This window comes from Ammodytes marinus (assembly GCF_949987685.1).
Source record: "Ammodytes marinus genome assembly, chromosome: 10".
Taxonomy (NCBI): domain Eukaryota; kingdom Metazoa; phylum Chordata; class Actinopteri; order Uranoscopiformes; family Ammodytidae; genus Ammodytes; species Ammodytes marinus.
In genome coordinates, this window is record NC_137214.1 from 1,318,276 (window position 1) to 1,379,223 (window position 60,948).

Genomic DNA, 60,948 nt, shown 5'->3' on the forward strand with positions numbered 1-60,948 from the left:
ATCCAGTGAGCGGCATTTGTGTGGACGTAAAATGCCTTGTTGAAGTCAGAGGTCAGTGGAGGATGGGCATACTGGTTTGAGATGATAGAAAGGCAACTGTAACTCAAATAACCACTCGTTACAACCAGGGTATGCAGAATACCATCTCTGAACGCAAAACACCAACCTTGAAGCAGATGGGCTACAGCAACAGAAGACCCCACCGGGTGCCACTCCTGTCAGCTAAAAACAGGAAAATGAGGCTACAATTTTCACAGGATCACCAATATTAGACAATAGAAGATTGAAAAATCATGCTTAGTCTGATGAGTCTCAATTTCAGTTGCGACATTCAGATGGCAGGTTCAGAATTTGGCGTATACAACATGAAAGTATGGATCCATCCTGCCGTGCACCATCAACCATGCCATGTTCAAAGTCACCTAAACCCCCTTTCTTCCCCATTCTGATGCTCGGTCTGACTTCAGTACATTGTCTTGACCACGTCTAAATGCCTAAATGCATTAAACTGCTGCCCTGTGATTGGCTTATTAGCTTTTTGTTTTTATAAGCCATTGCACAGGTGTACCTAATAAAGTGGCCGGTGAGTGTATATAGAAACTGTTATTGTTTGCTGAATAAATTGTTTTACAGACTTCTAGTTTAGCATCAACAAACTAAAGGGATATTCAGGATTTCTTAAGTGTGGTTGTGAAATCCTGTAGTGCCCGTAAGGTCCCCCTGCTCAAGAAGGTACATGTACAGAACCGTCTGAAGTTTGCCAATGAACACCTGAACGACTCAGAGAATGCTTGGGAGAAGGTGATGTGGTCAGATTAGAACAAAATCAAGTTCTTTAGTATCATAGTGACTCGCCATGCTTGGAGGAAGAGGAATTCTGACTATGACCCCAAGAACACCATCCCCACAGTCAATCATGGAGGTTGAAGCATTATGCTTTGGGGGTGTTTCTCTTCTAAGGGGACAGGTGGACTTCACTGCATCGAGGGAACTATGCACAGGCACATTAAGGCCATGGAGTGGCCTAGCCAGTCTACGGACCTTAATCCAATAGATCTGTGGAGGTAACTGAAGCTCAAGCGACAGCCTCGAAACCTTAAAGATTACGAGAGGCACGTGACATCTGTACTTTCCAACAAGGGTTACATTCTCTAAGCAATGTTTTGATAGGGGATCAAATACTTATTTCACTCAATGAAATGCAAAATAATTTCTATATTTTTTTACGTGATTTTCTGGATTTTCCTTTTGATAGTCTGTCTATCATAAAATAAATTAAACCTAGCATTAAAATTATAGACCGTTCATTTCATTGTAAGTGGGCAAACTTACTAAATCAGTGAGGGATCAAATACTTATTTCCTCCACTGTAGGTAGAGATTTAACGATTGTGACAACCAACCCGTGTGACATTTAACCCCGTTCTCCCCAATTTATACATAGTTAGTGTGTAGCCTTATGGAGATGGCGATCATAGAAGTCACTCTAAGGAGTTTTGGTGAGACGTTGCTGTAGCAGAAGTTAGTCACACAGTGCAAGCTGATGTGCTGCACTGCACCGGCCCGAGTTGGCGTAGTAATACGTGGCCGAACTATCCTTGAAAAAAGTATGAAAATAACCGACTGTCTGCCAATGCAGGGCAGCGTATCTTTCCGCAATTAAGCAGTGAAAAAATCCTTAGCCTACATTGAACAGATATTTATTTTTGAGGGAAGCATTTCTCTATACGGCGAATACCGTTTTTTCTGCTGGCCCCGTCTGCGACCGTACAAGGCTGACTTCTGCTAGGAGATGTCTCCTTCAAATGACTGTGCTGATGGCCATCGCCGTAAGGAAACACACTAACTATGCACAAGTTTTTCATACAACCCCACATAAAGAAATACTAAACTAAACCTTTAAGGAAACATAACTACACATTGTGTATTAACACTAACGCTAGAATCATTAAAAACAATGTTTAATGTAAACATCCCAACAAAGGTTAGGTACATACATTGGGATGTGACACAGCTTTTTGTATTGTTGCCTCAGCACTTCAATGTACAATAGTTGACTTGCATATGTCTGTCTTATGAAATCTGGAGCATCTCAAATGTTCTCCACACATTACCACCATGTGTCAGCTGTGTATTCCATTGTGTCTCAGGTGAGTGAGAGCTGGAGAGCATACCTCGTCTTCTCTGTCTGCCTTCAGTTGGCCAGTTGGATGCTGGTCATCTACTGGTCGCGCTGTCACTGGAGCAAGCATCCAATCAGCAGGGCTCTACAGGCCCATGTCCAGCCCCCTCACTCCAGCTGGGGCTCTGTGGCCACCAGTATAAATACTGAGTTTAGACGCATAGATAAGTTTGCTACAGGGGCGCCTGGAGCCAGAGTTATCGTTACTGACAGCTGGGTGCTAAAGGTGCGTAAAAAAACTTTCATCTTTAGTCACATTGTTTTGGTATAAATAAGGGTTGTCCAAAGTTTGGACTCTCTTGCTGCCCGACACTTTTAATCAATAGGGCCCATGAGTTTTTCTAACATTTGAATTATATTCATCCAGCTGGCTGAATATGCAACATTTCTGTTTGGTGTGATTTCGCGCCACCTAAAAGTCTTTGTGTGCAACTGGATTTTGCTCTTACAGCCCATTTGACTAACTAATGTATGTGTAACATTAATAAGCTGTTGCCATTAAGAGAATAGGTTGTGGCTAAATGGCTATTGTTTTATTAGAGAGGGTCATTTATTACATGTTAACAATAGTTGAAATTGGTATGTAAGATTCCAAACTTATAAAGCTAATACGTTGAAGATGGACCAGAAAGAGCCTTTTTTTGGCCATTAAGTGTCTCTATAAGTATATTTTCTGAATGTGAATGTGTCTTTATAAGGTGATCTTATGTCAGATTTAGTAGGTCTGCAACTTGTTAACTGCCTCCAACAGCCCAAACAATTAGTTAAAGTGGCTACGAGGAACTTTGCCGGCTGGCGGCCTCTTTGGACAAAAGCGGTAGTATTTTTACAACGCCAGTTGTCGGAAAGCTGTTTTCTAGCGCGCGCCGGCCGGTGCGAGTGTCAAATGATTAGGACACAATAAAGTGCATGTCCGTGTTGAAAGTGTGAGGGCACGGAATCTTTTCGGCTCCGTGAGAGTGGTTGGTGACACTGCATCAACTAATGCCAGTCAGTGCCACACACACCTGATTGCAATGAGTTGATGCAGTGTCACTAACCACTCTCACGGAGCTGAAAAATTCCGTGCCCTCACAGAAAACGAATGAACGAGAGACGGCAGTATGGATCACAATGAGGTAATGTGTTTATGTTGTTGTAAATAATTACTATTTCAGATCAATAATGGTCATCTGATGATGATGATGATGAAGCAAAGTAAACTTTGTTTTAGTACCGTTCATACACTTGGGAGTAAACACTGCAGGACTAGTTCACTCCCGTTAAATTGTTTACACGTTGCTTGGCAATGCCCTCCTCCCGCCCGTCTATCACTCTCCCTTATAGTTCAGTTCAGTTTTATTTTGTCATTGTTACAGGTAACAAGGAAACGTTGTCAGAGCAAACACAAACAGGCATAAAGTTTTAGTTGTCCACCAATTTACATTTACATAATTGAATCTGATCTCCATGAATCAATCGATCACCCAGTGTTTTACGCATGGTATATGTCATAAATAACCCATAGACTCACCATAACCCATAAGGTGCTTGGTGCAATACATAATTAAATATATACATCTGATGGTGCTAGGGTTGTTGAGTGTTATGCAGCGACGCAAAGTCCAGTTTATAGTTATGGAGGTGTATGGGGGTGTATGGGATGCAATTATGTCACAGAGGGGTGTCCAATGGGGAGTGGGGGGGGGCAGACTGTCCATTTAGCAGCCTGACTGCCTGGGGGTATAGACTGTTGGCCAGCCTGCTAGTTTTGGCCCTGATGGACCTATATCTTCTGCCAGAGGGCATTGGTTGAAACAGGTGGTGTGCTGGGTGTATGTCCTGAAGGATGTTTCTAACTCGCCGCATGCAGCGGGAGGTGAACACAGCTTTTAGTTGTTCTTCATTGAATTTTATTTTTTCCTTTGATGGTTCTGCCCCTTTATCAGCCATTATGACGACAAATAACTGTCTCAAACAAGGATCCCCTTCCCTCACCTGGAGGGATAGGCTACTCAAATCGCGTTGCTGCGCTACACTGAAATCTGCGACCAATACGAATATGTGACCATAAAGCCTGCATGCGCAAGCCGAAAATTGGACTGGGTGTGCGACCAGACCAAAGGCATTAATAAAAACTATATAAAAACTGCTTTCTTGCACTGATGGTCTTGTTTGCTGTTAAAGGTAATTTATGATTATCAGAGGAAAAATGAGGCTGTTTAAAATATATTTAAAAGTTCTTCGTAGCTTGGGGCGCCCTTAGCTCAGTTTGTCGGGCGTCCCGCCCAGCAGCAGACCCGGGTTCGATTTCCGCCCGCGGTCGTTCTCTGCATGTCACTCCCCTCTCTGCCCCATTTCACCTCTGTCTCTCTGCACTATCAATAAAGCATAAAAATGCCCAAAAAATATCTCGTAGCCACTTCAATGCATGTTGCATTGTAAATTATTCCACGCAACAGAGCAGTATGAGTGTCAGTGCAAAGTCATCAGGATTGTTCGGTCCATTGGGCGACATGCCTGACCCTCTGTGATTCCCTCCAGGTGACCACCTATCATGTGCACATGGCCTTACAGAGGGACTGTCATGTGACAGTCACACAGTCCAGACAGCAGCAGCTCAGTCCTGACTCAGCTTCCCCTGCACAGATCCTCACCCTGAGAGTGGACAGCATCAACCCTGCTGTCACACCCTTTGATATCAGGTAACTGTGTGCTTGCTTGCTTGGCTTGCTTGTGTGTAGACACCTTTAGAAAGCTAAGTGACTTTTTGAATTTTTCCAGGCTTAACTCTACAGAATATGCAGAGCTAAGGGAGAAGCTCCATGCTCCTATCAGAAACTCTGCCAATGTAGTGATCCACCAAACCATCAGTGAACTATTCCTGGACACATTTAGAGCTCAGGTGGACCTCAATCAACGCTACACACTACCCACAGGACAGGTATACTACTACTATTTGTGTGTTTATGAATCTGATGTGTTGAAATGAGCAGAAATCCCTGTCTAAGTGAGCAAAATTAAATGCTAAATCAATCAGAAGAATGTTATTTTTCCTTACACAGGAGTTGGAGCCCTGTATCGGCTGTATGCAGGTTCAGGCAAGCACCAAGCTGATGAGACTATGCCACGCAGAAGGTGTGTGTGGGTAACTGTGGGTGACTGTGGGTAACTGTGGGTGACTGTGCCTCTCACTCTATGCCTGCTTTGTGTTGTAGGAGCGGACAATGAGTCAGAGTGCCAGCAGTGTTGGTGCAGACCCATGTGGTGTCTGTCCTGTCTGGGTCGCTGGTTCGCCAGCCGCCAAGACCAGCAGAGACCTGAGACCTGGCTGTCCAGCAGAGCCCCCTGTCCCACATGTAGAGCCACCTTCTGTATACTAGACGTCTGTGTGTTACACTGAGCAGCACCTTCTGTATAGAGAGATCTAAACACCGTTTCCTCTGGAAATCATTTGGAGCGAACATTCAGCGACTCACCTCTGGAAAGGACAGGATAGGATTCTGGACTTAACTTAATTATGTACCTGGCTTTTCTTTGCTTTTAGTAAGTTAGAATGATTTAAATTATTTATCTTAACACCGACTCGATATCACAGTTCAATTCAAAGCTAATTCATACTAGTAGAAGTATGTATGCTCTGAGCAGGGATAGCCCATCACACTGACATCCACCCTGTTGTGCATTCTTTCAAAGATCCTTACATTAGAAGAGGTAGAGTTAACACACAGTAAAATAGCAGATTTAAGGATGCATGGAAAGACATGCAAACATAATTGATGCCAGCTTTACTGTTGTCAATAATACTTCTGTGTTAAGTGGAAAACGATGGTGCAAAAGCAAAATAATTTGGAGCAATATGTTATGATGATCCGTGTTGTATTGTACTATCATGTAGATCAGGGTCGGGAAATTCATTTTCCCAAAGGGCCACATCAGAATCAGATCAGGATTGAATCAGATCAAAACAAGCATAGTCACAGGGGGAGTATGGTCCACTACCATAGTAAAAATAGAAGGTTAAAAAAAGGGAATAAATAACAATATAACAATATTATGATGTGCAAATGAGCAATGTGCAGAAATCAAATCAAATCAGCAGTCATGATTAAAAAGCCTAGCTGCTGCAGGAACAAAAGACCTCCTGAATCTCTCTGTAGAGCATCTCGGTAACAGGAGACGTTCGCTCCTGCCACTTCTAACAGAAGTGCAGTGCAGGGGGTGGTTGTCATGTGACAGGACAGTCCTAAGCTTCCTCCTGGTTCTCTGCTCTGTGATGACCTCCAGAGAATCATGGCTCATACCCATAATGGATCCTGCCTTTTTTATCAGTTTGTTGACCCTGTTCCTGTCCTCTACTGTCAAGCTGCCACCCCAACAAACAACAGCATAAAAAAGGACACTGCAACAATACCGTGACAAAAAACATTAAGAAGTGATCTGCTGATTTCAAATGACCTGAGTTTCCTTAAAAAAACAGTCTGGACTGGGCCTTTTTAAAAATGACACTGGTGTTCACTTTCCAGTCAAGCGTACTCTCCAGATCCTCACCGAGATATTTGTACGAGGGGACCACCTCGACTGATAAGGATGGGGTTTGCCTGTGCTTTTTTCTTTCTAAAATCAATAATGAGCTCCTTCGTCTTATCAATATTAAGAATCAGGTGGGCTTCCTCACACCAACTTACAAAGCTATCGACTTCGTTTGGTAAGCCACATTGTCATCTTTGGTTATATTGCAAACTGGTGCGGAGTCATCCAAAAAATGTTGTAAGTGACAAAGTTCACTGCTGTGCCTGTGGTCAGAGGTGTACATTGAAAATAAAAACTGATATAAAACCGTACCTTGTGGGGCCCCAGTGTTTGTGGTTATAATGCCAGAGCTATGTGTTCACATCATACACACACACTATCGGGGTTAACTTTGGCACAACACCAGAACCTCGACCACTTAAGTGCCAAATGTAATTTTCAAAATCAACATTTAGGCCATTATTCTCATAAGTGATACTGTGGTCATGAATTATGTTTAAATAGAGAAAGGTGTGTTTTTAGTTTAATATACAGTTGTGTTCAAAATAATAGCAGTGTGTTTAAAAAAGTGAGGCAAGTTCAAAATCCCTATCATAGCTTTTATTTCCAAACACGCAAATGCATTGGGGACATTGCACATTCTATTCCAAATCCAAATATGAAGAAACATTTGTCAAATGTTTCTTCATCTTTACAGAAAGTAAAGAAAAAGGAATATTAGACTGTTCAAAAAAATAGCAGTGTCTGCATTTTTCTTTACAACTCAAACATTTACTGTATCAACTGAAAAATGCATGAAGATTAATATTATATAGATTAAGACTAATATTTAGTTGTACCTCCGTTTCTGAGAACTGCTTCACATCTGTGTTGCATGGAGTCGACCAATTTATGGCACCTGTGAACAGGTGTTTCAGCCCAGGACGATTGGACTATATTCCACAATTCCTCTGCATTTCTTGGTTTTGCCTCAAAAACAGCATTTTTGATGTCGCCACATAGGTTTTCTATTGGATTAAGGTCCAGGGATTGGGCTGGCCACTCCATAACGTTAATCTTGTTGGTCTGGAACCAAGATCTTGTTCGCTTACCGGGGCCTATTGCATAAAACTAGGGTTGCGTTCCGAATCGCATACTCTTTCTTTTTTCTATTCTACATACTACATCCGACGATAAAAAGAATCTAGTTAGGATGCAGTAGACATACTATTGGGACATACTTTTCTCTCTTATTTCATCATAACATTGCGCCTTGATCTTGCCTCTTGCTTTTATATCCGTCGCATCCCCGTTTGTTTTCATAACATGGACCTATAGGCTTCGTCGATGTTACGTCACTTCACGTGCGCACTGGATTGTGGGTCAGAATCGCCCAAATAGGATGCACTTTTCAACACTAACAATCTTGGCCGCATTAAGTAGACCATCCGGGTATTCTAACCATCCTAAATCTGGCCACAAGAATCGGGACATCCTAAATCTTTTTTCTACATACTATATAGTAGAAAGTATGCGATTCGGAACGCAACCTAGGATAAGGGATTAACCTAGGATTCTTCGGTTATCCTGGCTTGCGTTAGCCATGATCCAGTTGCATATAAGCGGAGGGACATAAGTAACCATGGAGATTTATCCTTTACGTTTAGCCTGGACGGGACCAGGCTAAACGTAAAGGATAAACTTATTCTGTTGCCTGATTGGCTCAGTCAGCTGTCACTCCGATCTGAAATCAAGGTGTTTAATAGTTATTCCATGATCTTCTGTGTTCTGCTTTATTTTCATTAGCCTGTTTTAAGGTACCACATAAAAGACTGCATTGTCATTTAGTTAAATAGTTCTTATTTTTTATTTTATTTAACCTGAACCATTTATAATTAACTTAATTATAATTACATTAAGATGCAATGATTATAATAATGTATGTGATACTCTGTTCATATTGCAAGCTATATTTATACAATTGATCATCGATGGCAGATGACGTTGCATATGTGGGTCAAATAAATTCATCTAAAACAAAATTCAATATCAATGAAAAATAAGAAATTTCTGTAATTGAATTCAAAAAGTGAAACTTAAATATATTCTAGAAATTCATTACACATGAAGTGAAATTAATCTAGAATAAGCATACTTTTCAGGAGGTCGACATTTCTGTATTATAAATCCTTTTTCTGATTGGTTGTATGTAATATTCTAATATTTTGAGATTCTGGATTTTTTATTCCATGATCAATCAATCATCCAAAAAAAAGGCCTGACATATTTCACTATGTGTAATGAATCTATGAAAGTTTCACTTTTTGAATGGACTTTCCATGATATTACATTTTTTATATGCACCTGCAGACTGCTCACTGTCAACTATTTTATCATAAAACAATGCAGGGATATCAAGATGAGTTAGCAGAGAATACATGTTCTGTATGAAATGAACTGCCCCCTGACTTACGGTTTAAACTAGCAAGGCATTGTGGGAAAATGGGCCGTCCTTTCCATTTTTCCATCAGTAAATCTGTGTTCGATCTCTGGGTCTACTTCTGAAAGCTGTGGGCTGGCACTTAACATGACTTACACCTTGTTTGACAAAGCGGGCCCTTTTGATCCTGGATTGGCGTTTATGCAACTGACTGATCCAAAGTGCCCAGGCTAGACTTTGTCAAGGCTGGCTTTATCAATCATCCTGGATATCTTTATTCCACTTTTATGCAATAGGCCCCTGGTTGTGTTTGGGGTCGTTGACTTAACACCCATTTCAAGGGCATTTCCTCTTCAGCATAAGGCAACATGACCTCTTCAAGTATTCTAATGTATCCAAACTGATCCATGGTATGCGATAAATAGACCCGAAACCATAGTATGAGAAACATCCCCATAACATGATGTCTGCGCCACCATGCTTCACTGTCTTCAAAGTGTACTGTGGCTTGAATTGGTGCCGCAAACAGTTTGTCAGACGACCCCCAAACACACCCAATAGGAAAGCTAAATCTTCATGCATTTTTCAGTTGATACAGTAAATGTTTGAGTTGTAAAGAAAAATGCAGACACTGCTATTTTTTTGAACAGTCAAATATTCCTTTTTCTTCACTTTCTGTAAAGATGAAGAAACATTTGACAAATGTTTCTTCATATTTGGATTTGGAATAGAATGTGCAATGTCCCCAATGCATTTGCGTGTTTGGAAATAAAAGCTATGATAAGGATTTTGAACTTGCCTCACTTTTTTAAACACACTGCTATTATTTTGAACACAACTGTATAATGTAGAAGAAAGGTTAATTATTAAAAAAATAACAGTTGGCTTTTAAAATTCATAGCTGTCACCAGACAAATGTGCAACATCATTCACAACTCTCTTCCTGAGATCCTCTGAGATTTCATTTCCTCTTGCCATGTCTGACCTGTATGGGTTCACTTTGGTGAGCCTAAACTGAGCTGGTTTGAGCTCCGTTTTATCTAAGGCCACCCAATTTCTTCCCTAAAGATCTCTCATTACATTTCGATCTGTCCCACCTGATTGTGTTTACCTGCTCCATTTAAGCAATCGAGCTCAGGGTTCACTAACTTTTGCACATAGGGGAGAACGGGGTAATTTGTCACATGGGTTGGATGTCACATTCGTTATATCTCGCCACCAGAGCGCGCTAGCTCTGAAATGTTGATATAAAAAAGGTCCAGAATTGGGATCAGAGGTCACATACATAGACTTCCTTGGAGGAAGACAGCTGCATTTCAGGTGAGAGGATGTTTTGTGTTTTTCATGTCAAATTCAAAATATTTTGCTTCTCAGTATTTTTCTTCTAGGCTTTTACACAATGGGTTTATAACAAAACACTTGTTACCCTCAGAAAGTGTGAAGGGTAAACTATAGTTTAGATTGTGGTTAGCAAGCTAATTAGTTGTCAGATGGTTGTTGGCCTTGATGCTAACAAGAAATTCAAGTTGGGGTTGGTCGTCAAATTTTTTGGGGGGTTGGTTGTCACATGTTATCTCAAGGCTGCAGCCAGAAAAGGAACCCAATAACGAAATAAATTGTCAAGCTGTATCCTCACTGACACCCCAGAGAAGGAAAGAATAGAGCAGGAAAAGGCAGCTAGCAAGCAAAAGAAAAAAGGGAAACAAAATCAAAACAACCCAGTGCATCCCAAACTAGACCAGCTGCCAAGGCTACAGAACGTTATGTAGGCCTATTTGTCAACTTGACAATGCAATTAAACATTCAAATTTGGTTCTGCCTCCTTGCCTTCTTTTTAAGATTTTTCCCATTAAGATAACATTGTGACAAACAACCCCATAGTGTGTGACAACCGACCCCTTGATGGGGTTGGTTGTCACAATGTGTCAGAGTGTCTTTGATGGTAAATTACTTCTTCATTACAATAAGTTGGAAAAAAAGAGAGACACACATTTCTAGCCAACACCTTAAGCTTCAATTTAATGTAGGAATGGCTATTGACAGATGTTTTGGTGATGAGCAATTCTCACTAGAGTAAAAAGTGTGCCTACTTACCCCGTTCTCCCCTACTAACGTTGGCAAAACAATTTGTTTTATTTGACTTTTTTGGCTACACAATTGCTTTCCGGAATTTTTTTTTTTAATTGACAAACACACACTGTTATTTAATATAACAAATACTGGTATTGATAAAAATGAATTAATAATGGTTTAACTAAATACAATTCCAAAAGGCTCAAGGGGTTCACATACTTTTAAGCAGCAATGTATGTGATTTCTTCATTTTTTTAAATTTAATACATTCGCAAAAATCTATTTTTTTTTAAAGTTGTCATTATGGGGTATTATGTGTAGAATTTTGTATTTTATTTAATCCAGCGTTATTCAAGGCTGTAACATAACGAAATGTGGAAAAAGTGAAGCGCTGTGAATACTTTCTGTGTGCACTGTATATTCTGTGGTGTCTGTATATTTTCGGGAGTGCGATCAGACAGTGATAATGGACAATAACTACTACTGTCCTGCTGTCAGCCCCTATAATTATCAGGCAATTGTGAGGTAAGAATGAAGAAATTCAGCATTCTTTTTCATGATTTATTGCAACATGTACAGTATTGACAAAAATAAAAGCAGCATGACAAATGCTTGAAGCAAAAGTGTGGGCCTGAACTGACACACTAGAATGAGTCGGTGCAACAATTATACTTCTCAAATAATAGTCCACAGTAACATGGTGCTTTAAAACAAATAAACATTGCTTTACTTCTTAACATCCATCACTTAGTTACTTAAAGGAATACATATATGGAAATCTGCTTTCATGAGGTGACTACAGCTGTGGTGGGAAGGCAGGTGATACTTCAGAGATTTTAGTGAATTGTTCCTTTACATGTTGCCAAATGAAAACGAGTGGCAGCCTATGGAGCCTGGGTGGTCCCTAACCCCACAGCATTTGCATATGCAGAAAGCAAACTGATGACCTGCCTAGTTTCCAGTGTGAGTCTGGCTTCAGTCAGCCAGTCCTCCACAACTCTCCTAGCTTCTCCTTTCAGCTGGTTGACCAGTTTAGCTGCCAGCTCCAGATCCCCATGCTCTAAGCAGTAGCTGGCGTATGACAGCAGCCTGAATGGGTCTAAATCCTCATTACAGAGCTGGCTGGGTGGGGCTTCCTGTTTGTCCTCAAACAGCAGTGCAGCTTGAAGGTAGGACAGGAAATACTGGTACAAGGAGTTGTGAGATTCATCAATGAGAGCGACCCGTCGAGCCAGAGAGCGGAGGGAGTTGAAGCGTGCGCGGAGAGACGCCTCGCTGTAGACACCACGCTGCAGGGACTCCTCTGGCAGAGCACAGGACAGAGCCAGGGCAAACTGGTTGTCATGGCAGCTGTCCCTCACCACCTGAGCAGCGCCCTCTAGAGGTACGGTGGGCACATCGGTGTCTGCAGTCTTTAGAGTGTAGTTCAGGGCCTCAACAGACAGCCACAGCTGGTGAGCTTTACGGGCCTCCTCCTCTGCTACCACATGGCCTGCATTACAACAACAGGAAGAAGTTTACGTGACAGGGATCAGTAGGGCACAACAACAAAAACCTTAGTTGTCAACTAGTAACATCAATTTATTGTACTTTTCAAAGGCTTCTGCCCTATATCCATTCCTTTACATACTTGAAACAGAAAGTATGTAAAGTTTATTCAGGGCTTTCATTAAACCCTGAATAAATATATTAAACCATATGGTCTAAAGCGATAGGCTGGCCCTCCAGATTATTAGGGTTGATTCATGTTAGGGATGCACCGAAATTTCGGCCACCGAAAAGTGAAAAATATACCGACAATTGACGAACTAAATGACAACAAGGAAATATTTTTTTAAAAGAGCTGCGCGCTTGTAAACAAGTCTGTTCGTGAGCGCGCAGCACGAGCAGTTCTGTAAGGTGCGTGCATGAAAATGTCCGGAGTGGGAGCATTTATTTAAAACTGGATGAAAAACAGCGCAGTGCCGCATAAAACGCTCGAACAAGACTGATGTTAAATCACCTTAGAAACACAAAAGCGATGGTCTTGGTGTGGTGGGTAACGGTGAAATTCAGAGACACCTCGCTGGTGTGAGCCACCGCGTAAAAAAAACTTTGGTTTGAAGGCTAAAGTGATAACCGAGGATATCCTGCCCGTAAGGGATGTTGAGGGGAAAGGCTTCTGCAATCTGATTACATTTCTCGAGCCTGAATACAGAGTGCCATGTCGGCAAACTGACCGCGCAACTAGAGAAAATCTCTAGTGATTTGGTTAAAAAGGCCAGAATTAGCCAAAAGGATACTTTTCATCCGTAGTCAAAAAGTAACCATCACAAACGCATGCATGCAAATAGCCGATGTAATTTGGGTGAGGAATGTTGGGTGGGAGGCTGCAGTAGGTAAAAGATGAGCTGCCTCCTCAACTGCCTCCATGCCAGAGGACTCAGAGGAGCCCTGCTTCTTAAAAGCAGCAGCTGACAGCGAGGTGCTTCGGTGTTCGTATCATTGGGATAGCCCAACACTTATTTCTCTCTTACAACATGTATACCAGTGTTATAGTCTCTGTATTTGAGCATTTATGAATAATAAAAGTCGAGAGAAATAATACAGTTCCGTCTAAAAAATAGTTCCCTAGAACATTGGCTTCAATCGCTGGTTCCATATGTTCGTGTTTAACGTAGAATATGTCTTTTTTTAAAAGTCAGACACTTTAACGTTGAACTCATAAAGGGAGCCTTGTTGTTTAGGTCCGGATACTCAGTTTGCAACACAGGGAAAGCTGAGCGGTTGGGAAAAATCTGGTTGGCATTTTCATGTGGGCGGCAACCGCTTCTTGGTCCAACTACGGCGGTTGTTACTGCCTCCCCTCTGCCACCCTTCCCTCATTTAAATGAATGGAGGCGGCATTATTTGGCCAAACGTTTAGCAATTTGGTCTAGTTTTTCCACAAACGTGTGTGTGTGTGCGTCACATACTGTCTATGGCCTCCTCCATGCCCTTCAGTCTTGCGTAGGCAGTGTTCATATCCAGAGTGAAGTGATCCAGCTGTTCCTGGCTCAGCTGGCGAAAGTGTGTCTCCTGCTCCAGCATCTTACTGCTCATGACCTGAAGCAGCACACAGCAGGAACACATTCACCATGACAGCTACAGTGGAGGCTTCAGCCACCAAGATAACTCAATCTACTCACCGGCCCTGGCCAGTATACAGGTGATACTCATATTAGGGCCCGACCGATATTGATTTTGGAGTGCCGATGCTTTTCAGAGAAAAATTACGATTAAATCGGCCGATTAAAAAAATAAAATAAATCCCCAAGATATATATTGAAAAAACTTACTTTTTTGAACCCTTAAATATATATATACCTTTTACTGTTGAAAATATGTACAGGAACTTTTTCTTTATTGCAATACGCATTGTCTAAAAAAAAATAAAGTGTAACAAATATGTCTAAATTCAGACATTATGTATTTTATCTTACTGCACCAAACCCTCTGGAACTCCCTCCCCCCAAACATCAGCATCTCAGACTCAATAAACTCATTCAAAAGTCACAAACTCACCTCTTTAAGGAAGCATAATGACACCTGACTCCAATTCAAACCTTATTTAAATTTTTTATGTATTTTGTTTTCTTTTTCTACATGTATGATTCTCTATGATGTAAAGTGTCTTTGAATGACCTCCAAAAAAGCTTAAGGTACTGGCCTTTACTTCATTACTTGCTCGTAGGGTTATCTTACTCAAGTGGAAAGATCCTGCTTCTCCTTCCCACTCACATTGGATTAGAGACATTATGGCATGTATGAATTTAGAGAAAATACCACTACCCAGGGATCCGAGAATAAATTTGACAGAATTTGGCGCCCCTTCCTAAATTATTTTAAAAAACCAACAATAACTATAGAAGAGTAGCTACCCCCTCCCCTCTTTTATTTGATTTTATTTGATTTCTTTATGTGTTTTCTTTTTTGTTTGTTTGTTTGTTTTTTCATATTGATTGTTTGTTTTTGTTGCTTGTGGTGTGTGTTTCGTGTTGTTGGGTGTGAGGGTGGGATGTGGGTGGGGTATGTTCGGGAAAAAAAGGGGAAAAAATTTGTACTAGTTGTGCTACAATTCCGTTGTTACTAACATTTAATAAAAAAAACTTTGAAAGAATGACATCCAAAAAAGCACCATATAAATTCTATCAATTATTATTAACTGTCAAGTGATGACCAATGCCTCTGCTATTGGTTGCAGGGGGAACTGTCAAGTGTAAATTGATCCAATGTATTACAACACACCTGCTGCTGCTGTAAATGGGCTATAGCATTAATGCTATTCATTTAGGCTACCTACATGGCAAAAAAACGGCAGATGCCGATAATTCCGAAATATGCGATAATGGCCGATATAGTCGGCCAGCTGATGAATCGGTCGGGCCCTAACTCCCATTATTAGAATATCATGGAAAATTAATTGGAATTGAGGCAAGAATTCATGCAAAAGGGGCCCAAACCAAGCACTGAGTACATATACGGTGATGTTGAACAGATAGAGTGCTGTTTAAAACTAGGAAAGTTATAGTCGCTATGTCACGTGGCGACCGGTGGCAACATGCCCAGTCTATCAACATGAGACAGCAAAGAGAAAAGTCAGACGAATGCATGAGAGTGAAGGGCCAAGCAAGTTTTAGTTAGTTCACAGACACTGCTACTGTCTTTGCACTTGCTACTGAGGAATGCATTTATTAAAAAAAAAAATGTTTAACTATAATTTTTATTATTTTGAAAACAGTAGGACTATAGGCTACTAGCTTAGTACAAGCTTTATATTTTATATTTTCAATTATTCTTAATATGGTTATGTTTTGAATTGAGATATACGGGTATTAAAAATATAAAAAATATTGAATTTCCCTTGAAATCCAAGCAAGTAGAATCATAATACCATTTATTTATTATATCACATCGCAAATTGCAATATTGGCCACTATAATCACAATCGCACAATTTCTCCAAATCGCGCTGAACTATTTGGGTGCTGGTGCACCTAGATGAAAAGTCAGTGTTGAGCCTTGCTTGTGTACAGACCTGCTCAGCATCAGCTCTCAGCTCCTGCTCCTGCACTTTGAGGACATCTTGGACATGGTCTGTATGAGCAGCAGCCTGACGCCGCAGCTGAGTCCTCATCTCTGCCTCCATCACTTCTCTCAACTCAGACAGCTTCACCCACACACAAATACAAACATGGATTGATATTACTGTTACACTGATAATACCGTCACAGTAGCCAGTGCACAATCCCTTCCTATGAGACAGCAGTGTGTGTGTATGCATGTTGTACCTTCCTCTCCTGCTCCAGCCGGGCCTCCTCTCTGATGTGCAGCAGGGCTGTGCTGACAGCACTCTCCAGAGCCTTCTGGTCTTCTAGCTGCTGCTGCTGCAGCGCTGCATCGATGTGGATCTGCTCTCTGACCCTCTGCTCTGCCAGCTCTCTGTTCAGCTGGTCAATGCGCCGGTGTGCGTGGGCGATCAGGGCGTTCAGGTCATCGGCTGACAGTTTACCAGCTAACACAAGAACACACAATTATTTGACAAATATTTCTCTTATTCATCCTCATCATAGACAGCATAAATGTGTACAGAATATTTAATAGTATAGAGGACACATTGTACAGATATGTATATTATTGTATTTATTTATATTAGTAAACTTCCACTAAGGCGATCCATCTTACATTATAACGCAAACATATCATTTCTTTAACTGTGCTACATACATTGACTTCTGTCATTTTACGTAGAACGTTACAGTTTTTTTCGATCGCTAAACCACAGTAGGCACAACTGTAGCTCAATGTGCAAAACTCTAACTACAGTCTGCACTACCAACAGTCACTGGAGCTGAACAGTTCACTTCACCTGCAAAATAGACTCATTTCAGCAAACACTATGAATTGTCCTCACTGAAATAACACACACTGTCACTCAGAATATGCTCAGAGTACAAACACTAGCATCAAACCCCAATACACAAATTACACACTTTTAATCTTTACAGTTTGAATAATTTGAGTTATTTCACACAAATTACGTAATATTTTCTTTGATGAAAGGGTGAAATTATTTCACATGAAATTGTTTATTTTATAACATACCAGTTTTTTTTAGGAAAACAAAAAGAAATGAAAATCAGAAGTTTGCTTCAATAGATACAAATTTTGTATATTTTATTGAAAACATTTCCAAATGTAGAATTTATCTGTGTAAGTATTCTATAATTGTAATACAGAAATCTATCCTGTAATGTTGTAATTTACTGTAAGGATGCAACTCTAAGCTGTTTGTTTGCTGGAAAATTCGTATTACAGATGCAACTTTAGATTTTTGCAGGTTGGGTTGCACTCTCAACCCTGCCTCTCTCAATGAGAGACCATGATTCACAACAGGGTCTATCAGTGTAGCCCTTACTGTATTTCATCAGACATTACAGCTCTGTCTTCCTCCACACATCCACACTCTCACTCTTCTACCTCGAACAACCTGTCTTGATTGGTCCATTTACAAAAAAATATATATTTTTGAGTTTTCCCTTTATACTGTATATGTTCACTAACAAGTCTAAAACAAGACACCTTCTTAGTGTTTCAGTTGAAATTGCAATCTGCAGTGTTTGAAAGGCATTCATTCTGTTTTGAATGTGTGGTTTACAGTTGTGGCAGTAGTGTGTTAGCGTTTGAAAAAAAGTGCTGGAAATCCACAGTGTTGTGCAGGCTGTGGTTAAGCCATGAGATAGGTGTGTAGAGTTTTGAAAATTGTGTTTTATCAATGAAAAACGAGCTAGAGTTTGGTCCGAATTAACCGCTGCTCTGCATACTGTTGTTAGAGTTTTGCACTTGTCGCTCCAGTTGTGTCCACTGTGGTTTAGCAATCGAAAAAAACTGTAATTGGTTATGCCAGTGAAGGGCCATTTTCCTAATCTGCTTTTTGTATCCATTCATAGTTGCCTGTCTTTACGAACACGCCTTATGGAAGCGATTCTCCACCCCCTATGCTGGTTCATGGACTCGTTTCCATAATAATAATAATAATAAAAATAATAAAATGTACGTGTTTATTTTTCAAACCTATTCCATCCAAACGTAAATAAATCAATCAAAATGTGTTTCTTTGAGTGGAAGCCTTGTGATTGCTTGGCAGCTTATTGGTTCTGGACATTGGCTATGTATCTGATGGACAGCATAGTGGGCCTCATTTATCAACCGTGCGTACACCAGAAAAGTAGGTGTAAGCACATTTCCACGCAAACCTCGGCATTTATCAATTTGGACGTGAGCGTAGGGTACGCTCAAATCTCACGCTCTGGCGTAAACTACGAAGCAAACTCAACAGAGCCTGGCTCTCTTTTCTTGATCTGGTTCAACATAACACATACCCTCGCTCAGAGCTGACCGGTATCACGAAGGCAGTTATCAACCTCTTATGTTGAACGAGGGTTTCAGCTTCAGGCTCTGTGCGCGTCCCCATGAAAGGGGGCGTTTGACCCGTCATTTGACTCTGCTTCCGCACAGACTGGACTGATCTTGTGCCGCTAACTTTACACAAACGGACTGATTGCGAGCAGCTGAGTAAAAAAAAAAAAAAAAAAGTGTGTCGCTGACTTCACTCGAGGAAGAGTTTGTCAGTCTGAATGATCACAAACAGAGAGAGCCGAAAAAAAACTCTTACTGCAAATAAGGAGAGAGTGGAATGCTGTCAGAAAATTGGGCTAGCCTACTGAATTGATTCATTTATTTTACAGATCGTTCTCGCAGTGACATTATAAAGCAATTAAAGGTTGAACTCGGATTTAAACAGTACACCATTTAGTCTAATTGATAGTCCTACACTTAAGAATGTGATTTAAGTCTGACACTGTCCACAAATGAATAGCATATGTGGAACATCACTTTAGTTTAGGGCCACATCAAAATGAATAACATTTTGATTTAGATTTAGGCTAATAGCCCTTTATTTGCATCTTATAAATACCAATAAAATAAATAGCCTAGATACAAAACCTGTAGTCTGTATTTTCCGGACAAATATGAATCTACTGTGAGAAGCTTAACCTGCGAGTCGGCAGCGATGTCCGAACTGTGACAGCTGTCACCTGTCACGTCCCAACTGTAATCGCTACTGATGAAAAGAAAGAAGCCTACAGTGAAATAATGTTGCAACCTGTAATTTTATAGAACGCTTTATTAAGAGCCAGTGTGTGTAGATCGCCAGGTAAAATCATTTGAGGTGAGAGCATGGCGGATTTCAAAATGTGTAGTTTCCTTAAAGGGCAGCGCTCTAAGAGCCGAATTTAAGCTCAAACTCTGGAACAAAAACTGGTCTGGGCAGGTTGGCCGTGCAGCCTCTGTTACCACGGTGATCTAGCCAGGTAGAAAGAGAGCCACCTTTCGTGATACTGAAAACTCTGGCTTTAGACCGCTTTAGACTCAACAGACCTCGCTCAGCCCTTAATCTCGCTTTGTAGTATACCCCTCAGCTCTCACATCGTGTACGCAAGTTTGAAAACAGCATTTACTTGCAGTGCCGGCTGTGCCGGATAGCCGATGACTTTGGAGGGCAATTGTTAGTACTAATGCAGTGTTTGCTCAGACCGAGATAAACATATTAAAGCGGCTACGAGTAACATTTAAATATCTTTTAAACAGCCTCATGTTTCCTCTGATAATCATAAATTACCTTTAACAGCAAACGGGACCATCAGTGCAAAGAAAGACGTTTTTATATAGTTTTTATTACTGCTTTTGGTCTGGTCGCACACCCAGTCCGATTTTCGGTTCGCTCGTGCAGGCTCTATGGTCACATATCCGTATTGGTTGCAGATTTCAGTGTGGCGCTGCAGCGTGATTTGAGAAGCCTATCCCTCTAGGTGAGGGAAGGGGAGCGGGAGCCTTGTTTGAGACAGTTATTTGTCGTCACAATGACTGGTAACGAGGCTGAACCATCAAAGAAAAAAAGAGAATGCAATGAAGAAAAGCGAAAAGAGAGAGTGACTACGGGCGGGACGAGGACGTTGCCAAGCAACGTGTATACAATTTCACGAGAGCGAAACTAGACTGTGTTTACTCCTAAATGAATGAGCGGTTGGTACTAACACAACGTTTGCTTTGCTTCACCATCATCAGATAACCATTATCTGAAATAGTCATTATTTACATCAACAACACAAACACATTACCTCATCGTGATCCATACAAACTGCCGTCTCTCTTTCATTCGCTTTCTGTGAGGACACAGCTCCGTGAGAGAGGGTAGTTAGGTGACGCTGCTGCATCAACTCATTGCAATCAGGTGTGTACTGACTGGCATTAGTTGATGCAGTGTCAAAACCACTCTCACGGAGCCGAAAAGAGTCCTCACACTTTCAACACACGTACATGCACTATATTGCGCCCTTCTCAGTTCACACTCGCGCGCCTGGCACGAGCATTTGCGACAGCGGGCGTCGTAAAAATACTACCGCTTTTGTCCAAAGGGGACGCCAACGTGCCATCTTACTCGTAGTGCCTTTAAGCACTTAAAAATGTACAGCATGGTGTGCAACTGAGTAGGAGCGCTGATTCAATAGTGCGCACACGCGCCACTTTGGAGCGCTGCATTGGACTGCGTAAGGGTAGTTGTCTCTGACTTGGAGCAGCTGGGGGGACTCTGGGGGGAATCTATGAAGCACGGGGGCTGCATAGATTCATCGCTTCTATAATGTTAGGCTAAGTATTAAATATGTAGGCTATGCAAGTAGTATGCTGCTCTTGATGATAAAAATACACGGAACAACATTCAGCCTTACATTTGACTTATTTGACGCACTTTTGAGATTTTAGTGAGAGATTTATTTCCACCATTAACCGGCAAGTTTCGGCTTGTTTTTCCGATCCCGGACCTAGGCAGTAATGGTCTAGTATCGGTGGTGGAGCAGGACGGTGGGCGCTCTCACAGCTGGTGGTTACCTGGCCCTGTGGAGGTTAATACAGGTCGCTGACGGCTGACCACTCGTGCCAAGCGCATTTGTCATAGGCTACAGTAAAACGCAAAATGTGTTATTTTTAGTTTTTAAAACGCTTTAGAGCAGTGCTATCTGAAAGGACCAATACATTCTAATCATTCAAACCTCTGCAGACGCGTACTTATTTCAATGGGGGAAAAACAAGACAGCGTTAAGGGTTTAATATTTATACATTATCGGACAGTTAGTGTGTCTGTTTCTCCTCCACCACTGATGCCCGCACCTCCAGCTGGTGTTGCATTTCAGAGCAGCAACATGCTTTTTTAGTTGCGATTTTTAATTCAGACCATTTTTTCTGAGCTATTTTATATCATTTGATCGATAACACTGATGTAAACCTAAAATACACCAATCAGCTGGAGATCGTTTGTCAACACAACGCTGTTGACCGCAGCAGTTATTTCCTTCCTAACTGCTGCCTTCTGACGTTCTTTGATGCCGCTTGTAATGCTCCGAAATTAAACCTTTTTTTTTTTTCTACTTTCGCTGTTATGCTGTCAATTTCTACTTCAGAGAAGTTCCTCTTCTTTGCATATCCATGTCGTAAAACCTCTGGGCGAGGCCTCTAAATTGAGATAATATAGGGGCGTGATATTCAAATTATGATTGTTTTTGTATCAATGCTGATCTGGCGTACGCTGAGATTGGCGAGGTACGACAGTTTGATAAATCTCACGTGATACCTGGCGTATGGTGATATTTGCGCCAGGATCTGCACCAGTTTCCACACAAGTTCGATAAATGAGGCCCATTGTGAGGATGCTGTGTGAAGTAGCAGGTAATACGTCCATAGTACAGAGATCAAAGCACTCAGCCAACTCCCACAGCCCGTTTCATTGTGGACTGTTCAGGTAAAAGAAACGGCGATGCCCAACCCGACTTTACTGGCAGCACGATGCAACAGTCAGCTCAGTAGTCTCCCCCCACGAGACATGCACGGTGCTGTCAGAGCGCACCGAAAGCACTCAAGTACATTTTTCCTCCCAGTGAGGAAAAAAGAATATTCTCAATTTAAATAATCCGTTTGAAATTCACATTAACTTTTGTGAGCGCTTCATGATCTGATCATCAGTTCACTTTGGCTTGGGAACACATTCCCTATTTTCTATGCATCTAATGGAAGGCTAGTACAGTGTCAAATGTATTTGCCTTTGTTGCACCTACTACATAATATAGCCTACAACAACAACACACACACTTTGTAAACTAACCACGGTGTAATGGCACTTTTGTTTTGCTTTTGCTCTAACCACTACACCACAAGAGCGACTGTTTATCTATTGACTGGATAATTTAGTCAAATATCATGTCCTTCCTGTACTATTTAATAAACGGTCAAAGTGTTACCATATTGAATCACTTTATTAACACTGTGTGTGTGGATCTTACTGAGGCCCTTCCAGTTGGCCTGGATCTCTGGAGTAAGGCTGCTTACTTCCCTCTGAAACTGTTGTTTGGCTTCATTGACCAGTTCGCTGTACTGGGAGACAATCTTGGCTTCTGACTCTGCAGACTGCACCTATACACACAAACAGACAGACACACAGTTGATCAGGAGTATGTACAGGCTTTAACGGCTTGGCACACTGTTTAGTCTCTCTATTCTCCTCTCATTCATGAGTGTTTACGTTTCAGTTTAGGTAGCATCTGTCTGTGTGTGTGTGTTTTTAGGGCGCACTCACACTAGGCCCTCTCTTCCGTGCCAGAGCTCATTTGCATACTAAAGTCTAGAACGTTTGGCTAGTGTGACCACGCCATCCGTATTCCAATAATCTTCCTGCAGCACGGAACAGGCAAACGTGCAGATAATTGGTTCTATCTGTCATTTGAATGTTCATTAAAACATTATGAATTATATGTTGCATTTGATCAGAGTTACTTTCAAGTGGTTAGAAACAACATGTGCTTAATTAGTTTTGGAATATGTTGTTTTCAAGCTAGCTGTCAGGATTCTAACTGTTACAACATGTGTTGTTATGGTAGTTTCAGAGTGGAAAAAGTAAGTGGATCAGTTTACCCCATTGAATTCTCTGGTCTGGCTCAGTGTACCCCTAAGCTCGGGTAAAGTGAAACACATGACAACTTTTTTTTTAAACAATCATATTTTCACTGCCCTTCGTCATGAATACATTCTGACAATTTCCATTTCTAGGAAACATCCTGAATTAATGGGAAATGTGTTAATTTTACTGATAAATCATTTCAGCTTGCTTAGAGGGGAGCAAATGTAAAAAGGTCTCATTAATGCTCGTTCAAAGGTAATGAACGAACATCACCTTGTTCATTACCTTTGAGCGAGGTAATGTGAGACATCATTTATTTTATCTCAGGATGGCCTATTTTGGTGTGTGTCTCTTTAAAAAGAACGAGTTGCTTCTCCCCCCCGCCCCTGTCAGGAACCAACCCTGCCCTCTGGTCGTGGTCCCTGTAGTCAATGCAATGCAATGCTTGTGTTACCATGGTTGTTTACTTTATGAGAAGAAATGACATGTCTAGTAACGCAGGAGCTCAGCCATACTTTGAACAGTTTGACATAAAAAAACCCTTGTCTTCATGAAAGACAATCTTCATACCGATGCACTGACAGCCACAAGTTAATCGAAAGGACATGTTCACAATCAAAATGCAGCAAAAGCTGGATGCTATTGCGAAGCTACTTGTGAGCTAAAGGCTACAAATGACAGTCAGCCGATTTAAAACCATTGAAAACATTAGCTTTACAGTTTGATTTCTACTCTAAGAGCTTCCTATCTTCGTCTTGTAAAAAAACGATGCTTTATTAGAGTGCAATGGGTAAGCAGAGTTAGTGGATTATGAGCAAAAGGCTTCTGTGTTGGTTAATGCAACACTCAGCGTGCCTTGCTTAACTATGGCTTCTTGCCGCTTAGAGGGAAAAACAATATGGCGGTTGCTGGGGGCCGTGGACCAATAAGAAATAGGGGTGGGCTTATCGTAGACTATTGCACGCTGGAAGTTCCTGTTTATTAATGTGGGGGGAGGTGGCTTCCCCATTTCCGACGTCAGAACCGGGGAAATTCTGAACAGAGTATATTGGGGAGGTTTTCAGAAAGGGGGAGGGTGAGAAAAGGAGAGTTTTTTTTGTTGTTGATACTTTGGCGGTCTCTAGCCACACCGTGGACCCATATTTATGTTATAAAAACATTGAAAAAGTGCACTTTGCATAATATGGGAACTTTAATGATGATCATTGTAATGTGTGTGAATTGTATGTAATTGTGTAAATTTTTTTAATTATTGATTTGTGATTTGCTGCAACCTGCCCTCTTCTCCTGCCCCACAGGGACCAAAATGGAAATAAGCCTTCGGGCTTTATTGTGTCATTCCTGACGATGTATTTCAGAGTGCTGTTCATATTTTATATCAAAATGGTCAAATAAAATCAATCAATCAATCCTTACCTTGGTGAAGACTTTGTCCAAGTCCACCACCATATTATGGAGATTCTCCTCTGCGGCTAACACCAGTGGGCGAACAGCAGACACCTTCAACCCTTTAGACTTGTCTATCACTGACCTCAGACTGTCCAAGGCTTCCCTACAGGGAAAGAAACAAAGGAGAGTTGGGTTGGAAAACAGGTGACAGGCTCACTTACTCTTTCCTGGATGCGTGCAATGTGACGTGGCCTATGACTGATCAGTCAATTATAGATATACTTGATATACTTCACTTTAGAACATCGGTAGTAATTAGTAGTACACTTTCTAAAACATGTATGAAAGAAACAGCATATCCGTTTAAATCAGAAGAAATTATTAAATACATTATAAAAAAGGTGAGATGTGTCTTACTTGGCTTTTAGCAAAGCAGTTCCAGCATCATTCACAGCACCAGTTCTATCAGCAAGGGCAGCTTCTAGATCCTTCCACTGGGCGGACTTCTCCTGAGGTGGAACCTGGATTTATAACAACTGGAATTACTCTACTGCCAAGCAATAATGCTGTCTATTAAGCTTCACACCAAAAGTAAGTAAGTAAGTAATCAAGCTTTATTTATAGAGCGCCCTTCACAGACCAGGGTCACAAGGCGCTTCACAATGCGCTTTACATATCTTAACACACATTTTATACACACACTCAAACACCGATGGCAGTAGCTGCCATGCAAGGCGCTTTCTGAACCACCGGGAGCAATTTGGGGTTCAGTGTCTTGCCCAGGGACACTTCGACATGTGGCGGATAGGCGGGGAATCGAACCTCCGACCCTGCACTCCAGAGGCGATCTCCCTACCCACTTCGCCACTGCCGCCAAAGAATGTGCTTGTAAAATGTTTAGTAGTTAGGTCTAGGGAAATGTAACTACCACTGACTCTTAAAGCTGTACCAGCTTCTAACAGTTCAACATGTATATAGAAAACCTTTGCTTGCCAACAACAAGAGGCCATACTTGAGTCCCAGTGTCACTTCACTGGTTTGGTGGCCAACCCAATATGAGCCTCTTCCCCAAACTGTGCACTTCCTTTAGTCTTGATATGGACACTTAACTCCTGTGTATGTACCTCTACTCTGCCTGAGTTTCTGCATTCTGACAGGCTTATATTAGATAAGATCTGTCCTCTGCAAGTTTTACAACAAATTAGAACTGTGATTGTGTTTGTGACTAAAGGCAAGAGCCATACAGCTCTCTGAAAGTTTTGCTCTTTATATTGTAGCTACAGCACATACTGTGTGTTCCTACACTGCGTTCCAAATTATAATGCAAATGATATTTTTCTCAGATTTTCCTAAATAGTCGATGCAAATGACAGTCAGTATAATTTTCAAGTCATCAACCGTTAGAGTATTCAAATGTTATTGAACAAACCTCCCAATAATAACAGTATTTTTTTCAAAAATAAAAAACTCAAAATGCACCGTTCCAAATTATTATGCACAACGGAGTTTCAAAACATTTTATAGGTTGTAAATAACTAAAAATGGTCATTTGTTGAATTTGCAGCATTAGGAGGTCATTTTTAGTGAGATCAAAATCTATTTAAATCAAAAACATCTTAACAGGCCAAGTTACATGTCAACATAGGACCCCCTCTTTGATATTACCTTCACAATTCTTGCATCCATTGAACTTGTGAGTTTTTGGAGAGTTTCTGCTTGAATATCTTTGCAGGATGCCAGAATAGCCTCCGAGTTTTACTGGCCCCTTGTATATTTTCACTGGCCTTGCAGACACTTTTTTTTTTTTCATAATTTAGTGTCAATAATTTAAAAAAAAAAAGATTATCTAAAGGGAATATCTATACTGTAACAGTATAGATTTGGTTATTTTTATTTTAGTTAATGATATGAAATATTGATATTGCTCATACACATAATATAAAACCAGGCAAACATATTGAATTTGAAGCCTACAACTGAAAGTATGTGGAAGGCGTGGGCCAGTATTTTAAAGTCCAGAAGTTTGATGATTGTTTTTATTCTTGAATTTGGGCAGTTTAATGAATAGTTCACTTGCATAAATCATTTTCAAACGTAAAAAAAATAAGAGATGAAGGTCTGATCAGTCTTTGTGGTGTAGTAGTGTTTACTACTTTCTCTATGCATTAGGGATGTGAATGTGTCAAAACAATGACCGGTTTTCCACTCGTGCTCAAGTTGACTTTAAAAATAGAAATCCAAAAATCAGAAGGTCATACCGTTTTTTTTTAAATGGGATATGTCACCGTGTATGCGAGTTCACGTCTGGTCGTGATCGTGAGCGCGCTGCAGGAGCGTCACTTCTACATGAAGTGTCAGCTTCACATAAAGGCCGAATTCCACCGGCTGCATCTCCGGTCCTTCTCCGCTCCAGCACGGCAGAAACAAAAATAGAATTAAGAGCAGTCAGTGGGTGAGTTTCCACCACGGCCGCTGCGCCGTCTCTCTGCTCCGCTGCTGCTCCAGCTCTCCGGTGAAATACGCAGTGCTTCTATTTCTGCCGGATGCCTGAGCTCACCGCATCAATTTAGCACAGAACACATCGAGATAGACAGGAACACAAGCGCCGACAAAACAATAAAACCTCCGGTTAATTTTCAAAATAAGACACTCGGTGTTCACTGCAGGTGACATTCTCAAAACAGTGACACATACAAGCATGTCCACTGTTCTTTTACTCGTTCGGATGGGAATAATAACCTTCCGTGCGTTCGTTGTTGTGTAAATACCATATAGGAGAATCATATTATCAAGAGCGATCGCCCGTCACTTTTATTACCGCGGGAACTCCTCGTTCTCGCGACTCCAGCTGTTCAGCGGAGCTGGCCGTGCCTGCTTTGAAAACGGAGCCGGTGGGTATTGCCGGACGTGAGCGCACGGAGCAAAACCGTTGGACACCGCACCCGCAGCCAGTGGAATTCCGGGGTAAGAGTCCGGTGTGGGACCATTTGTTCACTATTGATGAAAAACAATGCAGTGCAAAATATGCAGCATAAGTTAAACGCTCGTCTAAGACTATGATGTTAAATCACCTTAGAAACACAGAATGTCTTCGTCCGAGCGAAGCAGCGTTTCACCGTGAGATATCGCCAGTGAGTGAGTGAGCCGCCGCGCAGAAGAACTCCGGGGTTTGTGGCTAAAATTATAACCTGGGATATTCTCCCCGTTAGCGATTTCAATGGGAAAGACTTCCGCAATCTGATTGTGATTGTATAGATGTACAATCAAATCGCGGAAGTTTTAGACATACAATCAGAGCCTGAAAACACAGAGCCATGTCGGCAGACAAACTGCGCACTGTCCAGTGAGCTGAGTCCCGCAGTTTGTTTCTGTCTACATCCGACACAATTACAATCACCAGCGATGCATATTTAAATAAAGCCTCTCATTTGTATTACCATTGGGGCTTTGATGCAAATACTGTAACATTACGGCGGCAGCTAAAGGAAAAGCGCAGAGATCACTTCATTTTCTGCACCTCAACCTCTGCTGTGGGAAGAAAAAAAGGGGTCAAAGTAAGTCGACTGATTTGTCGACTCGCAGCCGGACGGTATGCAGCTCTGCCAACGGAGCGAGAGTGCGTTTGCTTGTTGCTCCGTCTGTCAAAACGCCCACGCATCGTTTGAACACTGGCCTTTCATTAAGAAATATATTTTATATTATGTTTATTATATTGATAAACACTGCTTTCATTACGGCTCTCAACGCGCATTTCAATGAACCATGATGTAGTCTACAAAAAGATACTGAACTGTGATTGGCCGTTACTGGCCCGGGCGGGACAGTGACTGGCCAATCAACTTGCCCTGCATATGATTTTACTGGCCCAGGGCCAGCGGGCCATTGGTTATGTCGAACCCTGCAACCTCATAGATGTCTTGCTCGAGGATGCTCCAAAGGTTCTCAATAGGGTTGAGGTCAGGGGAAGATGGGGCCACACCATTAGGTTCTCTCCTTTTATGCCGATAGCATCCAATGACACAGAGGTATTCTTTGCTGCATGAGATGGTGCATTGTAATTCATGAAGATGATTTTACTACAGAAGGCACGGTTCTTTTTTTTGTACCACGGAAGAAAGTGGTCAGTCAGAAACTCAACATACTTTGCCGAGGTAATTTTCACACCGTCAGGGACCCTAAAAGGGCCTACCAGCTCTCTCTCCATGATTCCGGCCCAAAACATGACTTCGCCACCTCCTTGCTGACGTCGCAGCCTTGTTGGGACATGGTGACCATTCACCGACCATCCACTACTCCATCCATCTGGACCATCCAGGGCTGCACAGCACTCATCAGTAAACAAGACTGTTTGAAAATTAGTCTTCATGTATTTCGGAGCCCAGTGCAACCGTTTCTGCTTGTGAGCATCGTTTAGGGGTGGCCGAATTATAGGTTTATGCACAACTGCAAACCTCTGGAGGATCCTACACCTTGAGGTTTGCAGGACTCCAGAGGCACCAGAAGCTTTAAATACCTGTCTGCTGCTCTGTAACGGCATTTTAGCAGCTGCTCTCCTAATCCAATGAATTTGCCTGGCAGAAATCTTCCTCATTATGCCTTTACCTGCACAAACCCGTCTGTGCTCTGAATCAGCCACAAAACTCTTCACAGTACGATGATCACGCTTCAGTTTCTTTGAAATATCTATTGTTTTCATACCTTGTCCATGGTATTGCACTATTTGACGCTTTTCGGCAGCAGAGAGATCCTTTTTCTTTCCCATATTGCTTGAAACATGTGGCCTGCTTAATAATGTGCAACATCCTTCTTAAGTAGATTTCCTTTGATTGGGCTCACATGGCAAACTAATTATCACAGGTGTATGAGATTGATTTCAATGATCCAAAGTGTCCTGAGACACAATATCATACATGAGTTTAATTGAAAAACAAAACATTAAATGTTTATGACACTTCAATCCAATTTGCATAATAATTTGGAACACGGTGTATATGCATTAGGGCTGGCCCGAATTATTCGAACATCCGAGTATTCGTTTTATAAATTAGTATTCGGAGCTCAATTCAATATTTGGCATATTTTTTTTTTTTTTTTTTTTGCAAAAATACCTCAAACTGCAACATATTTCGTCAGCAAATAATGATTAGATACACAAGTTATACAAAAATTGTAAAATACAAATTAGACTTTAATTTAAAATATATTATCGAATTATTTGAACTTTGACCTAGTTGGCCGCTGACCTTTCAAAGCACAACCGCTGATATCAGCCATAGGCTACGTGATGTTACCAGAGCGAGGCAAACTGAAAGCGGCACCAAGCGCAGTAGGGAGAGCGAGATGGAGGAATAATAGATTATGTGTTACTCTATAACACAACATTAGGGCGATTTTGGAAGGAAATGTAGCCTAATGCTTGGCGTAAGGCTAACGTTAGCTTACCTTAGCTGTTTGTAATGCAGTGCTGCTATCGCCCATCATCAACAGTGACTTGCTTGCATCATGGGAATACGCGGTTAATAATGGATATAATATGGACACTAAAGACTATCAACATTGGACCTTTGTATGGCAGGGCTCAACGCTAAGTTTTTTTTTCACTTGCCCGATCGGGCAAGTGGGTCTGAATTCTACTTGCCCGAAGTCAATTTTGACTGGCCCCTATAAAAATTTTTTTTCTATTAGTCGTGTTCAAATAATTGTTATATTCGCTCTTTATTGACAATGTATAAACAAATCATGGACAGTATTATAGAGGAGTTAACCCTTTAGGCGCTGGGTTTAATTTTGAAAAATACTTTATTTTGACACCTAAATTTCAGAAGGCTCTGGATTGAAAGTGGTTTGAGATAGAGACAAAAAGTTAATGAGACAAATATTGAGAATGTCCTGAAGTTTATCTAGGAATAAATTTTTTCATCTAATTTGCATATTATGACGTCATATGGCGGCGGCCATATTGGATTATGTAATTTCCATGAAATACCTGATATTTTGAAAGAGAGTTGAATTTATTTCATCAGATTCACCCCCTCCATCTATTTGTAATGATGCCCACTTTGTTGTAAGCCAACATTTGTAAACTAGAACTAGAACTAAAACACAAAACGCATGTAAACAGCAGGCGTTTTTTTTTTTTTTAACACACCACAACTTTTACAGTACTTTTCTTCTTCTATTCTCCATTATTATTATTATTCATTATTGTAATTATCATTATATCATTATAATATAATAATAATAATAATAATAATAATAATAATAATAATAATAATAATAATAATAATAATAATAATAATAATAATAATAATAATAATAATAATAATAATAATAATAATAACAACAACAGTAGGCGTCTTTTGGCGTCTTTCGCATTCGCATAATAATTTTATTGCAAGAGTGAGTGAATAAACATTTACACCCTGTTCTGTAAAACCAGGGCAGGAATGGCAACGCATGCACGATTCATTTGCAGCCTGGACGCGGAGGTGTCAGCGGAGCAGAGAGGAGAAACACACCCGCTCTGCCCTGACTGCTGCGCGGGGCTCAGGGGCTCCGGGAGCTGCTCGTTGAGCACAGTAAAAGCAGAGTGATACGTGCTTTCACATCAGAGTCTCCAAACACCACAAAAGTCTCCAATAACACCAGAAAGGGTCGCTAGGAGGAGCGGGTGTGTGTGTCCTCTCTGCTGGCTGCAGGCTGGGACCGCTGCGCTGAGCTTCTGTGAGACTGACCGCCCGCGAGTGCTTTTGGACGGGGTAGGGGCTCCGTGAGCGCCCGCTGCTCGTTGAGCACAGAAACAGCAGAGTAAACAGAGTGATACGTGCTTTCCCGTCAGTCTCCTAACACCACAAAAGTCTCAAATAACACCAGAAAAAGTTGCTAGGAGGATAATACAAAAAAATTTAAAAAATAATTTTAAGTTTTTTGGATGGGATTTTGTTCGAACATTTTGCATTGAAGTATGACATTTTTCTGAACTAAGGTCTAAGTTCGGGATGTCTGCTAACTAGTGGAGGGGAGTATGAATGACATATAACACTCTATTAAGAGAAAACAGCTGTTTGATTCAGTAAAGCGTCTTGTCGCAATTTTGCGACTTTGGCGCCTAAAGGGTTAAGGGTCATACTGAAAGTGGAGGCTATTATTCAAATTGAGTTGGAACATTTGTAATCTTTTTTGTTTCTAAACCTAACCTTTTGTTAATAACTGCAAACGAGACATGTTTTATGCAAACAAAAATCATGTAAAGAACTTTAACAGCACTTATTTTTATTTGTTTTACCTTATTCCTTTTACAACAGCAATTCTTTAAAACTTCTTTCTGCAAAACATTTTTTTAGGCCTACAACAATCTGTTTTAAATTTATTTTAATTTTTTTACTATAGGCTATCATTTTAATGTGTGTATGAGTGATTTTAATTTGATGAAAAAAAAAATTGGCTCAGGACAGCCCGTGTTTTGAACTCTTTTCCAGTAGCTTACTTTTAAGCTTCCACTGCCTGTTCCTCTGATAACTGTTGCTGATGTTTGTGTTGAACTGCACATTAACTGGTAGGCTACTTGGCTACTAGCAGCAGAGCTAACGTTAGCATCCTCGCAACTACTAGATTCACGTTGGGTGCATAATGCATTTAAAAAACGCTGATATTTTCGCTGCTTTTCAGACGGTCGGGGTCGATTTCACTCCATTTATAATTTACTCATTGGCTTTTGGACTTTCTGTCACATCAACCTACTGCGTGTAGTTCTCTTCTCTACCTCTCTAACTGGGTGTGTGTGCTCACCGGTGTTGTGCCGAGTCTGCGTGTGTATGTGTGTGTATCGGCGGTGGAGCCCCGCCCCCCCTTCACAAAACGGAGCAGAGAGGAGAGACGCAACGTAGCAGACACTACGCGCACACAAATGAGCGTTAATGTAATAATTAGCACCAGTTAAATATGAAAATAAACCATAGATAGATTACTTGTATTTGGCGATTCAAAAAAATAAAATAAGAAATATGATTTTTTTTTATTATTCAAGAATTTCAGCGGAACCTCCCGGTTGCCCGGTCGGGCATGCCAGTTGTCATAGTTACTGGCCCGACATGGCATTTTACTTTCCCCGGGACGTCGGGCAATCCTTATTGTTGAGCCCTGTATGGATTTATAAATCTCTGAAAAGATGAATTGAAAGGTTCTGTTAGGGTTACGATGGCACAGGACAGCTGATTTGGAACGGAACAACAGCTGTTCACTTCCACGGGGAAAAAGTAAGGAACTCCGACTTTATTACCGCTCGAAAGTTATTAAAGCATCAACAACCTACGCAGCATGCTGTCTCGGCTCACACACTCGGTTTCAGAGAGTACATTGGGATTATTAAGTAAAATTCGCTCGGAAAATCTAACGAATATTCGAAGCCAGTAAAATGGTATTTGGGCCAGCCCTAATGTGTATGTGTATATTTTTTAGTATTGCCTCCTATTTTGCCTTTAGTTGCACATCAACAGTGGAGAGTAGAACATATTAGAATACCAATTCCTACTGAATGCATAATTATCAGCTAAATTTAGTCACTACACTACATATTTGTTGGTGAATTAGGTTTTTTAAAGATGGAATTTTTAGTGCCCGTGTATTGCCTGGGTTAGGCTTAGGGTTAGGAGGACAGTCAGACAGTTTCGGGATAATGATGGAAGTCAACTGTCCCAGCTCTAATTTATATGTAATTTTATGTTTTAATTTGAATCCCACCACAGTTCAGTGTCCCCCTGCTGGCTCTAACACAAAAACACACCAAATCACATACATTAAATCATATTTCTTACACATGTAACAGCATTACTTTAAGTCATGAATAATGTCCTTTTAGTCATGGACAGTATTCTTTACCTCTGCTTCCATGGCCTCCTTCAGTTTGTGTGTGTGCTGTGAGATAGCCTGCAGTGCTGCCTCCTGAGCTCCAATAGCCTGCAGTGTAGCTTTAGCCGAGCTGGCCAGGGAGTCTTCAAGACTGGCCGATACGGCTGCAAAACAGACAGTAAGAAGAGAGATGCTCTGGCACGTTTTGGGCTCTTTTCCTCTGTCTGCATCTCTTTCAGTTGTTCTAGAGCTGTTTGCTGACATGCTGTAGTGACATGCTTATTAGTGTTATGGCTGTGCTGGGTGATACCTACGGACTGTTTGATAATGAGTGTTAAGAACACCTGTTAAAAGCATGAGGAGGATAGCGTGCATCAGAGGCAGCTCTCCTCCCTATCACACTGTGTGTGTGTGTGTGTGTGTGTGTGTGTGTGTGTGTGTGTGTGTGTGTGTGTGTGTGTGTGTGTGTGTGTGTGTGTGTGTGTGTGTGTGTGAGTTACATGATAGGATATCCTGTTCTTCCAGGTCTTGTTGAGCGAGCCTAGCTGTGACTTCCTCTACAGGTCGTTCCTTCAGTGGTTCTGTTCCAGGTGATTGTGTGTCAGGGTGAGTTGCTGCTGTCACTGGTGGGTCGTCGTGGCAGTCTTTGCACTCCTCTAGACAAACATGCACACACACAGTCACAATCTAACACTACTTTGACTTAAATGTGGAGTCCGTGATTCTGGAGAACATTTGTTGTCTAAATACATTTTTTGTCTAAAATCAGTGAATATCTCCTTGTGATCCGCTTGCTGTCTGTACTGTGTTAATACTCAGCCTAGGCTCTGTAAACAGGCATGTTGCTGGCTACGGTGAGCCCTCTTTGTTTACATACCAGTTTACAGAGCCTATGTGGAGTATTAACACTTCTTTGACACGTCCCCCCTTCCCAAAATAAAATCAAATCAATTAAGAACTCTTTGGATCTATGGCTAGTTTCAGAGAAAAAAAGGCGGACCTAATAATTTTTTTGCCCCAATCATTTTTTCCCAAGGGTTTAGACAACTTCATTCATGGAGGACTTACACATAAATGAATTTGTTAATAATATGGCTGCACAATTAATCTTAATAAATTGTGATCTTGATTCATATATCTTATGCAAACTCATTTTCTAAATGATGACGACGCTCTTGCTCGTATTCCCATAGTCACGCTGAATGTTAATTTCTTTGCTTGGCAACAATTCCCAGTTGTTATATCAATGACAATTAGCTCCACAATGTAAAACAAAACAAACTGTTAATGTATCATCCACGCAAACAACTCAACAGATGTTATAACCTGCTAGTATTCCTCCTTGAAGCCCCGACATGTTGATAGTGTAGATGTTCTGAACCAAGAAGCTTTAGTGGTTGGTTGTCCAAACTGACTGTGTGCTAGGTTTGATTTATTTTTAATTATTTATTTTAAAGCTCAAACTTTACCTTCTTTTCTTTTATGTTCAGAAGCATTTAAGTGTTGTACAATACGAGGAAGAGAGTTCTTTGTGTGTTAGAATAAGATACTTTTACGTTGAAGTTGAGCACTTAAATGTTATGTTTAGGGTGTGTCTAAGTGTCAGGAAATGTTTTTGGTTGAAAACAAAACAAAAAAGGTTTGTATAAGAGAATCGTGAGCGTCCACAGCAAGTGGTACAACATTCACATAAGGGGGGATATAGTTACCTCTGCCTGCTGCTGCCTCTGTGTCACACGGAGCAGGCACAGTGTGGACTTCACTGATGGCTGAGATGATATGAGAAGCCTCTGCTGAAGACTCTGGAGGGGGCACAAACACACAGAAAACTAATTCAAATAGCAGACTATAGACTGTGACTGCATTAGTTCGCAGTGAACTGATATAGGGCTGTGTGATCTGACGAGATATATATATATATATATATATATATATATATATATATATATATATATATATATATATATATATATATATATATATCGTCTGACGAAACAAAAAACGTCTATAGTTTTAATTTGTGTATGTTTATGACACAAACTATACATGTAGTTACTGTTAGTTAAAACTGAACATTTCTTACAGCTTAGTTTCACCTGCCTATGGAAATCTAGGATACATGTTCTTATCTCCTGAGGGTTTTCTGAAAAAAGACTACGAATTTCCAATGTCTAGCAAAACCGTAATATCTAAGCCTCTGTAGCACATATGTCAAATATGTCTAAATTCAGACATTATGCATTTTATCTTACTGCACCCAACCCTCTGACTGGAACTCCCTCCCTCCAAACATCAGCATCTCAGACTCAATAAACTCATTCAAAAGTCACAAACTCACCTCTTTAAGGAAGCATAATGACACCTGACTCCAATTCAAACCTTATTTAAATTTTTTATGTAATTTGTTTTCTTTTTCAACATGTATGATTCTCTATGATGTAAAGTGTCTTTGAATGACCTCCAAAAAATCACCATATAAATTCTATCAATTATTATTATTATTAACAGTCAAGCGATGACCAATGCCTCTGCTATTGGTTGCAGGGGCACTGTCAAGTGTAAATTAATCCAATGTATTACAATACACCTGTTGCTGCTGTAAATAGGCTATAGCATTAATGCTATTCATTTAGGCTACCTCCAGGGCAGCAATACATTTCACACATGATTGCTTGAAAAAAAAAAATAATAATAATAAAAAAATAAAAAATAAATACGCAAAAATCGGCAAAAAAACGTCCGATGCCGATAATTCCGAAATATGCGATAATCGGCCGATATAATCGGTCGGGCCCTAATAGAAACATGAAATAAAAGACATTTAAGGTAATGTTTACAGGTTCTATTAAAACATGCTCCCTTAGCACTTACAAACCAACACATTTTTCTAAAAATCGTCAAAATTAGCTGATCAGCTGGTCCAAACAGCTGTATAACACAGAGAAAACAATTTAAACTAAACTATCGCCAGGCTGGGCTGACTTGAGGTGGAGCAGCCACATATAGCCTAAATGAATAAATATTGTTATTAAACAGAAGTAATGTGATGTGTGATTTTTGTCAGTAGCCTAGAGTAGACCTAGATTGTCACTCGCCACTAACTGTTCTGTAAAACAGTATCGCCGATCACGTGAACACACACACAGCCGGCTTCTTTTTGGATTGACCTGATTTTCGGCAAACAACACAACATTTGGGTGGTCACATGGTTTTAAAAAAAATCAACAAAACCCACCTCATGTGTATTTTAACCAATGACGGTGCATTCTATGCTGCACGTGCCATGAAAAAAAACTACAAAACAACAACGCTGCGCCACACAGCAGCCGGCACAAGATACAATGTTGCGTCGCGCAGCATGTGGTATCAATGGGTTAAAAGCATTTAACTGGCGAAACGTGAAAAATAAAAGTCAACTTTGACTTTCACTTAAAGCACAAACTTAGCTCTATAGCCCCGCTGCGCTTCTGTCACTTGTAGCATGTCTTCCGTGTGGGACAATGCGTGAACGAACAGATAGAGAGCTTGCAATTTGCAATAGCCCTAATTGTAACCCTGCGCTCACAGCAAAAGCTTCATGAACGTTAGTGGCAGCCGCCAGTCATTCATTTTAACTTTAATTTTCGCTACAAAGGGCGACTGGAGGAGGCTGCAGCAGCGCCATAGCAACCACACACAAATAAAATAAGCCGTGGAGGAACTACTCCCAAAACATTCACAACAACCAGTTCAATAATCTGTTTTATATTATGTTATAAACACCGGTAGTTTGGTTTTCAATAAAAAGGAGCCATTTGCAATGAATTGGAATACTAACATACAAAGGTTGTGATTAGGCCTACATTTTTTAGTCCGTCGCTCGTTAACTTAAGTGAGCATTTTCTATTTTGTTGCATGCTTGAAAATTTCCGTTTGAATAAAAAGGAGAAAATAATCAAATATGTTTAAATACTTTTTATTTTTGAAAGGTCTAATTCAAAATGTGTCATTTCTATGAATATTTATTAATTGAATTTACAGAAAATATGCTATATCGTCAAATGTATCGTTATCAGGATAAGAAATAAACTATATCGGGATATGAGATTTTGGTCATATCGCCCAGCCCTAAACTGAAAGCAGAAATACATAAACACTATATTTACGTATTTGTTATTAATTATCGCATATGATAACGCCATCGCAACAATGCTATCACATATCCAAGTTTTCCTGATATGGCTCAGCCCTACGGCATAGTACTCTTCTTTTGGAACCCTTCCATACTTTTGAACATGGTTATGCAAAACATTGCAAACGCTACCGCTCAGAGGAAACAAGGCTTCAGTCACAGCAGCAAGGTGGCAGAATGGACTGTGTGACTGAACTGCAGCAGCCAATAACTAGAAACACCAGCAGTACATAATGCATTGCAAATAAAGTACATAGTGCATGGGCCTGCACCATCGCAATGACTTACCCTCTATGCTCTGTGCAGGATGTGTTGGGACAGGACCTGTGTCTCTGGCCAGACTTTCTGCTGCCTCTTCCATCTTTTTCTCATCGGACAGTTTCACCTGTTTTTCCATCAAAGAGGGAAGCTGGGCCAAATCCTTCTAAAAAGCAACAACATCCGTCATTTGAACTGAGGCCTGAATGTCTCAAATGTTTTTTTAGGGCTGCCAAAAAAATTATAAATGTTTTATCGTGATTAATTGCAGAATTTCCATAGTTGATTGTGATTAATCATTTTTTTTTAATTGCATGTTTAAAATGCAATTTACAACAATGTAAAGCAATTTTTACCAGTGTATTGTCATTGCAAATCAAATGAATGCAAAGAAAGTAACTTTATGAACTTATTTCAAATCCAAAAGGAGTGCAATGAGTTGGATAATTATTACTAATTGTAACTTTTCCATCATAAAAAGCATTACAATTATCCACTTCAATGATTAGCTTATCCTTCATTGTTCACAATGTGAAAGATCTGTTGACTCCACACTTTGTTATGTTGATGTAGTGAAAATACCATCTGGATCAACACGGAGTCTTTTATTCTGAAAATGTAACATATGTTGTAATATTGTTTCAACCATCAATAATAAACATTGGCCTTCATTTAATAAGTGTGTGAAAATGTTTTTGATGCAAAAAATATATAAAATAGAGTATGTTGGATTCATGACACGTGTGTACCTTAACTGATGGGCGCGTGTCCGCTTTCTGCAATCAGTATACTAAAATGCCCTAATTTCTCTACATAATGAAATAGTAAGTTTCTAATAAAAAAAATAGTTTTCTTTTGAGTCCTTTAATATTGTAGAACTAAGATACCAAGTCTGATCCAATGCAAGTCGATTAACTTGAATTGTTGATCTGACATTTGGGAAAGTTGTGGACGAACGCAACACCTGAATTTGACTGAGGATATCAACTGAGAGAAGAGGTTTCACTATGCTTGAGTTTTTGGAAGTAGAAAAACACTGTGTTTTACACTGAGTGGTTTATTAGCTAAAACCGGTGTATGCTCAAAACAGTCTAATAACCTATTGAAAAACAGATTCTAGCTAGCCTTAGCACATTGTTGCCAAGCTGCGAATCCATCCTGACCTTTTTCTTGAAGGGGAGGCCACCATCTTGAGGAGCAGGTCCCAATGCCTGACCCAACAGCCAGTCTGAGTATGGAACATTGTGTTCCACGGCTGCTCTGAACTTTGGGTCCCATTTGGCATAGAGTATGGTACCTCCAATGCCACCGCCTACTGTCACCAGACCAACAGTAACCACTTTAGCAGCACCACTGTGATTGAAAAAAACAGAAAGGATAGACATGGTTGAACGTAATGTGCAAGTTCTCCATTTGAATTATTTTGTTTTGGCACATTCTACTACTATATACAGTATCTCACAAAAGTGAGTACACCCCTAACATTTCTTCAAATATTTCATTATATCTTTCCATGGGACAACACTGAATAAATGACACTTTGATACAATGTTAAGTAGTCAGTGTACAGCTTGTATAACAGTGTAAATTTACTGTCCCCTCAAAATAACTCAACACACAGCCATTAATGTCTAATAGGGGTGTAACGGTACACGTATTTGTACCGTACCGTGACGGTACAGGCACGTATTTGGTGATACAGAGGTGGACCGCGGTCCGTATGTGGAGTACATAACGTTATTCTATGGCGAATGTACAGGCTTGTTTTGCGGTGTGGAACTTAAAACTTGTCGTCGGAGTTCCCCCCGGACCATTTAGCCTCCGGCTCGGCTCGCACGTGCGCAGTAGCAGCCAGCGATTGAATCATTGAGAGTCTATTAGCTCCATTGTGAGCATAAGGGTCAGGCAGTGTTAGCAACTTAGCCGCTATATTCAGCGACTTTTCAGACCCCTCTGGCGACTCTTTTTTTTAAAAAAGCGACCAGCGACCAATCTAGCTACTTTTTCTGGTGTTATTGGTGACTTTTGGAGACCCTGTGCTGTCGCTAAAGCATGTATCGCTCTTAACACTTCTAAACGAGCAGCGGGTGCTCAACGGCCACTCCCCCCGGTCCCACAGCACTGACAGGCGGCCGAGTCCTCACGCAGCAGTCCCTCCCAACTGCAGTCAGAGCAAGAGATACACACCTCTCCGCTCTAGTGTTCCGTTGGCATCACTATTAGCAGTTGTAGTAGCAGCGTTCCCCCCCTCTTTTACTATCTATGAGTAGTGCAAATCAAAATGTTATACAGTGCTTTCGAACAGAGAGCGAACTGCATTGGGAAAGACAACAGGAAACCGGAGCGCGCAGGCGCCCCCCTGTCATTCAAATCCCGTTTGAGGGATAATTTCGGATTCCAGGTGAATTATGAAAACAGTGATAGACGTGTGGAACAATGTCGGCACACAGGTTATTGTTTCACCGCGATCGCTGATGTAGGAGGCAACACGTCGAACATGCATACGCATTTGAAAAGGCACCATCAGGTGTTTGGCTACTCTCACCATTACTGAGAAGAAAAACGAGCTGGGCAAAACCCAGACATTATTTTCTTTTTTATACTGAATATAAACAAGCTGTCATTTAATTAATGCTGCAGTAGCACTTTTATTTGATACTTGTTATATTTATAAGAGCACTTTAGAGTTTAAGAGAGCTGCAGCAATATTTTATTTTTTTAAAGTCAAAAAGACCCTTAAAGATGACATACCATTTGTTTACACCAGCTTACAGAGCCTGCTGAGCATTAACACTATATTTTTTCATGGCAATTTTAGTTTATGCTGCACCTACACTAGTATTTAATAAGTATTTTATTTATTGGAGAATTGCAGCAGTATTTTTATATTTGTTATGCATTTTATTTATATCAATCAAACTTTATTTATATAGCACTTTTCATAGAATCAAATGTAACACAAAGTGCTTAATACAACTCCCCCCCACACCCTCCACCCAGAGATATGCATACATGCAAAAACATTCCCCCTCCCACCCATCCATACCCCAAAATAAGAAATTCATTAAAAACAGGAAGGAAACTGCGCTGAGGAAACGCCATCATCAGAGAGAAAACACTATAGACTGTAAAACTAAAACAATTCAAAATAAATATACAGTATGTTACTGTCAGCTAGTTACTGACAGCTAAAGCTGTTCATTCTCCGTTAACTATGAACCGTACCGTACTGTACCGTGACTTCAAAACCGAGGTACGTACCGAACCGTGACTTTAGTGTACCGTTACACCCCTAATGTCTAAACTGTACAAAGAGTACACCCCTAAGTGAAAATGTCCAAATTTGGCCCAAAGTGTCAATATTTTGTTTTGCCATCATTATTTTCGAGCACTGCCTTAACCCTCTTGGGCATGGAGTTCACCAGAGCTTCACAGGTTGCAACTGGAATCCTCTTCCACTCATTCATGACGACATCAAGGAGCTGGTGGATATATTAGAGTCCTTGCGCTCCTCCATCTCCCGTTTGAGGATACCCCAAAGATGCTCAATAGGGTTTAGGTCTGGAGACATGCTTGGCCAGTCCATAACCTCTACCCTCAGCTTCTTTAGCAAGCCAGCGGTCGTTCGGAGGTGTGTTTGGGGTCGTTATCATGTTGCAGTACTGCCCTGCAGCTCAGTTTATGAAGGGAGGGGATCATGCTCTGCTTCAGTATGTCTGTCACAGTGCATGTTAGAATTCAATGAACTGTAGATCCCCAGTGCTGGCAGCACTCATGCAGCCCCAGACCATGACACTTCAACCACCATGCTTGACTATAGGCAAGACACACTTGTCTTTGTACTCCTCACCTGGTTGCCGCCCCACACTCTTAACACCATCTGAACCAAATAAATGTATCTTGGTCTAATCAGACCACAGGACATGGTTGCAGTAATCCATGTCAGTAGTCTGCTTGTCTTCAGCAAACTTTTTGTGAGGTTTCTTGTGCATCATCTTTAGAATAGGCTTTCTTCTGGGACAACAGCCATGCAGACCAGTATGATGCAGTGTGTGGCGTATGGTCTGAGCACTGACAGGTTGACCCCCCACTAGGGGTGGGAATCTCTTGGCACCTCACGATTCGATTCAGAGGTCAACGATTCGATTCAAAATCGATTCTCATTTCGATTCTCATTTCTTTTTTTACGTACATACTCATGTGTGATTTTCAAAAATATATTTATATACACATCTGAGTTTGCTACTCAGAGTTTGCTAATCACTTCCTACTTTTGTGATGATCATTAAATACAATCAACAGATGAATTACCTTCTCTAATATTGTATTCGAGAAAAAGCTTTTCTTGTCACAAATATGACTTTCTATGAACAGTGCAATAATCAATGCGCTTGCATTTCAACACAATATGGAAGTATGTAAAAACTAAACCGATTGAGTTTAATTTTCTTTCTAATCTTGTGAATCATGTTTCTATAGGATTTCTCTTCTATTATTTTCTATATCATTTCAACACATTGTGCAAAAAGTATGATTTTATTTTATTTATTTATTTATTTATTATTCTTCCGGACAATTACACACAATACACAATTTTCTCTTTGCATATTCATACATATTACTTTGTGTTATCGTCCGAAGGGTGGCAGGAGAAGCCAAAGGCTTATCGGGTCCCGCCCCCACTGCCATCAGATTCAGATACACAGATACTGATAGTTAAAACAATTATTATTTTATCTATTTATTTTTTAAGAAGATGCATTCCAATACACTGACAATTTTAGCTCTCATACAAAAATGTAAACTGACACAGAGCCAGTGCAGGTCATATGGGTTTGCTGCTCTCTGCCCTTTTGTCGCCACTTTTTAAGCACTTGTGTGGTGTACATACGCAGTGGCGCAGGAAATACAAATATTAACCCTTATGCCCCGTTAGTGGAAATTTGTGTATCTGGGGTCGCATTTTTAGATATTTTTGGCTGTGATTGTCCCCTAGCCATAAAATTTGGTAAGGAGGTGTGTTTTTCAATGAAGTTTGGATATTCTGAGTTTCATTCATATCTTTTGACTGTGTGAGATGTTTTTGTTACACTGGGACCGTTAACTACACGATTTGTACCATTGACTTCCATTATAACGACATTTTTTGACCCCCCCCCACCCCCCCTTAAAATTAAAGTGAAAAATTATTTTGACTGTAATTTCCCATTTCTCTGTAGTAAACTTGTGTAAAAATAAGGTCAATAAAAAAAATGCCCCATTTTAGCCCCCCCCCCCCCCCCCCCCACTAACCTCTATGGTGACAAATTGGCATCCTTGTATAATTTATGGCTGCAAACCAATAAAAAAAAATAAAAAAATACAATACAATGGTTTTGATGTGTAGTTAGTGAACACATCTTTTAGTCAGAATGGTTGAAGTGAAAAAATATTTTCCAGGAGTCAGTCTGTGTGAACTCAAATCACAGACACTGAAATCCTTGTGTAAAAAGATGCCATTTCGTAAACTCATAAAAAGCCATAAAACCAGTATTTTTGATTCCTTGGCAATGGCAAGATAAAATCTGAATTTATATAATTTTTTCCATTCATTTTGAAGGTAAGGCATCACATTTTAGGTTTTAAATAATTTCTAGTTGATTTATTAATTTCATATGATCTCAAACCGAGGAACAAACATGCCAAATGACACAAACGAGAAAAAAATTTAAATTTTCATATTTTCTGTCAAACTTCAGGATTACTGGCCACTGTGACAAAAAATCTAAAGAAAAATGTCAAAGGTGTTCTGATATGGATAGTATGGACTGATGTCTGCATGTCCATGACAAAATAAGATTGTGCGTGTATGTGTGTGTGTGTGGGGAGGTGTGTGTGTTTGCATGTGTCATACGATATTAGGGCTGCAAATCTGTACCCCTTGTAATTTCTCTCCTCTCATACACACACACAAGCACACTTTCACACACACATGTGCACTTACACATGCACACACTCACACACAGACACACACACACACACAAATTTTTTTTTTTTTGTAGTTTTAGTGAGTGGTTTTCATCATAAAAATTCATATTTTGATGATAAAAGAGGTGATAAAATGGGTAAATTTTACTATTCTCTTTCATTTTACCCAACTGCATTGTGTTTTCTGCAGTAAAATGGGAAATCAGAGGCAAACACATTTTTTCACTTTAATTTAAAGGTGGGTTGCCAAAAAGTTGTTATAATGTAAGCCAATGGCAGAAATCTTACTTTTTTTATTCAATTTGACATTATTCAAAAAGTAATAATGCCCCAAATTTAATTTTCTCACCTATTGTTCAGATGGGTGAGCCGGTGATACTAATAATAATCAAAGCTAAAAAAAATATTTGAATATTGAATTTTAGTGTATTTTTCAAAAAAGCGGTTGGTGGCATATGATCAAAACTGGCATCTAAAGGGTTAATTTTTAATTGTGATTAATTAAATCATGACAGATTGAACGACAACCCCTCCATGAAAAATATGGAAAAAAAAATGTATCTTTCATAAATCTAATGCAATTTAAAGGTCAAAATACACAACATGTACTTAACGGTCCCAGTCAGGGCCGCCTTAATGCACGGGCTTACCTGGGCTGAAGCCCCAGGGCCTACAAGGATCAGGGGCCTCTAAAAAAAAAAATAATAATTTTTTAATTTTTTAATTTTTTTTACTGTCTCAATATAGGCCCCTGATCTAAGAAGGCCCCGCACATTGTCATTTAAATAAATTATTGACTGGCTCATGATAGGCCCCTGATCTTAGGGGGCGTAGAGAGATCAGGGGCCCATCATGAACCAGTAAAGGAAAAGGAAAAAAAAAACGGGGCAACGCAGATCAAGGGCCTATATTGAGATGAGCCATTAAAAACAAAACAAATAATTCAAAGAGAGAAGTATCTTTGGGATAAGGGATTTAAAAAAAAAATTGGAATGCTGACTGACTGGATTTTTTAAACCTGTATATTTTTGTTTCTGCTTTTTGGTATTTCTGTCTCCAAATGATTTCAGAAAATAGCTCACATAGGACACAGTTGATTTAGCCTTAGTTTTCTTCTCAAAGTGCACCAGATTGATGCATTTTACTTTAAAAGGTTCAAATTTTTCTTCCGGGGGGGCATGCCCCCGGACCCCCCTAGAACAGTGGTTCTCAACCGGGGGGGCGCCCCGGGGGGGCGCGGACACTCTACCGGGGGGGCGCGAGGGGGATGAAAAAAAAAAAAAAAAAAAATCTTAATTTTTTTTTTTTTTTTTTTTTTTTCATTTCAATTTTTTTCCTGATATGTAGCCTAGTTCAGAGATGATATGTATTTTTTTTCTTTCTTAACTTTTTTTGATAGGTAGTTGCCAAGTTCATCACACAAACACTCCAATCCACTGATATGAGATCAGTTTACAATTAAGTACTGAATTAATGGTAGGACTGTGGCCACTAGAACTGGTCTCTGGTCAGCAAAGGTCTTGAAAACAGCATAAGTGCGCTTGTGACATGCGTGCCACCCATGCATGTGTATGGGCACGTGTCCCAGCAGATTTCTGAAATCTGAATAAAAAAATGTAAGTTTGTAGTTATCAAGTGAAACATGTTCTTAGGGCAGAATTTCATAAATAAAGGTTTATTTTTTTAGCAAGATATTTGGTCAAAAGCTAGTGGTCATCCGTCCCTCTGTCCAGTTGTTAGGCATCTGGCTGCTAGCAAGTTATGTTGTCTTGCTAATTTTACTATTCATCTGAACTGAAATAAATATTGACTTTTTCCTTTGTTATCTTCGCCAGAATGCACCAGAATGCTTAGATTACATGTTAAAAACACAAAAAAATCTTCTGGGGGGGATGCCCCCAGACCCCCCTTCAGGGGTTTAGTTTTCTGACAAACATTACAATGGATACTAACATGATTTGGGCATTTGGGATTATAAATCATCTTTGAATTGGTTGTACAGCATATCACCAGGGTTTTTCCTGGCTCAGAATGGGCCTTTGGGGGGTCAGTACGCGACCGACTTTTTTTGTGGTCGCGACAGTAAAGGCAAACGGTTTGTGTATTTTAAGAGGGGTGTTGGGTTGGGAGAGGGGAGTTTCTGTCCAGCTCAAGAGCATTTCAGTCAGCCTGTCAATCACTGTGTTACCATGGAGCTCACTGACGCTTATGAAATCACAATAAACAACCTATATATGAAGTCAAAATACTAATAATGACTAGGCCTACCTATTTAGGCCTAATACTTTAATTGTTTCTAATTGATCTAAACCATGGAAGAAGGTAGGGCTGCTCGATTATGAAAAAATCATAATCATGATTATTTTGAGTAATCACATTGTGTTATCACGATTATTAAAGACAGTTAATCATTGATTTAAGAACATTATGCATTTATTTTACTTTTAACAAGGTTTTTTTCTAATAACACCATGACTTTGGACTTTAAACAAAGGCCTAATTGAACTGAAAACAGGGAGAATAGAAATAGGCTAAATAAGTGAAACATATTTTTAATAATTAAAAAAAAATATGTCAAAATAAAAATAACCAGTTGTAAATGGTGTTGATAGGGCACGTCTTTTGCTAGCATTGAATGTAAGGGCATGATTTATTTATGTCATGGAGCTGGCTGGATAGGCAGTTGCATTGTAGTGTTGACAGTTGTGGTGGCAGGAGTCAAGGAGCTTTAAACTTCCTGTGTTTTTATTCATTGATTGCTTGGTCATAGACCACTATGATTCGACTTAAAGTGAATAAACAAATTGGTCGGTATGTTTAGAGGTGCAGATCAGGTCGTATATCACTTTTCTTTCTCTCTCTCTGTCTCTCTCTCTCGGTCGCGTATGTCACGTTACTCGCGTGTGACAAATCTTGCACATTATTTTAGTCTGTTGTGAGTCTGAAGTGTTTTCAGACAACACAATTAGTTTTACCTTTATTCTCGTCATCTAGAAGTTTTTCAAAACACCCGGCAATGCGCAACATCTCCCTCCTACTCTGGACGAGCCGATAGCTAAACTCATGTAAGGGAGGGGCCGAGCGGAGCTCACGACTGAAAGGGTGCGCTGCATTTATAAGCCTGCATGCCCCGGCGAGCGGAACAATGATAGTTTAATAACGATTATCCCCGACCTGATTTATTTTTTTACAACTGAGATTGCAAGTAATATGACTGGAATGGCGCGGAAATGGAAACACATTTGGAGCCGTTTTAAGTAGATTTTTATTTATTTATCTATATATATAAAAAAAAAAAACACTTTGGCGCTGAGGATTTTCCTTTGGCGGGCGCTAAAATTCCTTTGGCGGGCGCCAAAATTTTTTGAATGCAGGAAAAACCCTGATCACATGCTATTCATTCAGGGGTGCGATGGCCACCCCACTCTAGCTCTGTGGCCCACCTTGGCCAGACCCTGTCAAAATTTCCTGGAATCGCCACTGAGACACACACAACTCCGCGTTCAGGCTGCACAGCACATTAATCGCAGGTAGCATTTTGAGCTAAATCTGGCCACTTTCCAAATCCAAGACTCAATAGTTGAAACATTCTCTGAACTGGGTTGTCAGACAGCAGTGTTTCCCATTGATCATAGACTTTGTTTTGTGAAGCTTTTTCATAACAGGTATACCTATTGTAGAATTTATTCTGTGTATGTTCTATTTAGGCTACTATTTTCTTCTCTTCTAAGGAGATTTAAAAAAAAACATTTCCTCAGTGTCTCATTGATACAATCTCATAATTAGCTATTAAAGTGCACCAGAATTTAACGTTAAAATATAAGAAATTTCCGGACCCCAACCCTAAACCCAATGTTCAACTCAAAGGTGCGCCACTGGCCTAGCCCTTGTGATAATAACAATAATAGATTATCTATCTATCTATCTATCTATCTAACTAACTAACTAACTAACTAACTAACTAACTAACTAACTAACTAACTAACTATCTGTGTAGGGTGGTGTGTGTGTGTGTGTGGGGGGGGGGGGGGTTGTCAGGGTCAGTGGGGGGGCCCAACTGCAATGACCCAGCTTTGGGGGGGCCCAGCTTGCAGAAGGTTGAGAACCCCTGCCCTAGAAGGTCCTGGGTGCCCACCACTGTCTCCTCAATAACTTGGAAAAACACAGTAACCAACCATGTGTGTTTGGTTATTAAAAGTCACTAGACCAGGAGGGGGTTTAAGTACATGTTACCTTAAGTGATTTTGTATTTCATCAATAGAGATATTGTGGTGTAGACTAACATGGCTTTAACGCATCTGTATTGTAAGACCGCCGCCCGGGGGGGCCTACGAAACCTCTCAGCCCCAGGGCCTAGTGGCAGGTAAAAGCAGCCCTGGTCCCAGTGTAACTTTTTTATTCAATCTGACATTAAACAAAAAGTAATAATGCACCAAATATAATTTTCTCACCTATTATTCAGATGGGTGAGCCGGTGATACTAATAATAATCAAAGTTTAATAAAAAAGTTTAATATTGAATTTATGTGTTTTTCAAAAAAGCGGTTAGTGGTATATGATCAAAAATGGCATCTAAAGGGTTCATTTTTATTTGTGATTTATTAAATCACAACATAAATTGAATAACAACCCCTTCATGAAAAAAAAACTGGAAAAAAATTTAATGCAGTTTAAAGGTCAAAATACACAAAATGTACTTAACGGTCCCAGTGTAACTTTTTTGTAATAGGGCATAAGGGTTAAATAAGAGTAAACAAAATAAAAATAAATGTTTTTTTAAATATATTATTAACTTTTATGAATCGATTCGGAATCGTTCGAGAGAGAATCGCGATGCATCGGAGAATCGATTATTTTTCCCACCCCTACCCCCCACCCCTTCAGAAATGCTGGCAGCACTCATACGTCTATTTTCCAAAGTCAACCTCTGTGTATGACGCTGACCACGTGCACTCAACCTTTGTAAACTGGGCTGCAGGGCAGTATTGCAACATGATAACGACCCCAAACACACCTCCAAGACGACCAGTGGCTTGCTAAAAAAGCCGAGGGTAAAGGTTATGGCCTGGCCAAGCATGTCTCCAGACCTAAACCCTATTGAGCATATTTGGGGTATCCTCAAACAGAAGGTGGAGGAGTGCAAGGTCTCTAATATCCACCAGCTCCTTGCTGTCGTCATGAATGAGTGGAAGAGGATTCCAGTTGCAACCTGTGAAGCTCTGGTGAACTACATGCCCAAGAGGGTTAAGGCAGTGCTGGAAAATAATGGTGGCCACACAAAATATTGACACTTTGGGCCCAATTTGGACATTTTTACTTAGGGGTGTACTCACTTTTGTTGCCAGCAGTTCATTTATTCAGTGTTGTCCCATGGAAAGATATAATGAAATATTTGAAGAAATGTGAGGGGTGTACTCACTTTTGTGAGATACTGTAAGTCAAGCCATTTGAGCATTTATTCCATATCCTTGATATCGTCAGGTTCCTTCACTAGTTAACTAGTAAAAGCCAAAAAAAAAACTTGAGTTCACCAGTTGGACTTTTTCTTGACTAGTACTTTAAAAATTGTAAATACTTGGAAAAAAATATCTTGTGAAAATGAATCATTAAAAAGGAAAATGACTGGTATGAAAAAAAACAGAACAAAATAGAAGTAATTTATCTACGTTTTCTCTTTATATAGAACAGGTGCTATTCTATAAAATAAACTCTTATTTTATCTATCTTATGTATGTGCACGTAGTGTAGTGTCTACTGCGTTGTGTGGCTCTCTACGCTGCAGACACAGTCAGATAAACAGAGCAGAGTAAACTACACAAGTTAATAAGTGCAAAAAAGTCCAATATCAAGAATATGGAATAAATCCTCAAACGGCTTGCTGCCATAACTGGAAAATGTGTATGTGTGTGTTTGAGTGTCTAGTACCTGGTTGCTCCTGCAGTGTAGTGCCGGTGCTGATGCAGATTGGTTGGGAGGGTTTTCCCAAATTGTTTCTAGAGGGAGGACGGGAGAGGTGAATATTATGTAGATGTAGCGTGTTTTTCACAGCTCAATGCTAACATTATGGTTCATCTCTTGGATTATGAGTTTCCTTGGCCTACAGTGGAACCGCATTCTGGAGTGTTGAACTGCAGGATGGATTTTTTTTAAATGCATGACAGTATGCCTATGCATTTGACACACATTTTTGGAAGTTTATACATTATAATTTCCTTTGTTTGGGCTATGAGTGTAATTAATTGGAAAATCTAAATAACAACTGCATGGAAGACTGCACAGCGTTTCTAAGTGAACACTAACAGTCAAGTAAACTTAAATACAGTCGGCCAATGTTGTGGATGATGTATTGTGTATGTGTATAAACCCATTTTAAGGAAACTCCTGCAGAGGCTCATTTTCCACACGTGTGAGGTGGAGTGACTAGCACTAACAGCATTCTCTTCTTACTTGGACAGAACTTTACATTTATGCTCATTTGCAAACTCCAGGAAGACGAAAAATGGTGTTGAACTGACAGCTGATCCAGTTGTACAGTCAACAAAGAAAATGTTTTTCCCCACATCTCTAACACAGGAAGTAGACATGTTAAGTTTATATTTTCTCAAGACAATATAGGCTATGTTATCACAATTTCCCCTGAAACTAAAATCACAATGTGTAATACGTTAAAATAATAATTATACACAAAAACGTAACGTGCTGCGTGAGATCTATATCTTTATCATATTACAGGAAGGTTACTACAAGATGTGGGACCCTTATCATATAATTTCTGTAGGCTACTAAACTAATACAGACTGTGCATTATGCGAGAAAAAAAATTACCATCAGTTTTCAAAAAAATTAGGCGGAACATACGCCCATTTTAATAAATCGTATCGTATTGTATATGGACCTAGAGGGCCTTGGCTTGGGCTATGCTTGGGCCCTCCTGGTAAACTGCAGCAGTGACCTCCAAGAAATTCGACACCGGATTTAAAAAAAAAATTAAGCCGATATTAGCCGAAACTGGATTTAAATATCATTAGATTACACGCCAGAAATTTAAATAATGACCTTACCAGGGTTAAGCTACATGAATAAGGAATACAATCATTTGTTAAAGGATTTGACCAGACCAGACCGGTGTGCAAAGGCCTTACCCTTAATTAAAATAAATACATTGTTATAAAACATAGCCGTTTTCACCATTGACCAAACATTAGTGAATTGAGATCCAGGTTGATGGTACGTTTGACGTTAACCTCCCACTAAAACAGTGACAGCTCAAATGGTTAGCTTGCATTAGCACTCTGACACTAGAAGCTCACCAGCTAGCAGTGACCTTAGGCATTGCTCCAGTCGGCTCTGATAAACAACTGCAATAAAGAAACGTGCACATTCTAAACTTAGACATTGGGTAGCATTTTAAAGTTAACAATCCACTCTTGATTACAATGAAATCCGGTATGACACCTTGAGCTACAGTGTGGGTCACTGAATGACAACAAGCTAATAGCAACATGGCAGCTGACTAGCAGAGGAGTGGTTAGTACAGAGGACACGCGCTTACCCGAGCTGTAGCATTAGCTCCTTTCAGACAAGCCCTCAGCATGGTCCGAATTCACCTGTTCTTCCTAATCAAATCCCTGTCAATTTAACCTTTCCAGTAGAAGTAACTCTTCTCCCCGTTTCTTTTACGTCGTCTTCTTCGTATTTTAGGTAATTCGCTTTAGTGCGCAACACTGCCTCCCTTAGTTAAGAGTAGAAACGGACGGTCTTCCTTCGAGCTCAATTGTGAAGTAAAGCAAATCCGTTCATGTGATAAGGTGGTCGCTTATTGAGAAAACAGATATTAAAATACATTTCCAAGTATTAACCTGTATTCATCTTTCTTTGGTCATTGTTCTGTTGCATCTGCACATTTACAGGTGGCAACCTCAACAGCGTGAACAAACTGCAGCTCGTTATCATAAAGTTAATAAGCCTTGTTTAGTAACAACTGAGCAAAGTTGATTTATCTTTGGTTCAAAAACTAAATGAGTCAGCCCCTGGAGTAAAACTCCATCAAACTGGTCATCAAAGACAATGAGACAATACACTTTTATTTCCATTTCTTATTTTATTTGAAAGAATTACCATTAATGACAGTAAAAAACATTAACATTTGTATTAAAAAAACAACCAACGTAAAAACAAATCACAGCTCAATATAACTGAAGCAATGCTCTTTAGAACTTTAAATTGTACATACTTGGAAAAAAATATCTTGTGAAAATGAATCATTAAAAGTAAAATACTTAGGGTTTAACTTAATTGAAGTTCAGACAGTTTCTATATTGCATTCCATTAAGCTAGTACAGAAAGGATGTGATTTAATGTTTGCCCTTTCTGGACATCTACACACCTGGATGACAACCAGGCCACAGGCCAGTGCTACAAGTGTTTTTGTGACTACCAAATTATAAACTTCTTAAACTGACAGGAGCTTAAAATATTGCAATAAAAGAAGATTCCCTGAGTACATTTGTATATGGAAAAGGTCCCAATGGATAAGAAGCACTAGTTTAAATGGAGAAAAAATCTTCTGTGTGACAGTGTTTTATTAATGACTAGCAGCTGAGACAGACACAGCTTTGAGAAGATCAAGCAGCTGCTACCTGAAACAGAGGCATTCTGGGTAAGACAGAGAGCTGTGAGAAGTGAAAGTGTTGGGGTAATATGTGAACATGGATTTTCTTGGAAAAGGTTCCTTTTGACCTATGCCGTCTCAGGCTCCGCTGTGCTTTCTGTCTTCTGTACTTTAACTGGAGTACCCGAACAGTCCTCACCCTGAGCAAGAGAAAACAAGAAATCAAGCACAAACATTTTGTTATCCATTTTTACTACTAATGTTGCACTACATTTAGTTGCCCACATCACAGCTTTACTACATTACAAAATGATACAGTAGATGAAAAGACTGCACACTACTATTATTATAAATACCATGTTTCACCGCGTAAATGTTCATCTAATCTAATATAAAACACTAGGCGTTCTGTATGGAATAAAAATCCAGATGTTAATTTTCAGGTCTGCAATGTCCTGATAACTTTCTAATAATGACCTAGAAGTTTTTTGTTGTTGTATCTTTGTCTGTTATTATCCTTTTCTGTTGCATATGATGCACTCGCTCGGCTGGGTTTGTTTGTGTGACATGAACATGGATGTGAGGGGACTTTTTTTGATGTGTAGTTGTTGTTCAATCAAGAAACTAAGAAAACTAAAAAAACTAGAAAAAAGAGAAGTTCTGAGACAGTAAATAGAGTTTGGTATGAGGAGATGAGGCTGAAAGCAATGGTTGATTTCTAAACCATGGGCAAACTGTAGCAGACAGACAGAGATGCAAGATGATTACTTTTTATTGTTACTGCAAGGGTTTACATGCTATTAAAAGCAGTTTATTGTTTTTCCTGTGACCTAATCAAACTCACCTCCAGTGAATGCTTGTTTGTAGTGACAGAGGAGTCATACAGGGTTGGAAAGTCCAGTTCAATGTCCATTACATCATCAATATCCAGCTCCTCGCTGAGACAACAGAGGACAAACATCAATATGATCTGACAGAATGTTCTTTATCATCTGCAGCCGTCTTGAATCAAACCTTTTCTTACATGTTATTGAGGACTTTGTCTTGGCCAGCCTCTGTTGGGGGGTCCCATGCATGCAGTTTGACCTTCCACAGTTTGATCTGCTGGTCCCAGGAACGCCGGCTGTACTTCCTGAACTTATTGGGTGTTTTGGGGTGAACTCCAGGCTCACGCATGTGTCTGGAAGCAAAGAGGAAAAGAGCAATTAATAAAAGATGAGGGAATTTTACCATGGGGATAAATAAAGTAACTATCTAATGTTATCTATGGACAAACATGATTTTTCACTATCTATTCTATTAACATACAACTCAAAAGTGATCCGTCATTGGAAGAGTTCGACAAAACCTATTTTTGATGAATAGCTCAAATTGATGACGAACATTGCCCCTTTGAATCTGTGAAAGCAAAGACTAACAACGGCCAGGGGAAGTTTTTTATTAAGTCTGATCTGCTTTTTTCTTTTTTAATTTCAATAAAAAAGATACACAAAGGAATCAGATGCTATATTTCTGCCAGGAAATGTACCCTTTTTCTGTTCCCATACTTACGTCACAGGTTAGTCTGTGTACACATGGTATCTCCTCATCTGTAGAAGTATTTTGTAAACCCACATACTTTTTTTTTTTTTTTTGTTGCATTTTATTCTTTTTTCTCCTGCTGATGTGGGTCTGTTTTGTTGTTTGCCGTTATGTCGGTTGTTATGTAGGGGGTTTGCTTCAACTTACTTTGGAACTTCTTTGACGTATCGGTCATAGGCCAGAGTATTCTTGCCATAGTTGATCTGCTTCTGTCGTCGTAACAACACAGCCTCGTCAGTCTCCAGGTTTTCCCCTTCTTTGGAGTCACAGCTGCATGGGGACACACAGCTTTATCCCTCTTTCACATATATGGACTAGGGGTGTGCACATGTACACGTGGTTAGGAAAAATCAATACACAAACTTTTTTTTTTAAATAAAGTTTTGAAAATGATTTAAATATGTTCTGGAGACACGCAGTCATTCATATCACATCAATAATAATGACACAAACTATTTGGGGATGATAAATGCTAGTCTGCAGAATCAATCTGTCCCTGTGTGTGTGTGTGTGTGTGTGTATCAGCAAGCACTGCTCCAGACGCGCAACAGACAAACATGCGCGCGTGCACACACACAGGGAGTCGCCGTCGGGCTCCAGTCACAGCCACGAAGAGTGATGTTAGATAACCTGAAGATTAAAGTTACCCAGTTGACGTGAACTACGCTCATAAGTAGCCTGAGTGCAATACAACCTTCAAAAGTAAAATGCCCAAACTATATATCACAATGTAGAAAGCCATCGGCAATATTAATCTGGAAATGAATGAAGGCAAAAATGATGGCGAAGAAATGACAGGCGAACGTGTGTGTGTACGAGGCAAGCGTAGGTCACGTCAACTGTGTATACAGGCCAACAAACGAGTGTGTTTGTGTGTGTGCGCGCACGCAGCCTATAAGGCGGGCGCTTTCGACGGGAGGGGGGAAAAGGGGTGCGAACGACGACAATGACGTCACGGTTAACCGTGTACATGAAAACATTTCCGTCGTGTAACCGTTTACACATTTTTGTAAATGTTCACACCCTGCTATTCAATAGCAGCTGCAGCTGTAATGTATTCTACAGCATACTACGTTCAGAAGCCAACCTTTTACCAACAAGTACACACAGACACACACACACCTGTTAAATGGTCATAAAGAGACAATATGAGAGAAGGTGGCATACCTCCCAGAGGAGCCAGAAGAGGTCTTTCTCTCTCTCTGGGTGGCCTCTGCACCCAGTATCCTCCTCCTGTAACTGAAAATAGAACCAGTAAAGATTTGCACTACATAAACAATGTGCTTTGAATGAAACAAAGATTAAAAAGCATGGAATAGAAGCAGAGTTTGGTTACCGTTGCATGTCTCTGTGTACATCCCTCCTCATCTCATGGTCTTCTACCTGGCTGCCCCAGTCAGCCTGTCTCTCACAGCGCGATACTGGGCCTGTGCCCTCTGGAGTGGTGAAGCTATGGGCCAAACACATACAAGCACAAATACATGAGGGGGAATACATGATTTTGCTGCCACAATGTCAGCAGATGTAGTTGAGACAAACACTGCATACTGTAGTCATCAACTTGCTAACCCAGGAAATCCCCATGCATAAGGATCAGTGTTAATTTTGACAGCAAATTCTGATTTAGTCTTAGTCTTTTGAATAACACAACATTTAGTTTCAGTCATATTTTTGTCATCTGAAATCTTTTAGTTGACTAAATATTAACAGATTTTAGTCAGCAGTCTTTCATTTACCAGGGCCATCTTAGTACTGGTGATTTTTAGTGAAGCAGAATTTAGTTCTATGAAATAAATAAATGTGAAAAACTGGCTGTGCCAAAATATGGGTACCCTTGTGAATTTGCTGATTTGAATGCATGTAACACTGATGACTTGAAACCTCGAAAAGCCTTGAATTTTATAGACAGGTCTGTCCAATCGTGAGAAAAGGTATTTAAAGTGACTAAATGCAAGTTTCTCTCTTTGACTCTCTGCTGAAATGAGACCGAATGGGATCATAAAAGCAGCTCTCAAAAGATCTAAAATCAAAGATAGTTCATTATCATCATGGAAGGCTACAAGAAGCTTTCCCAAAGGTTTCAACTGTCGACTGTAAGGAATGTTGTCAGGAAATGGAAGGTCACAGGCACAGTTGCAGTTAAACCCAAGTCTGGCAGACCAAGAAAAATACAGGAGCGGCATACGCTTAGGATTGTGAGAAGCCGGATGTCTGTTGAAGTATAAAACTATTGGATCTGCCCAGTGCCACTCTGGATCAGCCAACCAATCGCATCACGTTTGGTCAGACGTATGTCATGAGCCGGCTTCCGACGGTGCGTTTCAGTTGTACAGGGAGCTTGGAAATTTTCGACTTCACTACATATTGTAGTCTATGGATCTACCGGTACCTGGCAACGGGAACTTGCTACAGCCTAACGTTTAGTTATTTGGATGAGAAAGGTTGTATGCGTCTATACTTTCCCGGGCAGATGCACTGGAACACAGACAGGTCGGAACTACCAAGTCGGAAATGTCCGAGTTCCGATAATAATAACAGTAACGGCCCCACCCTCGCGTCTCCGAAGAATCTGCCTGCTCCACGCTGCGCTGTGTGTGTCTCAGCGCCAGTGGACAAATTCACAAGCACAAGCATGCACTTGCGGTGCATCACTCACGGGGGACAAACATTTTGTATTTCGGTTGCTACACCTGTTCAACCAGCGGCGTTTCTAGGTTTCTAAAACATCCGGGGCTTAGCCCAAGAGGGAAAAGGCTAGTGCACGCAGTAATGGGGCCACCACATAGAAAGCATTTAGTTATTCAGTGCCCAGGGTTTGACAGTCTAGTACTCTACTGTGCCCCCCAAGGTTTATTGGGACCATCCCTATATATTGTACTGTGTGTAGATAAAAAATTCAAACTTTTCACTTTTCATTTGGGTAACACATTATAATAATGTTCATCTATAAGTGATTCACAAGTATTATATAAGCCATTAGATAATGATGAACTAATGATTTACAAAACAGTAATATATATTTGTAGATGATTAATAAGTGCTATTAACATATAACAAATGTGTTGTAAGTCATCTCTAAAGCTTTAATAAGTAAATCATGAAATTCTCATTAACAAATCATTACTTAAATACTAATAAGTAATATACAAATATTTTTGCATCCCGCTAATCTCAAGTGTAAACCATTCATCGGGTACAAATGTGTAGTAGGGGTGACCTCAACTAAAAATGTACATAGTCGAATCTTATCTATAGTCAACTTATAGTCAAATCATGTTCTTTTTTTCCCTGCTTACTGATCCATATTCTCATTTGCAATATTGGAAAATGTTTTCCCCTCAGCATTATCTAATGACTTATATATTACTTCTAAATCACTTATGAATTATATATTAACATTATTATAAAGTGTTACCCTTATTTGTTATCCGCTTACCTGGCATGTCTCTTGTCAGAGGGGCTGTAGCTGTCATCACCACACTCCCTCTGCCTGTCCACTGTCTCTTTGCTGGATCGCAGGCTTCCATCGATCCCTCTCTTCCTGCAGTTGGACCAACGAGATGGGCCATAGCTCCTAAACAGGGAACACACAATGTACAATTGGATTTAACAAGCATGTGCTAAAACAAGCCAATACAGAGCACATACTGAAACAATACACACGAAAACAATGACGGCAGCAAGTTGGCCATCTTGATAACATGCATCTTAAAAAAGGGTATTCAAATGTATTGTCAAGCAGAGGACAGAATCAATTATTGAAAAGAGGGAAAGCAATCGTCAAGGATCCTGAACAGTGATATAATAATACACAAACATCGCCAATAATCTTTTAAAGAAATCCATAATTAAATCCGCAACTTGAATGTATGCTAATGCATGAGCGTTACAATCCAGGGTAGCTGCATCCTACTTCAATCTGCTTTCTTTGGTTTAATGTAAAAGAACATTGGTTTTAAAAGTTATTCGCCCCCATATGTCCTACTTCCGCTTGAGACAATCGTCTGTAAATAACATCCATCCATGATCTCTCAGAGACCGTTTAGGGCAGGCACATTAATTCTGCTGTTTTCCCAGCAACTGGTCAGCAAGAATGCCCGCCATCTCCCACTGTTCATGGTGCACTCCTGTCAACTGGATTTGTATAACTCCACACAGCCTTTCTTAACACGACGACAACAATGAAGAGGGAACGGCAAGGCGTTAACGTCATTTCTCCAATATTAGGAATACAGACCAAAAAGGAGCAATTAACGACTAGCTATGAAACAGAAGGTAAAGCTAGTCACACGAGCCCGCGTAGAAGCGAAGGTTTTGACTGTAAAAGGGCAAACATTTGTTGTACCATGAAAAGAAACAGTGTTTCGCTAAAGGCAATAAGTGCTCTTTACTTCGCCACTGAATGTACTATGTACTGTATGTTGTCTATTAACACGTTTACTGTTACAAATATATATCTGAAACAAGAATATACCAAACATAGCGTCTTCGATCAGGTGGACAAAGACATAATGGAAGCCGGTAATTACGCTGTTTTAAGAAACTACGTGAAACTATTCTAATCCAAACATACCTATTTTCATGTTCGATGTTGTGTGTATCGCGTCTTCTGCCTCTGGTCATGTCAGACATTTTCTCGATAAAGACTATGAAGAGTTTTTGAAGTATTTATGTTGTCAACCGAGAGGCTCAACAACAGGATTGCAGTCTACAGATAGACAGATACCCGCCAACACTGAAAGACGCGCGGCACCAAACAATCCAACAAGTCACATGACCGGAAATGGCGGCTTCTTCTTCTTCTTCTTCTTCTTCTTCTTCTTTGAGTTTTCTGGCGGGTTGCAACCAGGCCCCCAGGAACAGTGCCTTCTTCCTCAATCCAGCAGTCTCAGTGGCCAAACCTGGTATTAAAAAAATGTCATGGGCTGTGGGCGGGTGCTTATTTTCATGCGGCCCGGAAGCAGATATCCCTGTTTATGGGTGAATCTCAAGCCCCAACCTCAGCGATTTTTACAAGAGTACGGTTACGTTCCGAATCGCATACTTTCTACTATATAGTATGTAGAAAAAAGATTTAGGATGTCCCAATTCTTGTGGCCAGATTTAGGATGGTTAGAAGTACCCGGATGTCCTACTTCATGCGGCCAAGATTGTTAGTGTTGAAAAGTGCATCCGTTAAACCTGCAGTGTGTAGAATTTTGGGTTTTATTTCCTAGCAGATTTTGTAGAAAGTAATTATAATATCCATAAGTACATTTAATTTAGTGCATAATAGCTGAAAAAAAAGTTTTGAATTATTATTTTTTCCCTTAGAAAAGGTCTCATATGTGTCCATATTTCTGCATATTTTGGACCAAGGCCTAGTGCCGCCATCTTGAAAGTGTCATAGTTGGAATGTCATCAGGTGCATTGTTTAAAATTTAGAATTGTTCTTGTCCTTGAAGGCCACTGTAGCTTCTGTTATTATTCTAAAGGGTTGGGGTTACCCAGGGAGTGTTGCATTCTAGAACTTTGTAGAACTTTCTTGATGATGTCATGTTACACACTGCACCTTTAAGCGGAAGTGGCGGAATAGGTTGTTTTCAGATACGTCATAATGATGACGCAGAATGACGTGCGAATTTCAAGTGGAGGGCAGGAAGTAAAAATTCTACGCTCATAGCAATTGGAGATGGAGGACACGGAGTATGTTAAACACTTAGACAAACCTGCCCGCAGCAAGTCGTGACAAAATTGCAGCACATATTGGTTATGATCCATATCAATTAAAAAGGGGGAATTTTTCTTGTGATTTATCTTATTTGTCCGCCGTTGAGCCCATGGACGTCACAAACTGCCTCGTCCTTCAGCCCTCCTACTACACGGCAAATGAAAACATAGGCGAGTCTGGAGGCTTTCAACTACTTCGTTTGTGGATGGGTCCATGACCTCGGCACCAAAGAGGCATTAAATAAATGTCGACTTCTTTCTGTCCGGGTGAGTAAATGTGGTTTCTTTATTTTGTTTTTTTAAATAACATTAGGCTACTGTTAATCCGAATCCACCGTTTAGCTAGCTAGCAACATGGACTCACGTCAGTAGCTACTACTAGGCTTGCTAGCATTACCATTCATGCCCTGACTAGAGACAGAGGTCCGGAGAAACACCATTGAAAACTTGGGTTGTAGCTAGAGCAGATGGAGAGGTTGTTACAGCACACTGTAACTGTATGGCTGGGTAAGTAATAACATAAATATCACAACCCAAGGCATGTTTAACACTTTAGCTAAGACAAAATAATTATTGGTATAATATGCATGTTATATCAATTACTAGCTAATCCAATCAACGTTTATGGCCCTGTCAGGGTATTACTTAGGCAAAGAAAAGGTTTAGGTAAGGACAACACAGATGTGAAAATCTACAATTTGCGCATTATGCCTCATACACTGGATAAGGCTGGTTTTGAGGTATGTTTAAGATTGTCATTTTGTATATCGGTTACTAATTATGATTGTACAATTTTCTTTTTCTATTCCTATTTTTATTCATTACAGGTATGGACGCAAATATGAGGCAACTGCCAGAAAGCAGAATGGACTGCAAAGTCTGCACCACCAGAGCTTCTCCTGAAACCCTAACCCTGAATCCTGACTGGCCGTACATGGGAGCGTCACCAGATGGATGTCACATGCACCCGTCATGGAACTGAGATCTGTGAGATAAAAGTAAGTTCTTTGTTGTGGTTTTATATTATGTCTACAAATATCATCCACACAATAATATTTTATATTATTACTTTGTAATTTCTTCACCGCACGTGTACGTAATTATACACTGTCTGTTTTGAATATCATATTAAAAATCTTATAAATAAATCATAAATAGAGAAAAGGTTAGTTATTTGTTGTAGGTTGTTTTCAGATGACGTCA

At 40.2% G+C, this 60,948-nt stretch overlaps 3 protein-coding genes across 7 annotated transcripts in view; 1 reads left to right on the top strand and 2 right to left on the bottom strand.

The window, feature by feature from the left end:
- tmem129 (transmembrane protein 129, E3 ubiquitin protein ligase) overlaps positions 1-6,998 on the top strand; it is a 14,821-nt gene extending 7,823 nt beyond the window's left edge. The window contains exons 3-7 of one of the 3 annotated variants that reach the window (XM_080035827.1): positions 2,150-2,407; positions 4,705-4,865; positions 4,945-5,104; positions 5,226-5,298; positions 5,379-6,998. In XM_080035827.1, coding sequence (XP_079891953.1) covers positions 2,150-2,407; positions 4,705-4,865; positions 4,945-5,104; positions 5,226-5,298; positions 5,379-5,563 — 837 coding nt within the window. In that variant the 3' untranslated portion in view covers positions 5,564-6,998. The remainder of the gene's footprint in view (positions 1-2,149; positions 2,408-4,704; positions 4,866-4,944; positions 5,105-5,225; positions 5,299-5,378) is intronic. The other 2 variants (XM_080035828.1, XM_080035829.1) reach the window with 2 other exon arrangements.
- Positions 6,999-11,738: 4,740 nt separating this feature from the next.
- immt (inner membrane protein, mitochondrial (mitofilin)) lies at positions 11,739-51,537 on the bottom strand. Of its 2 annotated transcripts, none has more exons than XM_080035372.1 (14): positions 51,397-51,537; positions 49,770-49,837; positions 39,041-39,230; positions 37,908-38,040; positions 35,158-35,250; positions 33,949-34,104; positions 33,479-33,612; positions 25,019-25,122; positions 24,629-24,764; positions 22,599-22,728; positions 16,494-16,717; positions 16,241-16,372; positions 14,140-14,269; positions 11,739-12,677 (listed from the first exon to the last, which is right to left on the bottom strand). In XM_080035372.1, exons 1-14 carry the CDS (start codon positions 51,436-51,438, stop codon positions 12,070-12,072), a joined length of 2,280 nt encoding a protein of 759 aa, XP_079891498.1. In that variant the 5' UTR covers positions 51,439-51,537; the 3' UTR covers positions 11,739-12,069. The 2 variants fall into 2 exon arrangements, with proteins under 2 accessions (XP_079891498.1, XP_079891497.1); XM_080035371.1 differs by having other exon boundaries at positions 37,908-38,043.
- Positions 51,538-51,937: 400 nt separating this feature from the next.
- On the bottom strand, positions 51,938-58,782 carry LOC307256552 (histone RNA hairpin-binding protein-like). Of its 2 annotated transcripts, none has more exons than XM_080035576.1 (8): positions 58,610-58,782; positions 57,473-57,610; positions 55,373-55,486; positions 55,204-55,269; positions 54,184-54,306; positions 53,480-53,635; positions 53,300-53,393; positions 51,938-52,655 (listed from the first exon to the last, which is right to left on the bottom strand). In XM_080035576.1, exons 1-8 carry the CDS (start codon positions 58,666-58,668, stop codon positions 52,584-52,586), a joined length of 822 nt encoding a protein of 273 aa, XP_079891702.1. In that variant the 5' UTR covers positions 58,669-58,782; the 3' UTR covers positions 51,938-52,583. The 2 variants fall into 2 exon arrangements, with proteins under 2 accessions (XP_079891702.1, XP_079891701.1); XM_080035575.1 differs by having other exon boundaries at positions 55,204-55,275.
- Between the last annotated feature and the right edge of the window lie 2,166 nt (positions 58,783-60,948).

Bases quoted from the DNA above. Each gene is read 5' to 3' on its own strand.
- immt (XM_080035371.1), bottom strand. From the start codon at position 51,438: ATGCTGAGGGCTTGTCTGAAAGGAGCTAATGCTACAGCTCGG. The intron at 39,231-49,769 runs GTACTAGACACT...TTTCAATCACAG, and splicing joins TACACTGCAGGAGCAACCAG to TGGTGCTGCTAAAGTGGTTA. The intron at 38,044-39,040 runs GTCAGGATGGAT...GTTGCTTTTTAG, and splicing joins GCCTCCCCTTCAAGAAAAAG to AAGGATTTGGCCCAGCTTCC.
- LOC307256552 (XM_080035575.1), bottom strand. From the start codon at position 58,668: ATGTCTGACATGACCAGAGGCAGAAGACGCGATACACACAACATCGAA. The intron at 55,276-55,372 runs GTAACCAAACTC...TTCTATTTTCAG, and splicing joins GTACACAGAGACATGCAACG to TTACAGGAGGAGGATACTGG. The intron at 54,307-55,203 runs GTATGCCACCTT...GTCCCCATGCAG, and splicing joins TCTTCTGGCTCCTCTGGGAG to CTGTGACTCCAAAGAAGGGG.